Consider the following 72,089-nt stretch of genomic DNA (forward strand, 5'->3'; position numbering starts at 1 on the left):
AAGAGCGTATTCAAGAGTGGTTACACATTTTTACCAGTGACAGGGCTCCCTTAATAAGCTGTAGTAAATAGTCATCTTCCGAAATTGAAAAACACTAAATGTGGCTCAACAAAGATGGCTAAGACAGATTTTAGTAGTCAGTTATAGAGATCGGGTTTAAATCAAGGAAATCCTATGCCGAACTGGGAGTCGACCCTTTAGTAAGATTGTGAGAGAGCGACCTATGAGGTTTGCGGACATGTTCTCCGACAAAATGAATTACGCATAAGAAGAGTTGCAATGATATCCTAGTACAACTTGACGCCACTCATTCATTGAGGTCCTCATGGCAGGTGGGAAGAGGCTTCAGACATTACCAGTGACAGATTTTTATGGAAACAGCTTGACGTCAAATGCTCCGAACGGCGCGGTAGGGTCTAAGTCAGTAAGAATAGCACATTAGATTTTTGAAATAGAACTTTTTAATAGCAGGAAAATGCACTGTAGATACCTCAGAAAATGCATTTTGTTGGCTTTCAATATCAGAAATAGTGCTTGGCGGCGGGGCTTCGCCCCGCGCTGGGAGAGCTCCTAGCGCTCCCTTAGACCCCCTTGCTAGTATTGGCGGGGAATCTACAATTTTTCCACTAACTCATGGAAGAACCTATTCTAGGGCACAATAAACGTCTTCCGGAAGAATGAAGGGTCAGAATGCAATAAAGATTATGTACACACACACACACACACACACATAAATACATATAAAAAAAAAATTCGCGGGGGGGGGAGAAAAAAAAATCCCCCCCCCAAACCCCCCCCCCGAAAAAAATCCTGGCTACGCCCATGACATTATATATATATATACTATAAAGTAGAATGTAAGGAGTATGTATGACCCGAAGAGAAATCAAAACCGTTTGACCAATCTTAATGAAACTTGTCCTAAATGTTTTTGGGCACTAATTCATTTAACAAATCAGAACACCCTTTTTAATTCTACTTATATCCTATTCATTTCGCTCTCTTTTCGTTTTTAATATATATGAATGTATCGGCTAAACGGGTAAAGCAATTTTCGCACAACTAATTTTATTTTCGTGGCGAAAGACTAAAAATTGAAAGGATTATTAGCTAAATTTAACCATAGATTGTATATAAATGGACTGCCAACACTAAGGTAACTAAGCACTTAGCTTAGCTGACATAGAAGACAGCACCTACTTCAATAGAAAGTGATTTTTTTTTCAACACATTAGACAATTAATTTTTTCTGTACAATGTATATTCTAAAAGTGAGTTAAAGAAAGAGATTTACTGAAATATTCAATGCATTTTTAGAGTGTTATTTATTATATTTATATTTATATATTTATATTCATTTATTTATATTTATTATATTTGTTTATAATGGGTGATAAAAGTTAAGTCTGCGAGTTATTCGGTCTAAATAAAATAACGAGTCAATGAGCCTACACTCTTTACCAATTTATATATATATATATATATATATATATATATATATATACACAGTGGCGTCACTAGGCAGGTGCGGGGGTGACACCCAAGTGGGAAATATGCACTTTTCCAATGCAACTTTAAAAAAAATAATTACTGCCTGGAATGTCTCTTACAGTTTAGTATCAGCATGTCCCAACCCTTTTTCATTTCATTCTATTTGACTTGATTATGTATTGTAGACGTCAGGAGAAAGAGTCTCTGAAGATCAGAATTTTAGAAAAACGCTTGGAATGCCCCGGACAACTTTGGGTGAATTTAAGGCACTCCCCTTAACATCTTATCTGACCAGATGAGTGGTGAACGTAACATTTTTTGTTACAATGTGTTGAAAAACACACAGGTGTAAGTCTCTCACACGCCATTTGACGCATAAGGCTGCAAACATTTTCACGGAAATCAGTCTAAGTCGACTTTCAAAGCCTCTTCTCAGCAGGTGCCTACGATATTCAGGAGTTCTACAAAGGTGTGACGCCTGGTTAGACGTGAACGGCCATGTTTTTTATTTCCTCTTTTCGGCTTTCATGTTACGTCTGACTTTAGTAAACGTGTTTCGTCTTGTCTCATGATATATCTCGCAAATGTCAATAGACGTTCAGTCACCACTTGCCTTAGATGGCGAATGCCTGTGTGCGAAAATATTTCTCTATTGGTAACATTATCTCGGGAGGATTTGTAGGATCCTTCTCAGCCATCACTACTCAGTCTCTTATCAATCTGCCACGCCTCGAAGCGTAGATGAGCGTTGATGATTGTTTTGAGTAGGGGGATTTTAATCTCCAGGCTAATTGAATTTTTTGTTCAGATTGACGTACTTATTAAAAGACGACTCCTGCTTTCCAATCAGACATGCAACATCATGAGATATATCTCCATCACTGCCTAAATAGGTTAACTCTACTATTTGTTTAAGATCTGTATGACCAATGTTGATCCGGAACTGGGTAACCTGCGCCCTATATGTATAAATTTGAGGGCGTCTTTATCCGTTAGCTCGTGTATACATTTAATTGTATTTCAAAGTAATGCTATGTCTTCTGCATAATCCAAGTCGGTTTGGTTTACGCCATAGGAACCCGAATACAGCCTGTTTAATGACATCGTCGACGGCTACAATAAAGAGAAATGTGGATAAGATAAACCATAATCTTATATCCGTCTAGGTATTGAAGAGTTCCCGCGTCTGTTGTGAGACAACATATTGATTTGCTTTAGACATGTCGCTGAATCTGGACAAGTTATTGCAAGATACCTTGCTCTTTTGCTATTCTCCAGAGTGATTCCGCTGGACGCTATCAAATTAATTTTTTTTAAAATCTAAAAAACTCAATTTTGTTCTTTGTTGGTATTCCAGGCTTTTCTGCCGAAGTTTCGCCTGTTCAGTGCTTGATTTCGTAAGTAGAAGGAACACACTAGTATAATTTAAGACCTTTTCCTTAAGGAGCTTTTGAATAATCTCTAGTAAAAAATATGTTCAACTCAAGGTTTTTAAATTCTATGATTGTACATTTTTTAATTTATAGAATCATATTTGATAAAATGTGAAAAACAACGACAATTAGAATCGAAAACCAATTTTAGCTTACAGTTTTATTGTTCAACATAAAGAAAGTTGTTTGTTTTTGAGGGGAAAATTATTTTTTCCTTCGGGGTGGAGGGTGACACACCTAGTTTACCTCACCGGGTGACACCGACCCTAGCATCTTTACCTAGGCTCTCACTTGGGCGGAAATCGTTCTCTCTTCTCTTTCTAATGTTGACATCCTTCTCAGTCTAGTTTATCACGGTGCGCACCTTCTAGCTTAGATGGCGGTGCATGGCAGAGTCATAACAATATACATGGGCGTAGCCAGGGGGGGGGGTCTTGGGGTTCAATCCCCCCCCCCCGAAATGAAATCCCCCCCCCCCCCGGGGACGGAATTAAGTGACTGATTTTTGCTTTCATTTTGTTTATTTTAGGTGAGATTTTAATATTAAATCATAACTTACCACAGCACAGCCGAGGTGGTTTTGAGTTATAAACCCTGTACCAGGGGGTTTTGAGTTTAAAAAAACCCTATCAGGGGGTTTTGAGGTACAAATCCTTCTACCAGGGGGTTTTGAGTTTAAAACCCCCTACCAGGGGCTTTGAGTTTTAAACCCCCAACCAGAGGTTTTTGCAGTTCAATCCCCCTTTTCTATAAAACAAAACAAAACAAAATGCAAACAACAATCCCCAAATTCCAACAGCACAGCTAAGGAAGATTTTGATTTTAAAACCCCCTCCAAAATTTACGATAAACCCCCTCTTCAATATAAAAAAAGCAAATTACACATTCAAAATTTTATGAGCGTAGCCAAAGGGGTTTTGAGTTTAAATCCCCTCCTCCAGATGGCTTTTTCTCCAGTTGGGGTTTGAAGCTAAAAAGTACCTCTTCAATATAAAAAAAAAGCAAATTACACACAATAAAATCTATGAGCGTAGTCAAAGGGGTTTTGAGTTTCAATCCCCTCCTCTAGATGGCTTTTTCTTTAAAGCTTAAAACCCCTCCAGATGGTCTTGAGTTTAAAATTCCCCTACAGAGCGTTTAGAGTTGAAAACCGCTCTCTTCAATGTTATTTTAAAGCAAACTACAGTCACCGAATTCTATGATCGTAGCTAAATAGGGTTTTGAATTAAAAGAAACAAAAAACAAACTAAAGAGATTTTTTAGTTTAAAACCCCTCAACAGATGATTTGACGAAAAAACGTTCCTTTTCGATATAAAATCTAAAGTGAATTACAGGCATGTAATTCCAAGAGCGTAGTCAAGAAATGTTACAAATTCCTTCCAGTGGCTTGGGCTCCATTAATAAAGTATTTTGCCGAAATTGAAAAACACTAATTAAATGTGGCTCAACAAAGATGGCTAAGACAAATTTTAGGAGTCAGTCATAGAGATCGGGTCTAAATCAAGGAAATCATATGCCGAACTGAGAGTCGACCCTTTAGTAAGATTGTGACAGAGCGTCGCATGAGGTTTTGCGAGACATGTTCTCCGACAAAATGAATTACGCAAAATAAGAGTTGCGGAAACAGCTTGCCGGAAAATGAGCCGAACGGCGCGAGAGGGTCTAAGTCAGTAAGAATAGCACATTATGTTTTTGAAATAAAACTTTTTAATAGCAAGATAATGCACTGTAGATATCTCAGAATATGCATTTTGTTGGCTTTCAATACCAGAAATAGTGCGCGGCGGAGGGGCTTCGCCCCGCGCTGTGGGAGCGCTGTGAGCTCCCCCAGACCCCCTTGCTAGCAAGGGCGGGAAGTCTACAGTAAACAATAAACGTCTTCCGAAAGGGTCAGAATGTAATAAAGATTAATTGTGTACACACACACACACATATATATTTTTTTTTTCGCTGTGGGGGCGGGGGGAATCCCCCCTAAACCCCCTCCCCCGACCCGAAAAGAAATCTTGGCTGCGCCCATTATTAATGTATACAGAGAGAGAGAGAGAGAGAGAGAGAGAACTGCAATGAAATTATATTATTTTTTTTGTAAAACATAATTTTTACTTTTACTATTTTTTATTCACATTAGAATCAATAATTACAAAAGGTAGCTTGATTTTGTTATCGTATTATGACAAATTGGATATCAAATAATGTGTTTGTTTCTGGGAACCATTGAATAAAACAATTTATTAACAAATACAATTGTTAAGTTTCTCTTTCTTGCTCACTGCTAAGATTGGTCAAAATGCTACATCAATGTTAAAACTTGATAACATGAATTGAAACAACTTGGAGCCTTATGAATTGTTTATTAATCAATTAACTCCGAAACACTTTGCAGTAATCTTAGGCTAACTATGATGTATCGGACCGATTTAGACAGTCCTTTTATAAATTCTCGTAGAAAAATATCAAATAAACTATTTATTATGATTGGCTACAAAAACCTAACTGATACTAAGCTAATTAAGGCTATGGATAACAAATATAAAAAATATATATACAAATAATAATCATACTCAAGATAATAAAAACGCAACGATAATAATTATAAAAAAATAATTCGAATACAAAACTATAAATTATAATAATAATTAACAATGGAGCCACATCTAGCATATCATACTATTTGCACATTTAATACGAGCCTAAAGCAAGTCTTCGTGAAAACGTCAGCACCTCATATCGGCGGACAATCCTGCACCGAAAGTTAAAATTCCCAAGCCGAACGTTTCCGAAAAACCGTTCCCTCAAACACTTCCAGAACTCACCTTCATCAAATGTGTCGGCTACATCGCTACTAGCCTTTCAGCAAAATCATTTAACAACAAAATATATGTATGATTACATAATTTGATTAAGAAAAAGAAATTTAAAGTATTTATTTAAAGATGTGCATATATCTTTTTGTATTTAGATCAATGTGGATTAATAATAGTAACCAACATTAGAGTGTAATATACATTACAGACATTCAGGGTATGTTGCTTATATCTATGTTGGTAATGTGGATATTGGTAATTGTGTATGTGTAGCCGAGACAAATCGTAGTAGGCCTAAACAACGAACTACGACATTGCAACATATGGTACGTGTACAACAATAAGTCTGACCCCAATTTTAGATTGTTATAACTACATCTACTAAAAAAGCAATCAGAGAGTAAAAGTGATATTTTTTTACTTAATAAAAAAATATGAATTAACAAAAAAAAAAAAATATCAAGACTTCGAAATGCCTATAGGATCAAACACTTATATATATTTGTAAATTGGATAATTTAATTTTTTTTTCACTATTATTCTGTGCAATGGCTCATTGCTAATTTGCAATTCACTAAAGCTTTATGATAAACATGTTTAACTTTTTCTATTTTATCTTTCGTTTCTTGATTTATTTTTTGAATAGTTGTTAAATTATGAGCCAATACTTCGTTTTTGTTTTCAAAAAACTTTAACTTTTTTGATAATGTGTGAGTATTTTCGTAACAATAGAGTTTTGTGTTTTCAAAATCTAATATTAACTCTTGAACATTCTGGTTAAAAATTATTCTTCGTTTTTTAGACAATCTCTTAATTTTTTTTAGTTTTGTTGCTTTCTTCAAAGTACTACGTTTTAGCCTTTGCAAAAACTGTGTCATATTTGCATGTTCAGGTTTACAATCTAATTGAAAGTCTATAAGCTTATAAAGTATGTTTTGGTTTTCAATTTCTCGTTTTTCTCTTTCTTTACCTATAAGTTTTATTTTTCTTTGTTTGGCTTTTACATTTTGCAATATCTGAGACATATTATTTCCTAAGGCTTGACATTCTCGTGCAATTTGCCGTATTAGTTTATATTTTATGTAACCAAAGTAGAGATTGCTATTGAACTTTGTACATGAGTAGTTGTCAACCCTAATCAGCAAACCCGAAGACAAGGTAGATTTTTGTTTGTGCTCGTTTTGACCGTAACAACGAAAATAAGATGCAATTAATGCAATTATCAGACAGATGAAACAAAAATATGTAATAAAATAGGTTTTTCTTTTTGTCTTTCCTTTTTTTCTCAGAGACATATTCATCAGTTTTAATTCGTTCATCTTTTCGTCTCCAAATTTTTGTTCTTCATTATTTTTTTCAATTTCTTTTTCAATTTTCAAGTTACTTTCATTTGTCTTTTGTAGCTTTTCTTTTAAAATTCTCTTTTCATTGTCCTTGATGGAGAGTTCCTCTTCAAGACTACGAATTTCAGATTCGATGCGACTTATTTGTTCTAAATTTTGATAACGTTCAGTTTCATGTAATTTTCGTCCAATATCATTACTACTCTGCTCTATTTCAACTAATTTTTTATAATGCGATTCAAGACTGTTAATTACACTTTCAACAGCACTAATTGTTTCAAATAAAACATTGGTGCAAGCATCTTCTTCAATAATATGTTTCTTTAGAGACTGTGCTTCTTCTATTAATAAAACCATTTTATTAATGTTTTCTTTGTTATCGTTTGCAATTATTACATTGCAGGATTCTAAAAGTTCTCTGCATTTTGTCAACGCTGATGATGTTTTATGCTCATTTTCTTCCTCTAATAATTTTGTCCGCCCTTTTTCAGCTTCTTTAAATGTATCAAGCGTATATCGCCTTCCATTAAACTGTAGATTGTCTACTACCTTAACGATTGTTTCTATTTGATCTAGATATTTTAAATTTCCTGTTTTTGTATTAAAAATAACGGCTCTCTCTCCACATTCTTTAAACATTTTTTTTACATGTTTATCTTGTCGAGAAAGCCAGTTTTTGATGCATATTTTTTGTTTTTTTATTTCATCTTCATAAATTAGAAGTAAAACCACATATTTTTTCAGAATATTAGGACCAAACAGTATTTTCAAAGTCTCTATCACTTGCAAATCTGTGTTCGCCATTTTTCCTGCATACCTTATAGCTATTAAAAAAGCATGGTATCCTTTTGATTTAATTGTAAATAATATTATTAATTTTTCAATTATATTTACATAATCTTTCATGCATTTTTCTATTTGTGGACTTTTCACAAAATTCAGTTTACGTTCAGAATGACACGTGGTTCCCATCTTGATTCCTAAAGTCTTTTTCAGAGGTTTTCCATTCATCAGTGTTTTAGACACAACTTGTGAGTCTGTTTTATTAACACTAAAAAGTAGAACCGTGAGACCACACAGATACACCTGAAATCGTAAAAATTGCGAAATCAATATTAATTTTAAAATATCTAGTTTGTGTCAATAAAAATCAGAATAAACTATAAAAAAACAATCTTAGATTATTAAACTGAATGAATAATTTATAAGTTTTTTTTTACTATTGCAGATATCTCTATTATTTATTGAGCTTGGCGCTGCATCCTCTAGTAAAATGTGTGAAAATGAAAAATTAATCAAATATTTTGTATTTAAATTTTATTTGTATTAATTAGATTCAAAAACATAAAATGCTATACAATTGAAAATTTAAATTTGCAAATTTATTTTACACATATATTTTAAATGTTGGAAATAAATAGCAAAAGCTTAAATAAGCAAAATTAAAATGTGATTAAATTAATTACCTCTCCTTTTTCTCTTTTCTCCACATCTTCAAGTCTTGCACCTGTTCGAGAAAAAAATGAAAAGATTGCTTAAAAATAAAATGTTATTTTTTAGCATAAACAATTTCCTATTTATTTTACAAATATATTATGTGTAGGCAAACAAAATGCATACTAATATTTTAATGCAAAATTGCTTAACTTTTTAATAAGCAAAATTGAAATATTATTGCATTACAAAAAGTGTTTTTAAACACAACTGCCACGTTTATCAGAATGAAAAAAAAAAGTATCAAAAGACACAAATACCCGTTTACAACTTCTATTGCAACTGAAGAGGTCAACAGGCAAAACCAGATGGGGAGGTTTTGTTGGGGGGGGGGGAGATTTTCGTTCTGTTATATATCTAGTTTTGTTGTTTTTTTAATGTGAAAAATTTAATGTAAATCCATCACAATCCTAAGCATTGCGAAAATGGATTTTTTTAAAAATTAAAGACCCATCGTCAATGACATTTTTAGCAAACTACGGTCATCAAATTCCTTAAGTAGGGCACTAAATCAGTAATATTCGAACTCCCACCCCTTTTTGTTTAGTCCATCATATTAAGGTCATTGATAGACATGTGCCCACAAGTCAAATACGATGGACGTAGGTTTAATGTCAGCACTTGGACACTCTCTAGAAGTCACACCTTAAGAGGGAACTACGTTTGTTTACTTGGTGGTAAATCTTCATTAGGAGACTAAACTGCAAGCCACACCTCTACACAGATAACACGGGTAGAGAGGAACAACTCCCAACCCTTTTATTTATTTTATCCATCACATTGAGTTCAATGATAGACCAAATCAAGCCACACCTCTACAGGAAGAATGAATTAGCTTATTTGGAGAAAAAGCCCAATCACGTGGCTGACTATAGGCCAGACATCTACACGAGGGACAGCTAAACACCCCTTAATCCTTATTATATTTTTTTAGTCTTTGACACTTGGTTTATCGATAGAGATTGACCATTTTAAAGCCAGAATGGATAAACGCAACAAAATAATACAGCATACTACACTGTAAATAAATATTACGGTTAAATTACTTTTCCTAACGTGTTAACTTGAATATCACTTTGCATTAAGCTTCTTGATTTGATAACGATATTCTTCATAATTTTTGAGTATTAGGTAGCTTCTTGTCATTACTATTTTTGTTTACTTAATTTGCGTGCTTAGCCACTGTGTATCAGGCCAAGACGACTTTTTACATACATGAGGACTATAGGCTTACTACCGTGCCCTAATGTTACAGTTACTGAAACCATTATAAAATCAGTGATAATTAATGTTTCTTACATACGTTTTTACACATTAAAATAAAACATAGACGTGCATGTGTGTGTGTGTGTGTATTTTTGCCTTGTAGAAAGAAAGCTAATTTGATCGTTTTATTCTATTGACTTGTTATATAACGGAACACCTTACAGTACAGTTTAAAATAGCTAATATATAATTAATCGAAAGCTCCATAATTAGATCTAGTAAAGAAAGAAAAATATACTGGGTGTTTAAAAAACACTTTACCATTGTAACTAGTGTACGGGTATAATAGATTTATATTTTTGACTAAGAAGGCCATTGTGTAAACTTTTTTTGCCTGACCACTCAACACTTGCGGTAAGCCTAACGAAAACAAAAACGCTTGTTGGTCAACACTATCAACTATACACAGTACACCAGGACAACATGTGTAGGACCACCACATTTATCAGGTTGTTAAGATCAGTCGCACACAGTCTTTTATTTTCTGGGTAGGGGGTGTGTGGATGAGTTTTTTCTTCTATATTCGCTTTTCCGAATGCTCTTAGATCTCCTAGATAACCCCTAATATATATATATAATATCTATATAACTGTAGATTTAAACATAGATCTCAAAAATAGGTCTACAGACTATAACTTAATCTATGATTCGGCATCATCTAAGGTTCAAGCTATAAGTAGGTATATATTTTTGATGTTCCCTTTGTTAATAAAAAAATCATTTATTGCAAATGCATTAATCTAAAACAATAAGTGTTGACATACACGGCTTCAGATTCCAACTATTAACTAACATTTACTATCAGTATTAAACCATTGAAGCCATAAATAGAAGCTGTCATTGGGATTTACATTACAAGTTGTTGGTTAAAAATTCATGATAAATTCATGAACACACAATAATATGCTATTAGTTTGCTACTAAGCTAACAGCAATGTCTGGTCGTTCGGTTAGCGAAATAGACAAATTATCTCGACGGTCCCATGTTCAAAGCTGCTCGCTGCCTTCCTTTGTCGTACTGCGGGAGGTTTGGAATAGGAAGTAAATTATCTTTATCTTTAAAGGAACATCCGAAACATGAAATTTATTTTACAGAAAAAACAAGATTACAAATATAATTTGTGTTATATTACACGAACTCGGAGTCGCCCCCATCGAATTCACCAAAGGACCAGGAATATTCAAACATAGTATTGTTAAATGTAATACATTTTTAAAAATCAATATGACGTTATTTTGTTTTACATAAACGCAAACAGTGCAACATGTTAATTTTGATAAGACTCTTGCAACTCTTCTGGAATAGGTAGAGTTGCGTTAACTGATCACTCAAGAACAGCTTGGAAAATCCCGATACAGTGTCGGTGGTGCCTAGTGTTCAGGGTGTTACTCCTCCCCTATTAAATTTCTTGCAATACGTTCTAATAAACACTAATGCTAGTTATTATTTTTGTTGAACCAATACAGTGAGCCGATTACCTACTTTTATTGATTTTTACTTAAGCGTAAAATCCCACTGTTTATGATATTTCTGGAAATGTTATTGCAAATTTTACAATGATAATTAATCATGATTAGAAACAGACTTTACATAACCTAAACAGGTTTCCATAGTTTTGGTATAACATTGTGCTGTGTCATTTAAACTAACATCTACTTTTGTCTAGGCATATTCTGGTACATATCTAGATATTTTATTATAATCTTTTGCGATTTATCTGCTTTTCTCAAGACTAAATATTTCCAACTTGGCTGTTCCCGGGAAAATGGTGTCAAACGGTGCAAACAACACCCTTTGCACCCCTAGTGACGACATTTCTCCAAGATATATCTAGAGATTTTATTATTTTCTTTCCGATGTGTCTGCTTTTGCCAAGATATAATTTTTCCAACTTGTTTTTCATCCCCAAAATTGTGTTGAGCTGTGCCCCGTGACGCCACTGCTCAAAGATACCTACCTCTTCTGACAATTTCAATAAATATATTGGAGTAGATGGGCTAGGAAATTTAAAAAAAATGAATCCTCACAACTAAACCGGTTTCCCATAAGAAAAGCATAGTACACTTTTACTCACTACTCCTTATAATTCTGATCATAATTGCTTTATTTATTTAATAGGTCTAGACTATATCCAGAATATAGAATATATCTAGATCTAGACAGGTTTTAGCCTATATTTCTAGACTCTAGTTCTAGATATAGTCTAGAACTACATCTAGACTAGATCTAGATTTCTAGACAAGTTCTAGATCTAACGAGATCTAGACTAATTTTAGAAGTAGAATTTAGAACTAGAATGTAGACTAGATCTCTAAAATTAGAATCTAATTCTGAACTACATTTTATACTAGATTTAGATGTGTATCTAGATCTAGATTTACACTACATCTAGTATCTAGCCAAGCTCTAGGTCTGGATTTAGATCAAAACTAAATCTATTAGACTGTAGATCTAGATCTAGGACTAAATCTAGAATTCATACTAGATCTAGAATAGAATCTGGAATCTAGAAATAGAATTTTGATCTAGACTATAATTTACATGACATTTAATCTTAAAATTACTAGATTAAGAGTCTACATCTAGGCTAATCCTATTATCAGGATTAGGAGGCTGTGTAATAGTACACTATGTTTTTAGCATTACATTCCCTTCTTAATGTAATAAGCAGTCAGAAAATAAGCTTTTTCCTTAAAAGATTATAGATGTGAATTGTGTTCAAATTGTTTGATACATTTATATCTAAATCTAGATCAGATCTACATCTGGCCTTGATTTAGTCTAATTAAGACTGTTGTCAAGTGTATAATGAGGATATATCAAAACTGCGAGATAGAAAAGTAGTTAGTTTTTAAAAATTTACAACTAAAATGAAATTTGTATCCAAATTCTTTTTGAAAACAAAATTTTAATCAGTATTCTGTTCAATGAGTTACTTAGTGTCACCGCTGTATTTTTGACATCATAAATGTCACTGTGGTTTTGTTTTGATGCTGTGATATTATTGTCGATTTATCTATGTAGGCGTGGTGGTGACATTGGGTTCATATTATAATGCAAAGAATAAGGAAATGACACTTGATGTAGCAGACACAAATAAGTTTAATTTAAGTAATAACACCATATATTGAATATGATACACAATTCAATTCAGGAATGGTCAGCATTAATCCTCTATAGAAATATGGCGAATATAATGACAACTTAGTAACTAATGTATAACCAACTTCTTTAAACAACTAACTCAACTGACTATATTAAGTGACTCTCTCAAGTGCTTGCTACCAACTCCCTATATTGACTGACTGCCCTTAACCCTGTTCACTTAAGGTCAAAAGTGTTCACCTTAGGGCAACATGAGTTGTGAATAACATTCACAATATAGAAATAACATTCACAATATTAAAATAGGGTTTCTACACTATGGCACCAACTTCGAGGTGGTGACGATTAGTAAATAGAAAAAATATATATTTTATTATGATCCATTGACATCTTCCCTTTGTGACATTAGATGCAAATATTGTGTATCAATGCGCGAATCTATAAATAAAGCTTAACTTATTAATGAAGTATGTGACCTTTCTAAAAAGCTTACCTCCCTTGAAGTTTTCATTTAAAAGTGGTGTGTTTTTTGAACAATCTGCTTGCATAAAAAATGAAAGAGGCTTTTGCATCAGAACTTTGAATGATTTAAAATATCATGATGCCCGATTTTCATTTGGTCTTATAGTTTCTGAGATCTAAACTGGACGGATGGGCGGACGGACAGACAGACCACACAAAACTTATAGCGTCTATTCTTTTTTTCGGTTGCCGCTAAAAACATTTTTACGTCGACAACTCTTTAGACAAAACAGAATTAGATCTTGAATATTACTTGCAAATAGGCGGATCTAATAGAGATCCTACTGGGGTCACCTCTCAGTTTGTGTGATAACACAACCTCTCTTTGTAATCTTGTTTAAATATTTTATATTTCTCTGAACTATTGATTTACGTCCGCGGTCTCTGAGAGCAGGGCAAGAGGAGCAGGTTTATCTGCAAACTTTTTTATAAAGGACTACTTGCTTAAAGATCGTGTATATAATGTACCACAATGGGATGTCTTGGCCCCTTGGGGTGCTTCTGTATAGACAATAAATGAGTTAGATAATGTGCTTGTAATGATAAATCACTTAGATGTTTGTATTAAAAATTCATTGTCATAATAATTTATATATGGATTGTCTTTATTGCTTCATTATTGTTAAAATAAAGATACGTCTTCTGATTGTGCTGAAATCGGAGAAAAAATCAATTAACAACATTCTTGCATATTTGTTGAGTGAATCAAGCTGTTTGCAAATAGAATTATAATGCAAAGGATAGCATCAACTACACTCTTTTTTGGTATGCGAATATTAATGGGTCTTACTTATTAAAAAGATCATTTATTTAAAAATTTTAACTAGTTTATCTAATCATTTAGAAGCAATTAATGTAAATGATACAGGTTTGACAACCATTAGGACAGGTATAACGTGGACGACTTCCACAGGGATGTAGTCTCACGGTTGTTTAGGAAATTATAGAAAATCTCTAGGAAAGGTTCAGCCAGTTGTTCTGCACATTTCCTTTTAAAAAAACGTTTTTTAACACATGCAGAATGCATTTTTGTTTGAAAAATAAATAATTAAAAAAAAACTAAGAAATGTTTGTGTACACATCTAATTTTTCTATACTTACCACAGAGTGTTTGTGTGATTCTTTTTAGTTCATTTTCAATTGTCTCATACACATTTTTATGTCTACTTTTAAGAGATTGATGAAAAATGTCAAAACTGTTCAAAGCTCTGGAGTTAAGAATATATTTTAGGAGTAATTCATTTTTATCAGATTTTCGTTTCTCCAAAAGTATAGTTTCTTTTTCCTCAAGTCCAATAATTTTTTCTTGATATAAGAAGTCTACAATAAGGGATGCATCAATGTTGTCCTTTAAATACTTGTATAGCGTCTGTATGCATTTCTTATGCTCAGGTTTAAGATTTCCTCGTGACATTGTTTTACATGGAACTCTTAAATAAAGTAAGCATTGTCATTTTTATTACTAATTAGTATTGTTCACTTTTATTACACCTATTAATTATTAATGTAATTTAAACTTTAATTTTATCACATTATTATATCTGCTTATCATTTAGGCAACCGCAAGTTACTTTGAAGATGAAAACGAAAACATATAATTATGCTTATCTTTAATTGTAGTAGATTATATTATAAAATATTCTTACTTTTTAGACGTGTCATCAAGTTAATTATTTAAAGACACTACTATTCAAAGCTTATTTTTTATCATGTTGAGTCAACTTTGACTTTTTTAACAGCTTTGCATGTGATTAAGTTTTTGAGATGTTATCTAGTTAAAAACGAAAACTCAAATAGGGTAATCAATAGTTAACTGTGTATACCTCATTTAGTTTTACTGTAAGGTTCATAAAAATGACACCATCTTCCAGTTCCAAGCTGCATGTCTTAATAAATAAATGAAAGAGAAGAAAGAGTATCATCATTTTCATTAAAAATAAATAGAATCTTATAACTATATTTAAATCTAGATTTTTTAGACTACATCGAGATCTATCATTGGAGATTCTAGATACATAATTTCTAGGTGTAATCTTAAATTATGTAGAATATATTAAGATTTTTATATTTAATTCCACTACGTCAATATTTTGGAAAAACATACTACACAAAACAAATAGCGTCTGGAGCCAGATCCCTATCGGATCCGCCTATATGAAAGGAATATTCAAGACATGATTTTCTTAAGGTTTTTCGAAGATTTATTTGGCGTAGTAAAAATGTTTTTTTGTTAAATGTTTCACATGTTTCGAATTTTCCTTCAAAGTTTAAGATAATCCACTTCCTAGTCCAAATCTCCCTATGGACGACATAAAGGACAGCGAGCAGTTTATTAATACGGGACCACTCATGCTAAAACTTGTGTTTAGTTTGTATATCCTATCTTTCTTGCATCTTTACAGTCCTAAGACAACGCCGCCTGCACTGGCTTGGACATGTTCGCTGGATGGAGGGCAATCGCATCCCGAAAGTCATTCTCTACGGACAACTTGCGTCTGGATCAAGAAAAACTGGTCGCCCCCACATCCGTTTCGTTGTGATGTGATGTGATAAAGAAAAATTAAAATCAGCGAACATTGATTCTGACCATTGGGTAGACATAGCCTAAGACCGCATAAGTTGGAGAGAGACGGTGACGAACAAAGCTATGGAGAGTGAAAAAACACGGACCTTAGCTTCTGAAGAAAACCGTTCTACCACCAAAGCAAACGTCCCCGAAATAAAATCCCCCCGGGGGGGGGGGGTCTCGGATTTTAGTGACTGATTTTTTGCTTTAATTTTATACATTTTTATGTGCGATTTTACTAAACCATCATTTGCCCCAGCACAGCCAAGGGGGTTTTGAGTTTAAAACCCCCTACCAGGGAGTTTTGCAATTAAATCCCCCTCTTCTATAAAAAACAAAACAAAAAAAATGCAAACGAAAATCCCCAAATTCCAAGAGTACAGATAAGGAAGATTTTGATTTTAAAAACCCCTCCGAAATTTACGATAAAACCACTTCTTCATATAAAAAAAGCAAATTACACACTCAAAATTCTATAAGCGTAGACAAAGGGGTTTTGAGTATAAATCCCACTTCAGCGAGGTTTGAAGTTAAAAATACCTCTTCAATATTTATAGAAAAAATCCAATTAAAAATGCTTTTATTATAAAGAAAACTACAGTCACCAAATTCTATGAGCGTAGCTAAATGGGATTTTGAATTAAAAAAAACAACTCAGAGATTTTTTAGTTTAAAAACTCCAAACTGATGATTTTAATGATAAAACTTCCCTTTTCGATATAAAATCTAAAGCAAAACTACAGTCACCTAATTCCAAGAGTCAAGAGACATTATCCATTTCTACCACTGGACGGGCTCCAATACTAAAGTGCAGTGAATAGTCATCTGCCAAAATTGAAAAAAAACAACTAAATGTGACTCAACAAAGATGACTGAGATGGGTCTTAATCAAGGAAATCTTATGCCAAACTGGGAGTCGACACCTTAGAAATGTTGTTACAGTGCGTCGCATGAGGTTTGAGGGTTATGTTCTTCGAAAAAATTAATTACGCATGATAAGAGTTGCGATGACATCCTAGTACAACTTGGCGCCACACTTTCATGTAGGTCCTTAGAGCAGGTGGGAAGAGGCTTCAGACATTGCCAGTGACAGATTTTTGTGGAAACAGTTTGCCGCCCGGTGCGCCGAACGGAGTGGGAGGATCTAAGTCAGTAATAATAGCACATAAAGTTTTTGAAATAAAACTTTTTAATAGCAGGGTAATGCACTGTAGATGTCTCTGAATATGCATTTTCTTGGCTTTCAACACCGAAAATTGCGCTTGGCTTGGCGCTGTGGGAGATGTGTGAACCTCTTTCTGGCAAAGCCTGGAGTCTTCAATTTTAAAACTAACTCAAGGAAGAGCCCTATTCTAGGGAGCAATAAACGTCTTCCGAAAGAATGAAGGATCAGAATGTAATAAAATATGAATTATGTACACACACATATATATATATATATATATATATATATATATGGCGGACGGTTTGGGGGGGGCAGAAAAAAAAATCCCCCCAAAACCCCCTCGAAAAAAAACATCCTGGCTACGCCTATTATATGTATATATATATATCATATTGTAGTAACTCCCAGTGGATGACCGAAAGGGTTAACGTATGTGCGGCCTACTGATAGACACGACTCAGGCTAATCACACAGGTCAACGGGTCAACGGCTGTTGAACAAGGGACAGTATTGCTAGTTCACGCAAATATGACCCATGTTGTGGTCATGTGACCGAAAGCGTTCAAGGAAGAGACACAGTGTGTAACAATGTACAGTTGAGCTCAGGACAGAAAAGCAGTAAGGACTTGTGGTACCTTAGAAGTCCTCAAAAATGTAGCTGTACGAGCTAGAGAAAGACTTGTAGTGTTAGTAGGCAGTTCTATTGTGTTCAAGCATTAGAAGTTAGTGAGGCCAAAAAAGTGTTGAATTGGCTGTCGATGTAATTTGTTATTAAACCGCCACATTGTTACTTGAAGCTATTGTTGTCAAGTTGATGTTTTAGATGTGTTGTGCTATTGAGTAGTGTTTGCAGAAGGCCTGATAGAGAAGATCGTAACAATATTTTTGGGATATGTGGGTGGTGGAGGGGGTATCTGGGTGAGAATATCCGTGTCTCTTTTAAGCAACTTAATACACATATTTTAGCTCAATTTGTATTAAAATACTAAAATCTACAACGTGTAAATTACAAAAGGTATCCTAGCAACTTCGACACTCTGACACACAACATAAATTTATTAAATAATAATTATATTAACAGCTAATAAATGCATTTTACTCTACTTACATGTTTAATCTTGTAACATAAATGAGCGTAAAATATAAAGTATAGGACATGTAAACTGCCATTCTATTACATATTACAACTTACATAACTCAATAACACATAAGATTAGCATTCAGCTTGTTAACTTGCACAGTAAAAATGCATAATTATCTTTCCAGGTGCCATCATGCGTGTAGCTTACGTTTCTATTACAAAATTTCTGCTACATCTCACAGGTTTACTTTTAAAAATACATATATATATATATATACATATTAAGGCTTCTCACAGGTTGAATTGAAAAGCCTCAGAAAATTCATACAGTGTTCATAGGAATTTTTTTCAATTTTTCCCTGGGCGGCGTGGAGTAAGCGGAAATTTAAATGTACTTATTTATTTAATTTTATCAAGCTACACATAATATGCATAATATACACATAATATATGTGCTGACACTTATCCTGTTTCACTTAAATAATTATTAATAGGAATTTAAATTAAGACACAACAGCGAAATAGCAAACTATCCTACACAGCTTAATAAAGTATACAATTTACATTCTTTGTTTTGTACAGAATAATCAATCTTTTTGTGTTTATTTTGTTTAATAAGATAGATCTAAACATATTACAATTAAGGCTTCAAAAATATTTTTATTGAGTAAATAAAAAAACAACTAAATCTAGTTCTCAAACCAAAACGCAACATTTTGGAAATCTTATCAAGAAACTGCTCTTATTTAATTATAAGTCTACTGCCTAACATTTACGAAGTGAATTTATGAATTTAGCTAAGCAGTTGAACTGACAGAAAACATCACCTTTTGGATGAATATAATGTTACGACTTTGGAGTAGACTAAAGAAAGTTAACTCACCGATTGTCAGGTCGCCGATATCCTTCTGATTGCAGAAGCACAATCCACTATGAACAGCCAATACTCCAAGTAATAGAGATCATTTCACAGTTCTCCTAATCGAAATGTACATACAACTATTTACAAAAACCGATTGAAAAAAAAAAAAAACAATCCTCCGTTGAAAAATCCTTGATCATAACTAAACTCTTAACACATTTTTATCATAGTCAAGGTCATTTACGCCCAATAGCATAAACAAAAATCACCCTACTTTGCACGTGGAAACAAAAGATGGTTAGTCAGGGAGGAACAGGGTTACAACAATAAGATAATCGTGAAAAACAATCATAAACAGTATGATGGCTATTGTGGATTTAGTATTATAGAATTTCAAAACAAAGTTTACATGTCTCGTAATAATTTGAATTTTGAAGATTTCATAATTATGGCTAAAATTAAAGATAATTTTCGAGAAATTAAACACAATTGGAAAGCATTTGGTATGAGTAAAGCGCTGATTTTGAATTTTCTTATTAAAGGAAACCAATAGCTTTTCACGTCAATTAAGTACCTCTAAAAGTGATAAGCTTTCCCTAGTCTTTTTGTTACATTAAACAGTAGATAATATATATATTTTTAATGAATGATGCAAAATAAAATAACTTTTCTATTTACTAAGACAATGTGAGATCCACTGTTGTCATTTGAAAGAAACAAAATAAGAATAAAAATAGATTTTCAAAGCAACATACTTTCAACGACATAAACTGGTTTTTCAAGAAAAATTTAAACTTCTCAAATTGAAACCTGTTAGTTCTTGTTATATTGCGTCTTACTTGACTTAACTTAAATGAAATTTTTTTTTTAGTTGCATATAGACTTTTCATATGCTTCTATTTTAAAACAGTTAGATTCAAAAGTAGAATATGTTATAATAACTTTAGTCACTTGAGGAACGGATGGACACGTTTATCGAAAACGGAAGTTAATAAGTCACTAGAACAATGTTCAGTTTTTGTTGTTAGTTTGTAAAAATAATACTGGCTCTCTGTCAAAGCTAAGAAAACTCTAGTTTGGCTTTTTTAAATAAAGTATATATATATATATATATATATACATGTAATAATAATAATAATAATAGTAAATAATAATAATAATAATAAGGCTAGTCTTCAAGTCCGATGATTAGTAAGGAATGCAATACTTCCCGTGTCCGCGCAGTTAAATATGTATTCATTCTTTGTTTTTTGTTGTTGTTTTTTTAACAGAAAATAATATATATATACGCTCACATCAGTCAAGTAAAATTGTTTTCATTTCTTCGATACCAAACTAAATAAAATCAAAGACTATCAAATCTCTTCAATGAGATAAAAGAGCAGCAAGATAAAATAGTACGTGTTGCTTCTTCTGAGGACCAAATAAGGGATGGGAGGAGACACTATGAAAAATACTTATAGACACCGGCCGACAATATTGGGTCAAACCACCAGAGTTTTTCACCCATCAAATTATATATAGAAGCTGGCTGACATTATAGGATCAAACCTACACTATTTCGTCGTATATAACTATCTTGGGGCCAAACCTCCTCCGAGACCCTTGCAGATTTGCATGAGGCTTTACAGGCTGATTTTTCATCTGTCACCTCAAGGGGCAATGCATAGAGCATGATATGGAGAGGCTATTTAATAGCCGTCAATATATGATCAAATCACTGGAGTATTTCGTCGTATTAACTTTCTATAGAAGCTGGCCACTATTTAGGATCCAACTAAGAAAGCCTTGATCGTGACATCGTTTATTTTGCGTCACATTTAAGTCATCGTCTCATCCGACTTAGACTTCACTTGAACTGTATGTCGGTGAAGTCCCCAAATAATGATAGATAAATTATTTATATGGAAGTATATATGCGTCTTGTTTCTTAAACCATACCCAAGCGAGAACGGTTTGTTATAATCTTCATTGTTCTCAGATCTGAAATCAATGGGGTGTCTTTCCTTCCTGATTTTGACTTTTTGGAACTCTGGCGTGTAGTGTGCAGTGGATGACTTTTCTGCTATTGAGGATGCAAGGCAGTCGGCTATTTCTCTTGGGGACGTGACAGTTCGTCCTTCGTTTTTCAAATGCCCTATTGCATTTGATTCTTTCCCTTTGATTCGCCTTACTGCCTTCCAAACCGCTTTAGCAGAAGTTTTGGCATCCAGACTGCCAACAAAATTCCTCAAGGAATTCCTTTTGGCTGACCCTATGGTTTGTCCAGCCTTTGCTCTAGCTATCATGAATAGCTTTAGATTTTCCTGGGAAGAATAAATCATCGCGCGTTGTACCTATTTGATTATTTGTTTATCTATTACTTTCTTGGATTATATTATAGTACTACCTACATCGCATTTGAGAAAGCATTGAGAGAACTGCATTGAGAGAATTAGATTTATCAACACTACTCTATACCAGATCAAGTCAAAAAGTTACAATTAAGCACTGAATTTACTTTTATGTATTAAATTGTATTGAGACTTTACTTCTCTTTACTGTGGAAGTTTTAATTTTTTGGAGAAATTTGAAATAACTATTTATATTGATTAATTGCTGAATTATAGCTTAAGCACACTGAATTTTTATTTTTATATCTATAATTGTTTCTTAAGGGCGGATGGCGTGGGTCTGTCTTATGTTTTTAAGACTGATACGGCACAATTTATTTGTCCCGTTCCATTTCACTTCATTAGATTGAAATCTAGAGGGATTTCTTTTTTGTTCTTTTAGCCCATCCTTTTTTGCTAGGGACTACTAGATCACTCAGAATTAGTTTCGCAAGTGTAACTTCTCGTATTTATATTGTTGTTTGTGTAAGTCTTGTAATTACATATTGGTGATTCTCTTGTCAAATTCTTGTATGTATTTATTTCTTCTAGAGCAGACTGTATTGTTATCTTTATCGTTTATGTGTTTGTCATTTATCCTTTAAATATTTTTCTTTATTACTATTAATTTAATTTCTTTTTCATTTACTTCATTCATTTGCAATCGTATATTTGAAAATATTGTGTTCATACATATATGTTACTACTTGATTAGAGCTTAATTTTTTTTTTCTGAGCTCTCTTACTCCGGTTAATTTGTAGATACATGTTTTGCTACAACACTTGTTACTATTAAATATTTTGTGCATTGTATTTGACACAACATTGATTACAAAGTTGACACATTTATTGACTATCTATTATTTAAATTACCAAACATACATGCAAAGTAACATAATATTATTATTTTGTCTATTAGTAATTTGAATGTAAGAATTCTTTACAGTGTTGATACTATATACATATTTCAATCCTAAATAAAGGCACATTCCTCGTCCCATATGCTAGGACAAATTTGTACAAATACTCCTTCTTCCCTAGTGCTATTAGAGCATGGAATGGGTTGCCTGAGCTAGCCAGGAAAACCAGTGACTTGGTAGAATTTAAGTCATTGGTTAATATGCATGACTAAATGCATGACGCGTAGGACGTAATCATCTTTTTTGAAGTAACGTCTGTATTATATAAGATAAGATAAGATAAATAATATTCATCGACACAATTACACATACTTAAATCCTACTTAATAACTTTATCTATACCAATCTACAATGTCTAACTATGATAAAAGCTTAGCGTTAGCCAGCAAAATGGAATTGATGGTCGAGAAGAAAGAATTGAGAATTTTAGTATGCAACATATGACACAACACATTAAATAGCAATAAGATAACAAAACACTGATATTGTACACATCACACACTAACATTATATTTTATACATAACACTAGCACTGTGAAGGATTATTCAGCCAAGAGAAATGTAATCTACTAATCTATTGAATCTATTCAACAATACACAACATGAGAGTTACAGGGGTAAAGCACTTGGAATCGGAAGTCCCGTGTTCGAATTCTGGTGAAGACTCTAAGTGAACCACTTCGGGGGCCGATTTTGAGTTTGTGTTTCCACACAAACTGTCTTTGTTTTTTTTTAAATATTTTTTTCAATTTTCGCTTTGATTGGTGACTGAATAGATCATTATAGATCTAACTGTTAACCAGATATTTTTAAATTGTAATTTAAAAAAAACAAAAAAAAACCTCATCAAATTATTATTAACATTTTATTCAGACCTTCATTTCAGTAAAATAAACGTAAAAAACATAAAGTTGACAGCATAAGAACAATTTAAAAAAAAAAAGAATAAAAACTTCAATATAGATACGGGAGATCAAGATAGTCCTACTTTAAAAAAAACATGGCATCCTGTCTAGATATATGATCTCCTCAACTATTGCTCAAAAAAGCTAAGTCAAAGTACAATATCTGACTTTTCTTAGGCGTCTCAATATTTAATACACTCTATGTTCAGGGCAGACCCTAACAATTGCGGGACCCTATGTGAAACAGTTTGCGCAGGCCCAGTCCTGCAGTCTTGTTAGGGATAAAGATAATAAGTGAAAATTAATATTTCTGTTAGAATATAAATTAGTCTTTGCATTACACTTTTATTAAAGAACTCTAATAATGCCTTTTTACATTTTGAATGAGACACCGAAATGATAATTTTGTCTATTATTTAGATTTGTTTTTCAAGTTTTCATGAGATTTTGTTAATTTACGGACATTTTTTGCCTTTTTTTTTCATTACAAAGACATACCGTATCCTTTTAGCATTCTGCAATTGATCAACTCTTCAACAAACCTTTCAGCTTTTAATCAAACGTTAGTTAAAACTTATTGTTTTCATCCTTTAACTAATCATAAAAAATCGACGTTTGATCTATCTTTTGATCACTATTAGGATTTTTTTCCAATGGCGACCACGTCTAAAAGGAAGTGGAATTACTTAAGGTATATTAAAATTATGCAGACTAAGTGGAAAAAACAAATTGTATAAAAAATACTTAATTTACTTTTTTTCCTTGCTTGTTATGTAGGCTGCAATATTTTTTTAGAAATACGATAAAAAAGACAATGAATTGAAAGAAAGCTTGCTTTTTTTTTTTTTGCGTAGGTCGGTTGCCCGGTTGCGAATCTTTCAAAACTTGTTCTGACTGTGCACGTAGGAGAATAAAAAATGAATGTAGGAAATTTCATGCGCCAGTAAAGTAAAAGGTACTTTAGAAATATATAGTGGATTAGGTTTAAGTAGAAATATAAACAATGTTTATCAATAAACTGAAAGCATTAAGAAAAAAAAATATAAATCTAGATATTGAAATTTTATATATGTTTATAAATTTTGTACTTAAGTTTTTTTTTCTCATATGTGCTCACTAAATGCGTAGGAAGTAATTATCTTATTTTTTGAAGTAACGTCTGTAATATATAAGAGAATTATATACAGAGAGAATCTATATGTATATTGCAGTAAAATAACAGTATAGACCTAGACGCCTGTTGTCTCAATCTAATAGATTCAATAGAAGAAAAAAGATTAACGAATATAGATTATTGATAACATAAAAAAAATTTTTTAAATTTATTTAAGGTTAAGATAAATAACGTCTCTTTTAAAATAATGCCTCTTCGTTCATAAAACTGCGCTCCTAAAGTTGTTAGGAGCTAGGCTATTACCTTAAAAATACATATATTTGTTTTTAAATTATTAATTTATTTGGATAAAAACCTAGATCTGGGATGAATCTTAGGATTTTATTGTCGTCAGGCATATATTAAGCACATGTCAGGAATGAATGTTTTAAAATAATTCTTTTTTAAATAGTAACAACATTTAGTAACAACATTTATAAAAACAAAATATGTTTTTAAACACCATTGGAATGAGAAATGTATTCAATAATCAAGCTAAAAATTGATATAGTCCGTTAGCTACGCTAAACAAAGCACATATGTTAAAGGGGAAGCAATATTTTTAGTGATATCAAAGTTTGTTGGCGTAACAAAGGCATTCACAGAAACGCTTTATGGACAAGCTTAGGCACCAACTGAAAATAATCTAAATTATAACTGTAAAGATCAGAATACTCAGTGGAAAATACCTCCAACACAAAGATAATTTTTTCCATGTTTATATTAGTCTCAATAAAGCTTTCAACCGAGAATGGCATGGGGCAATCTGAGCAACAATGGAAAAGTACAACATAAATAAAAACATACCAGAAGTAATCCAGAACTTATACAAGGAGGACATCAGTGCAGTGTACTTTAACAATAATATTTGGGACTGATTTAAAACAATATTTTGAGTAAAAAATACTCTCACAAATAGTTTTCAATATATTTCTTAAAAGGATAAAGGAATATTTTCTAGAAGGCTATAAAGGTACTGTAACCATTTGAAGAATAAGAGTTTACTAACTTGCTCTTGGCGAATAACATAGATGAGGTAGCAGCGACAAAAGAAGAACTAGCTGACTTGGTGATGCGCATATACGCATAAACAAGACTATATGATATAGAATGCAAATAAATGCCTTCCCCCGAATTAAGACCAATAGACAACAGTGCTTTAAAGGAAGGTGACATTAGCATTTGAGGAAAAAAGCTGACAAAAGTCAGTAGTTTCAGATGCGGGCACAAAGCCTGAAGCACACGCCCAAAGCAGCAGCACTTGCAAAAAATAAAAATAATATGGAAAGACAAAGCTTATCCCTCGGCACTAAAATCAGACTGATTTGCTCCAAGACCATGACCACAACTGTAAGTCTTGTGAGTCTTGGACTCGGACTACAGAGTTGGAGAGGAGGATCCTAGCAATTGAAATGAGATGCTACAGAAGCACTTTATGTATCACATTTAAAGACAGCATCAAATACGAAGAAATAAGATACAGGGTCGCTATACTGATTATACCCAACGATGAGCTGCTAACTATTGTAAACAGTTTTTCTTTCAAACATTGCGATCTATGGGGCAGATGATGTTAAGTTCATTTTTTCTTTAACAAATGGTTAAAGAGCAGGGTGTCATGTGGACAGCACAAAGACAAAAACCCTTTTAATTTCCCCAACTAAAGTCAGGTACCCATTAGAGTTGGGTGGACTCAGAGGTGCCCTAAAAATCCTGAAATTTAAAATCACAGTCTTCACCAAGATTCGAACCCAGGACCAAGCAATTAACCACTCAGCCAGCGCGCCTCTTTGTGTTGTAAAAAATGTAAGCTAAAACTATATGGCCATATTACAATGTCGTCGGTGCTGGCAAAAACATTATTTTAGGGAACAGTATCAGGAAAAATAAGAAGAGGCAAACGGAAAAGCGATGAGAAGACAACATTGAAAAATGGTCGGGCCTCCCATTTAAAAAATGCTATATCCAAGGCAAAAGACAGAGAAGAATGGAGAAAGACGGTCGATAAACATTGCGTGGTGCGCCAACGTCTGACAGAATAATGGATAGATAAAGTTAGGCACCAATTTGCTTAAACTGACATTGTAAAGATCACATGACAACAGGTGGCTTTCAAAAGAGACAGCTGGATGATTCCTTCGGGATACATAATTAAAACCAAAAGAAAATCCAATGCTGACGTAGTCGGCAAAAAAAAGAAACTCTAAATCGATCATTGTCGGACAGCGGTATGCCTGCACTTGAAATATGACAGCTGTGAATGCTTAGTCTCGTGATATATTGTTTTTCTCATTGATTTTCGGACTCCAACAAATCCTTTTTTTTATAATAAATGTTTAAGACCTACCATATAAAAAAAACAATTCCTCTTAATCTTTTTATTTAAAAGTGATTATGTTTATGAAAAAAAGTGCTTGCATATTTAATTTTTAAGAATAAATTGTTTGATTTAAGTAATAAAAAAAAAGAGACGTTCCATCAGAACTCTGAAAACATCTAATATATAATGATATTTGGCTTTTAATATAATTTCTAGTTTCTGTGAACTAAAAAGGACGCAATGACCAATAGACAGACAGACGGAAAGACAGAAAGATCACAATGAAATAATAATGGATTTTTCTCTTTCGGGGCCACAAGAAAACTAAAAATGATTATTGTAATGCTTATTTTATTTTTCATTTGACAATTTACATAATTACATTTGTAAAGTTTATTTACATATACAAATTTCATAATAAAGATGAAATAATTAGCTTTTAAATCAAAATAAGAAATCGAGAATATGTTGTCATACAGAAATGAAAATAAAAAGTATAAATTGAAACGTTACCTTCTATTTTTGATGAAGACGTTTATTTGATTCATTAAAACGTTTCTTGCTATTAACAACTAATATGTAATAACTGGCATGAAAAGCCAGTTGTTTTACAACATGTACAAACTGCAGCTTTGCAAGTATCAAACGATTTTTGTGTGCCTTGAATAATTTCTTCAATTTCAATTTGATTGTTTTTATTCTCATTTGAAACTTCTGTTCCATTTCTAACCAAAATTTCTGATTCATAAACTGCAAAAAGTATTCTTTTGTTTAAATCATTAATATGTTCCTGACATTGATGTTTTAAGGTATTTGATTCATTTTTAATTTCTTGAGTCAACATAAATGATTTCTGATTATCTCGGTTTATGTTTCGTTTGATTTTATTTATCTTTTTGTCCATCTGATGTATTTTCTCTAACAATTCTTTTCCGTCACATGATTTTTTTCCCAAGTCTCCGAGAGGTGTTTTCTTAAATGTGTTTGCATCTTCTTTGCTTTTTATTAACCGAAAATCTATTTGGACATGCTGAGCATTCGGTGTTAAAAAGTGTCCTTCGAACCCTGATAAATACCATTGTCTTAAAGCATTTTTATGGTTTTTCTTTTGTATCATTTTGAAATAGCGGAAATCTACATATTTTATTTTTAAATCAGTTTTCTTTACTGATGAAATGCATTTATCATTATCGTATGTAATGTGCTGCATAACGCAATATACAATGATGATAAAAATGCTTATTAAAAAGCATAACATTTTAGGAAAATTATATTTGATATCTATTTCTTCCATCAACTTTTTGTTCTTTGCTTCCATCTCTTTTATGTCATTAATGATAGATATGTTATTTTCGTTCCTGATAATTGATTCTTCTTTTAACGTCTTCAGTTGTTGTACTTTTTGGCTAATCTTTTGTTTTAACAACAGGTTTTTATCTTCTTTGTGCTTTAGATGGTCTTTTAATACTTTTTTACGTTCATTTAAAGTTTGTTTCTTTTGGATATTTAGTTTCAATTGAATGTCTTGCTGTTCTTGAATTCTTAGACATTCAGATTTAACATTGCTTATGTCTGCCCAAAATTTTTCAATCTTTTCCAGCTTTTGAATGGTTGAATCGACTTCACGTAATGCATCAGAGAGAACTTCGGTTCCACTATCTTTTTTTAATAACTTATTCTTACATAAAATAGCTTTCATTTTTATAAAGGACATATTTTTAATTTTATCTTCTTTTAGCTCTTTAGACTCTTTTATCATTTGACTGCATTTGTCGAACGTTTTTTCTGTAATTTTTGCTTCCTTTTCTTGTAAAACTAATCGCAATTCTAATTGTCTTCGTCCTTCGGCTTTTTTAAATTCGTTCAATGTATATCTTCTTCCATTAAATTGTAAGTTATCGATAACTTTTATAAAGTTATCCATTTGACGTTTTTGAATTATAATATTATCAATTTCACAGGTATTGACTAAAACAATCCTCTTTCCACATTCTTCAAGACAACGTTTTGTCTCAACGTCTTGTGCTTCAAACCATTCTTCCACATTTATTTGACGCTCCTCATCTTTGTCGTTATAAGTTAACAAAATAAGACCATAATATTTCAAAACTTCAGAACCATAGATAACCTTGAAAGTTTCAAGTATTTTGTAAGCAGAAGGATTTCTTACCACCTCGTATCTAGCAACAAATAAAAATGCATGAAAATCTTTTGAATCATCGTTAAGGAACTCTTCAGTGTCTCTAACAAGTTTGCTTTTGCATTCTGTCCCAACATGAGAATAATCAACAATGTTTACAAGTCTTCCGGTGTGTTTCATCAAAATCTTCTCGATGCCAACTCCTGAACTTAAACTTTCGTTGTCAGAAGTTTCATTGTCGCTTAACAGGATTCGAAGTAATGTGACGTCGAAATATGTCTGAAATATACATATATGCATGCATTTTATTTTTTAATAGTAAAAACTTTTAGAAACAATGTAAAACAAAGCGTACTTTCTAATAGTGATCTTTCTTGTATTTATTTTCGCTTCTTTTAGTTAACAATTATATAACTATATTTATTAATTTATTTATTTATCAATTTATTTTAGGTTATTTACAGTAAACTATCTGAATAGCAATGATGCATAAGATGAAGTAGAATGGTAAAAATATATCCTACATAAGCGCCCACTTAAAATGAAATTAAAAAAAAGAACACAAATGTCCAAAGTAATAAATAATCAAAGAAAGAAAGAAAAACAAAAATGCATATATAAATAGTCCATATAGACAAAGGGATATGTAAAGATAAAAGTAAGTAGGTAATACATCATATATAAAATATCTTACTATTGTAGAACAATAACGTTTATTTGATTAGTATATTACCTCGTTATTGTGTTTGCTATTACACTGACATGAAGCAGTACTGTCCGATCTGCCTGTATAAAATGTTTTATTTTTAAGTATTTACTTTAAAAAAAAAAATTAAGAATATTAGATTTTCTAAGTGTAAACATACAAGTTGTACATAATTAAAAAATTTTCGGACGTATGGACGTTGAGTGGTTAAATACTAGGCTTTTGAACCGAGAGTTCCAATCATGTTGAAGACTGGGATTTGAATTACGAAATTGTTTAGTGCCTCTCAGTCCTCCCAGCTTTGGTGGGTAACTGACAATAGTTGGGGAAAAGTAAAGGTGGTGTGTCATTTAGCTGGCCACATGACACCCTCGTTCACTGTGGGCAACAGAAACAGACGACACTTACATCATCTGCTTTATAGATTGAAAAGGTCTGAGAGGGAAAATTTACCCTTTTTAATGCAAAGTTTTTAGTTGAATTTTAGAAATTATTTAATGTAAAGCTAGTATTTCCTGAACAAGTCAAGTTTTTACTTTTATTGTTTTTATCACTTGGAGTCCAAAATAGTAATACTATCTGAGAATTACACCCTTTCCCGATTTGAAAACTTAATTTCATTTTTTTAGAATTCTATCTCTTTTAAAAATTACTTACAATTTGATGTCATTAAAAATTCAAATTTCTCACTGAGTTCTTTCCATAATTTAGGAGAAAATTTTTTCAACGCCTTGCAAAATACATTGAAAGCTAAAGTTGGCCCTCCATTCAAAACTGTTGTTAGTAATGCTTCGTTTTTATCACGTGATGTTGTTGCCAACAGAATTCTTTCCTTGTCTTCCTGAGATATTATTTTTCTTCTACATAAGTATTCAGTTATTTCCTGTATGCAGTCAATGTTTTCTTTAAGAGTCAAATAATTTTCTTGAATACAATTTTCATGTTCAGGTTTGAGTTTTCCACGTTCCATTCTATTGACTAGTAAATAAAAATTGAAAAACAAAATTGTTCCTAAGTGTAAAAAAACAAAACCAAAAAACAACAACATTTATTAATATAGATGCCTAAACCAGAAGGCATCGAGCAGTTGGAGTATTTTTTTTTAATAATTAAGAAGTGACAATGACGAGTATCTGGCGCAAAAGAAGTTTAATAGCCTTAATGGCTACCAACCTAGAAGTAAAACTTTAAATTCAAATCTTTGCTGCCGTAAAGCTGAACCAATAATGGGGAAAGGCTTAAATATGTTAACACAAAGGAAAGAATGATGAGTCGGTGAACATTAGACGTCTTGTAGCGAACAATTATTTACTCTAGCAGAACCTGTGGCAATACATCTAGTGCCAATTAATGCACGTTTTCACCTGTACTAGTAGATCATACGTTTCTGAAAGGTACCTCTTTTACGCGAAAAAATGCCTTTGGTGTACGATCCTACCCAGCTCAGCGTAGCAGTCAAACTATAAGTATTCCCACTGAACATCGTGTTTGTGGTGCGGCATTGCCATTGTCAGTTTATGATGGAATGCTGAGCGTATCTAGTAGCAGTCAGCTTTTCATTGAGACTGGTTATTTAAAAACAAAAGTAAATCTACAAACGCTGATAGAGGTAGACGAAATAAAAATAATCTAAATCATCAACCATCGTCGGACAACATATGTGTCTGAGCTTAATGTGGCAAATTATGTAGTTCGCAGAAGGGACTGCGTAGTCACTTTACTTACTACAAATTCATAAATCTTAGACTTGAAGCCTTATAATTATTATTTCTTGTGATAAATCGTTGTCAGTTAAAGTAAGAAATAACTTAAAAGCGTTATTCTTTGCTTAGACATTTATACAATGACTATATCTATGCCAGGTAAATTGAAAATGTTTTATCTAGAAGAAATACAAAAATATAATATTACAAAAATGAAAAAAGACATCTTGAAATTAAAAACACATTTGCTTTGTCTCTTTCTTTATCTGACGACAAAACAATTATTTGAAACTGAAATTCTTACTAAAAATACTTGCACATATTAAAAATATATATATTGTGTTTAGTTTCTTCAAAAAAGTCTACAATATGAAATAAGAATATAGTGTGAGCAGGTCAGGAGGCGCTGGAGATCTTTTTCTGCTCAACATAAATTTACTTTACCAGTAGACAGATGGCAGCGCTACTGGGTGGGCTCAATCTCTGTACCTCTGTCTGTTACCAAGGGGCTAGCATCGCCTAAGTAACCACACAACTAGAGTAGATTAACTAACTAAAGCAAGAAACAAACTTTCCTTAAAACTAAATACTAAACAAGGTAACTAAGACAGCTTGTGTGGAAACACAAACTCAAAATCGGCCCCCGAAGTGGTCCACCCAGGCAGACTTCAATAATTTTAGAAAGAACATCCAAATGAAATTATATCAAAGACAAATGAGAGATAAGAAGGGAGAAAGAAGGTTGACAGATCTTGTGTAGTGCCCCAATGGTGCTGCAGATCAAAGGATAGGTGCAAGTGAATGCAAAGTTAGATGTGAACCTGGCCTAATTAGTTCCCCCTTCAGACCTTGTGGTCTATAGGGCAGATGATGTAAAGTTCATCTGTCTTTGTGGCCTACTGTTAACGAGGATGTCATGTAGCCAGCACAACCCCTAACCCTAAATCAACAAACACTAACAAACTAACCAAACCAACTTTGAACTATAAACTAAATTACTCCATTGGGACTTACAACATTAAACCTAAATCTATACTAAGTAACACCCAACAAACTTTAGTCTAGATCTACAATCTGCAATATCCTACAACAAACCAGTAACACTAAAACACACCTTACAACTCCACAACAGAGACTAAAGACTAAGGTAAATCTAAATCTAAAATAGCAGTCAATGGCAATATTACTAAATACAGCAGCGGTTAAAGCAGCAATAAAAGCTATATTATTTAAAACAGCAGTGGTTACAGCAGAAACAATAGCAGGCCGTCCCAGGTACAGAAATATAGAAATAATAAGATAATTATATGCCAGACCACGAAGATCTCCACCTGTCACACAGACAGAGGTATACTGTACTGACCGCTGGTCAAATGTACAAGAAGCAGCACGGACATAGCAATATATACCCTCCCGCCAATTACCCATACTACCGTAAGCAGAAGTACAAATACTAATACTGGCACTAGCCTATACAAAATAGAACAATGTCCAAAACTAGCTCTAACCAATAAAAAAGAATATACAGAAATTGCTCTATGAGCGCAAGCTTACAATAAGAACATAAGAAGATTCTAAATTCTTCGCACACCACACCGTCAATGGGGTAATGGAAACAGAAGTTTAAAGTAACTAATGTAGTATAATAGAACTAAAAGAGTCTTTTCTACCACATTTTCTATTGGTACTATTTCTGTTATTTAAAACAAAACAAAAACACTGTTCTTTTTTTTTTGCTAAAAAAAAAAAAATAAATAATTTCAGACTTAATCTCTTTGAAGTCATTGTTTATTGTATTTTCGGTCGTTACTTAACTTTGTGTAAAGTGTCAGGCTGGTAAATAATCTATAAGTTACAAAACACCTGCTTATTAACAAAAGGAAGAGAAGAACCATACAATGATGAAAAAAAATTAGAGAAACTAAAAGTTTCTTAACTAGCTTTAAAATATATTTGAATAGTATTAACCACCAGCTATGCCAGTTGATTTAGTCTCAGATTTATGTTTATATTGGTATGGACCCTTTTCTATTTATAACTTTGACCATACTTAAAATTCGGATGGCTGCCTGGTCATGCGGTTTGCACGCTGGACTGTCGCTTGGATTTATCTATGGTCCCGGGTTCAAACCCTGCCCGCTCCCATACCCCGTCGTCCTGCGTTCTTCAACTCTGAATAAACATCCGAAACATGTAAAGCAAACAAACGAACAAGTATCGTCCCTCCAAAAAATATCTTCGACTAGAAATATATATTTTTTTACACTATTTGATAAAACTTGTGCATCTCAGATACATTGAAATATGTGATAAGCCCTATCAAATTTTAGAGTAGGTTATTTTTACATTTTATATCATGCTACGCACCCCCCCCCCCCCATTTGATCCGCAAGGGCTCCTAACCATATAGACCTATTTTGTACCCTTAAATTCATTTACCGATATTACTTATTTCCCCCCACCTCCACACACACACACATCTTATATTTTAGGGAATATTCCTGAGTAAGATCATTGTGTATTAATCGATTTTTGGCTCTTAATCAAAATATTTCAAAAACTCTCTGATGCATTTCGGAGTGAGCAATTTTAAATATTGCACCCCGCGCTTTTATAATCTTCGGCCTAAACTCTGCCTCCATTTAACTCTACAGTAACATATTTTTTTTGCCCGTATTGTATTATTTGTCACGCTGAATTAAAAGAAAATAACAACCTGCTTAAATCGACCTCACACACAAACACATGCTTCAAGACTGAGGAATTTCTGGTTCACTTTTCCTCGAGGTTCCATTTTCTCGTTATCACGCCTAAAAAAACTATTTTACACACAATTGCTGCTCTTTCTTAGGCTTCATAACTCAATATTTAACTCTTTGTCTCCGTAATTATTTTTCCACTTTTCGACGGAATTCTTCGATTTGCTCAGTACTTATTCACTACACTGTTAGGATTAAGCTTCAATAACTTTATCGTTTGCAATCAGAAAATATTTAATTTGGTCTAGAATTAAAGGAAAATGCATGCTCGTTTTATATAACACAAAGTAAACTTTATAAATTCAAAAATTAATTTAATTTAATGAGGTCAAATCAACGATGGTATCGTCAATTAGGAGAGAAAGAGTTAAGTATTTCATAGCTTCTGTTCAACCCTAGATATAATAATATGATAACTGATTAAATGCAAAAAAAAAAAAAAATGTTTAAAAAGTATATGTATTATACCGTTGCAAAAATCAATATTGTATAAGCCATAAATATTGTATTATAACTCTGTTTATTAAATATTGCTTGTTTTATGTCACATATGGATTACATATAATACATAATTCAATTTTTTAAATGTGAAAATAGAAAGGATGTATTATTTCTCTGAATATACGATTGGAAAATAAAATGTACTTACGTATTTATAGTTTACGTGCTCTACTGGTTACAAGATTTTCAAAATTGAAGTGTTCATACTTGTCATTCCAATCTTCAATCTTATGACAAGATAAGTTTTGCCTCGAAGAACGCATGAAAACACATTTAGGTCACGTGTGTGTTTGGGGCTTTGAAGCGTTTATGTCAATTGAAAATGGACAAAAGATAATCCATTGGGCGTGTCGATTTTATTCGTGTATTTTTTTTTAAATATGTAGCTTAAAATAACAAAGATTCAACCAAGAAAGTATTTTGTTTACCATCCAAAAAATATTTTTAGAAGCAATCCAAACTACATCGGCCCATTTGAGAACTTTTGGCGATTATCGCTTTAAATTGTCTGGAAGCTTACTATATTTACTGAAACTAACTTTGCTTCATAGCCAAAAAGGAAAATGTATATATTCATGTAAAATAGACACTTTGACATACATTTATCTTGTGGCAGGTATCCACCTAAACTGATCCCAATAGCCGCAGCAGCTCCTACCTCACCGTGGTTATTCCGTGAACACCTTTCGGGGTGGCTGAGAAGTTGTTGGTTACTTTTTTTTAAGGCCAAGTAACCAATGTAAAAACATACAACGTAACCCCTATCGTGTTCGGAAACATGGTTCAACTAGTAGCCTAGTCATCTGACCCACCAGGTTAGATATGGAGATATGGAGACAAAAAGTCTAAAGGCTGATGGGCTAAAGGTAACATAAACGTTTCGGAAACACCGGCATTGCACAAAGCCTCCACGCCTAGGGTATTAATTTCGAACGTTGTGAGGAACGATTTATAAGATTTTCCCATTTTATGGAGAAAAAGCAGGCAGTGCCGACATGTGTTAAGCAAATCATTAACTCTTTCTCTCCTAATTGACGATGCCAACGTTGATTTAGTCCTATTAATTAAACAAAATTGATTTTTGGATTTATAAACTTTAATTTGTGTTTTGTAAAAAGAGAATGCATTTCCGTTTTCTGTTATCAAACACAAAAGTTATTGAATTTCAATTATAACAGGATACTGAAATATATCGGAACGAGGAAAATAATATCGGAGAGATAGAGTTAATAGTTAAAAGAAAAATATTTGCTCAATTATGTAAAATGAAGGTATCGTCTTCTATAGTTCAGTATATATATATTCCCCTTCTTGGTCGAAGATGAGCACATTTCTCATATCCTACAAAATATAAGATGACTGTAAATTCTAATCCTTGCTTTAAAAAGCCGGCCGTATACGTGGTATTGATAGGTGTTTGGTCAGTCGCAGATAGGCTTGCTTCTTCTTGCTTCCTATTTCGTGACTCCAAACTCACAGCTTTACGCTATGAGGAGCGATCGAGAGATAGTGCTTCCAAGCAGTGATTGTCAATATCACACTACTTAAAGGAACTTTTAAAGGAGTCTTTAAAGCGGTTGTATTGATCTCCTTAGGAGCGCTTTTTTGCACAAGGATCCACGTAGAGAAATCGTTTGCGAAGGCGATTGTAAGGCGTGCAGACTACACTTCTCGCTCATCGAAATCGGGACCTTTTTACTGTAGCACTGATACTGTAGCATTTCAGTGGTCAGACTAGTGCAACTTATAAGTACATTTTCTTAAGACGGCGTAAGAAGAATAAATTTAGCTTTTTGATCTGGTTGGAATATAAGGTCAAGGACTATGATGCATATAAGGTTGACGGGAGAATTAAAGCAGTGTTGATTTTCTGAGTCCTCTCTGCTGTCATACTTGTCCTTGAAGTCTGTTAAAAGTAGCACTGATACGTGCACTAAGAAAGTCTAGCAAATATGATCTGCTGGTAGATTAAGTGGAAGTTATTGGATCAAATCAGAACTACGCCCACATACGTCTTCCTAATGGACTGGAAGAAACTTTCTCACTACAGCATTTGGCTCCGAGAGGCGACTCATCATTTGAGTCCGTATTACATGATTTTGCTCCTAGAAACGTTGAGACATCTTCTAAGGTCTCCCGATATCCATCGGCTCCTGGTAACACTGAGACTTCGGCGGGTATCTCCCAACACTCAGTAGCTTCTAGGGGTGACATAGAGACATCAGCAGAGAACATGGTTCCACCAGCTTTAAGAGCAGATGAAAACACCATTGAAAATGGACAAACACTTAATCCCCCGGTCACTTCATCCCCCGGTCATTTCATCCTATGATATTTTCATCATCTGATCATTTTAGCTAACAAATTGTAATTTTAAAAAGCATTAAATGAGCAATATTTAATGTATTCTTTTTTATTTAAATGAAAAAATTGTAACACTTCAGATTAGAATAAAATTAAAATTAAATGCCATTAAAAACTATAAAAATTTAGCATGTAAAAATAAAGAGGTAATGTAAAAAAGTGTTTTTGTGTTCATCTACATCAGTAAGATAGATAAGCTATCGATGGTAAGTACAGAAGACGATCCATCGATTCATATTGATGAACAATGTTTGTTATTCTCTTAGCCAGTGTTGCATATTTCTTCCTTGGGCGTTCTTCAGTGCCGGCGCTAGCCTGTAAAACTGATGCCTTGTGCAACTGACTATCCTTTCGTAGACCATCTAGAAATGTCCACATAGTTGGATGGTGGCATGAAAATAGAGATTGGAAGGCGTGATGCCAACCCTCCACAGCGTTATTTGTTCGCGCAACACCACCGATTACGTCCAGGTATTTATTCCATGTACTTGGAGGGAATAAAGCTGAAGCAGAGTTATCTTCTCTGCCACGCTGTCTGCGACCACGTACATAGTTATCTCCTCTGTCTGCGACCACGTACATAGTTATCTCCTCTGTCTGCGACCACGTACATAGTTATCTCCTCTGTCTGCGACCACGTACATAGTTATCTCCTCTGTCTGCGACCACGTACATAGTTATCTCCTCTGTCTGCGACCACGTACATAGTTATCTCCTCTGTCTGCGACCACGTACATAGTTATCTCCTCTGTCTGCGACCACGTACATAGTTATCTCCTCTGTCTGCGACCACGTACATAGTTATCTCCTCTGTCTGCGACCACGTACATAGTTATCTCCTCTGTCTGCGACCACGTACATAGTTATCTCCTCTGTCTGCGACCACGTACATAGTTATCTCCTCTGTCTGCGACCACGTACATAGTTATCTCCTCTGTCTGCGACTACGTACATAGGTATGCTCGAAGTAGGATAACAGTTCCGGCAAAGCTCTACCAATGTCTTTGTTTCTGAGTCGTTCACGATGTCGTCTGAGAGTCCTGCTTATAACACTTTTTCTGGGCAAAGCCATCAGAACAGAAGGAAGTAAGTCGACGATTACATTAGCCTGACAAGCCCCCGGCGTTGTTGTGATTCCGACATCTTCCCCTTCATTTTTTCTACTGCGTTCTTTGCAATGGCTTTATCTCTGTTACATTCATGATTGTGAGTAGATGATTGAGTGATTACATCATCTTGGGCAGTAACTAATGTTACCGGGCATTTGCGTGTTTGATATTTGCTACATCTCCAGTTCATGTTTCCGTTCAGCGCCTTCTTCTTGAGCCAGAATTCATATCCTTCATGAACTAGGATAGATGTGCCTTTACAACTTAATGTGAACTCCAGAGGCATTTCTCTAACAGTTCGGGTAACCAGGCAATGTTGGCTATTTGAAATAGAGAACTGCTGATCACTTATAAAACCTAAAAACGATGCTGTGGAGTGGGGAAAAATACATCAGATCGACGCCTACTGGCAGAGAGAGAGAAAGAGATAGAGAGAGAGAGAGTGACACCCTAAATATACATGCAAGATTATTTCCAATAAACACTCAAACAATTATTTTTAAGGCTATAGGAACCTCATCATGACGGGTATGTTCACATAACTATAGGCCCCCCATCAGTTTTAATATATAAAGTGAATATCAATAAACAACATACATACTTACATATACACGTAGAAATGAAATATCGATAGAAATCAAGTCCTATAACACAATTTGGAACTTTAAAGTTTAAAAGGAAGTCCGCCTTTATTAGAAAAAAATAAAACCTTATTTCAAGGCTAAAAATGACTCGCCCATTTTCAAGAGGGATTGAAAATAAAATAAAGTGAAACATAGTCGTACTTTCATCACAGCTTGGCCTTTGATGATAAGTTATCAGCGGCACGGTCATAATTATTCTAATCGCACTTCTATCTCTCAAAAGATTTCCACTACTTGAACCACACCTTGGCCTTTGATGGTTAGTTATCAGCCGCATGAACATAATTATTTTAATCGCACTTCTATCTCTCAAAAGATTCCCTCTCCTTGAACCACACCTTGGCCTTCGATCATTATGCTATAGATAAGTACACACCCAGATTTACCATATAATATTAGATTTCTCATTCAGAATACAAAGTGGTAGAGGAAACACTATAAACATATTAGTAATAAGTCATAAAATGTAAAAAAGAAAGCATTCTACATAATCTAATTTATATATAAAATATTTAATTGGAATGAAATGACCGGGGGATGAAGTGACCGGGGGATGACGTGACCGGGGATGAAGTGACCGGGGATGAAATGACCGGGGATGAAGTGACCGGGAACCAAAATGTCTTGGTGTCCAGGTCAGCTTGTGTGTGTTTGTACTGTGTTATCGTGAACCGATTTGTTATTTTTTGATGAACAAAGCCTATGATCAAGACTGTCTTCTTGTAGTGTTTGATTAGGTTACTACAATAACTAACATGCATCACATGTAATATTTTAGAACACATAATATGAAGAAACATTATAAATCTAATGCCCATTAGTCCATACCAGCATATTGATGAATCAGAATGAGATAATCTTAAATATGTTTGACTTTTTAAGGGAATATTACAAAGTTCACCACCTTAAATAGCTTTAAAAAAATTATAACATACATTGTTCATTACATCATTCTGTTCATGTTTTTTTCTATAAGGTAGAGAACAAACTGTAAAAATATATAAATCCAAAATCAACACCAATAATAGTAAACTTAAGTGTAGCTCAAGGAACAGTCTTTGTTCCTCATATGTTTCAAATTTACATAAATATGTATGTATGTATAATGTGACCTAGAATTAGGATAGGTCATAAGACCAGTGACCTGTACTGTACTGTACTGGCAAGTTAGTCCAGTGGTACTTTGTGTTCCCAATTTATATTATCTAGGCTAATAACTATAGCCCCTAGATGTACAAAACTACTGAGACAGACAAGTAATAAGTCTGAGATTTCAGTTGCAACAAAAAAAAAAAGGAGTTTATTTACAAACAAAAGAAGAAGATCATGAAAAATATAAATGGCAATAAAGTCTCACAAAAGAAAATAACATAATGAAACAAAGCAAAGTAGTTATACATACATATATATACCACTGACTTACTGATTGATCACGAGATGTCTTAAATAATTATACATTTCCGCATCATATTTCGTTGAACGGTTTCTTTTTATTTCTAGATGCTCACTAAGTACGCTTTTTGACAGATTTGCAATCTGGCCGCTGCAATTCGCGAAAAAAACGAAATATCTATGAAACCTTTGTATTTTATTTTCGGTAAGATCGCAATCTACAAATAAAGCATTGAAAATATAATGGATTCCAAATTTTTTAAACCATTTTTCTTTTTCCATAAGTGTTTTTTTATGTTTTACGTTATTGCCAGTTCACTTTAGACTCGATCTAAATATAAAAAAAAAATATTAATAAGATTGATCTAGAGATCTAGAGTCATTACCTTTTTTCCTAATAGTGAAAGAGAAAAAGAAAGGGAGAGAGAGAAAGAGAGAGGAAGAGAGAGAGAGAGCGAGAGCAAGTACTTGTAACACTGGAAAAAAATGTATTCTAATAGTATTTAAATAAGGGATCAGCTCACATTCCAATTACAAGGAAAAGGACGCCTAGCATAAGCTATCTCGACATAACCCACGCATTTTTTTTCAAATCAGAACCGGAAACAAGAGCGTGAAATAACATATGTACAATGTACAGGAAGCTAAAAGTCGGGCCAAGCGAAACCTGAACTTGTGAAGCATCAAAAGGGAATGCTGACCATGTCCTTCAAAGCTACATACAATATTAAGGGGCCCGAACAAAACTCAAAAAAGCTACATTCAAATTTATTTCAAATCAACGATTATGATAAAAAAAATTAGAATAAAGAAAATACCAAGATAAATAGAATAGGTAAAGGGAATGTGTACGAAGGTCTAATTTTTTATTATTTCTTTTGGCGGAGAAAGAGGGGTGGAGCGGATAAATTATATATACTACTAAAATTAACGAGTCCAAAATATGAGATTGTGTATCTGTCACGCGCGAATTACGCAGCAGGTCTTTCCAAATGAAGTCAAAGGTCTACTTGGGAGTAATTTTCGTGCGCGGGTAAAAAAACAAAACAAAACGGGGATACCTGAGAGCGAAAAGGAGATACATGCAAAGAGAGAGTAGGCCATGAAATGTATTTATTGAAAGAGACACTAATTCACGGGCTATAAAAGCATGCCAGGTTGGTAGTTAAAATGCGGTCCCTTTATTTTAATAAAAGGTGTGTTCTGGCCATAAAAAACAACATACAGCAAGAAAACAAATCAACGGACGTAGCCTGTGTATACTGCTTATGGATTATCCTATTTTACATACAGGCTTTATCCGTTAATTTTTTCCTAGGCAATGCAAGTTTATTTTGACAGGGAACCCCATCACCTTTTTTTCACACTACCAATATGACGGCCATGAATGATCTTCATGGATTGAAATTATAGTATTTTTAAGAAGCCCTCTAGAGCCCAGTAAATGTTTTCAAACAAAACGTTTTACATATGACTTTACTTTCTTCAGTTATAGATTCATACTAATCTTTAGATCGGGCTATTATCTTGACACGCACTATTATTTATGGCTTTGGAGTTCAAGAAAGTTAGACTGCTACGAACTGAATGAAAGGAATATCGTAACAAAGCCAAACTATACATACACACACTATTATTAGACCCTAACCTACCCTTTTCCCTTTGTAAAGTTATTACTAATCTAGCGCATTGGATTTAATCTATGTCAAACATAGCTACGGTTCCTTTAAAGTGTTTTAATTTTGCAAAGGAAAATATAAGTATAATTTTTAAACGGGTTTTTCCCATTCGCTGACAAGTTCTGTTCTTTAATTGAAATAAAACTAGGTAATTTTAAAACATAATATACAAGGTTGTGGGAGAACATATTTTTGCTAACTTTTTTCTATCTTGTAATAAAATATTGAGTAAAGTGCGAAGTTCGAGCGCATTAAGCCCGCTGGCAGCAATTTTCAAGTTTTGATTTATATAGCACCGTAACGGTCTAACCTATGAAAAAACTGATGGTATCTCTGAATTTCTCGTCCTTTTTTCTATAAAAATAGATTGGATTTAATTTATCACTAGGCTTAGTTAAAATTAAATACGAAGTCAAAGAGGTGTAGGGTAAGTATCGCCAAGCGTACTTTTCCTCGAGCGGATTTTTCCCCAGTTAGTAAGCTCGATCGGGTTGGTGGAAGGTTCGAGCAGATCAAAGAAAATATATCTAAAAACATGTTTTAATATTTAATTATTACTATAAAGTCATTTTTTTTTACTCCAGCGCAAGAACACTATCCATTGCACCATTTCCGACCCTCCACAACTTCAAATAGTCTCTTTGAGCTGATGAACCATCAGACTTAAAAATAGCCTTAATCCCATTACCCATTTCCTTCACTACCGGGTAGTAAAAAAGAATAATTACACACCTCCTGAGTTTGACCTCACCATGAACTTAGCCTTTACAAGGAAAAGGAAATAGTATGTGTCGGAAGTTAAGAAAAAAGGTGCATGCGCAGTAGAAATATAGCAGTAATTTGGTAAACATTCAGATAAAAAAGTTATAGCAATAAAAAGTGAACTGTTCTAACCTCTTGTCAAATCGGGACTGCTCGAACTTCGCACTTTACTTGTTTTTTTTAAATATGTGTATTACTAAATTAAGTGTGGTCTGCTAGTTAAGTTATTTATATTCTAAATATCACGTTTATTTTTGTTTTAAAATAGAAAAAAAATGTATGTAGTATCTATATATGTCAAACATAATTTAAAACATCAATTTATAAGCACTGCTTCACGCGGATTCATATTATGCACTTGCAGTGCTATTTATTACAAAAGTAACCTTTACATATAATTACTGAAATTCACTTTGTATAGCTTTTTTTTAAATATTACTTGTTAATCTTCCTACATGAACTGTGATTAACCCAACTTTCATAGTGCAATATCGTATTGTCCCGAGCGTCACAGCTTTAGATTCTTTCGGACTATGCAGGTTACTAAAAAATAGTAAAGATAAACTATTGTCTTCGTTTCTGAAACTTAAGAAGGATAAAGTATTTATCATGACCAGGCAAATCCAATTGCGACTTGTATATTATGTCACACCTGATGCATATAAAGGTATTGTCTACATGGGGCTTTTAAAGATATTTAATCTTAAAGTCATACAAGGCTTTGGCTGTTATTTGAGTTAGCTAAATATATATTTCAACGCAATTAAACTGCGTTCACTATTTTTAAGTAGTAATTAGCATACTATTATGATAAACATTAAAAGATAATTGCATTAGCGACTCGTAAACAAGATTAAAATATAACAAGGTTACAAAAGACAGTTTGTGTGGAAACACAAATTCAAAATCGGCCCCGAAGTAAAATGTTTTACATAATTCGGATAATCCTTCAAAGTTGAAGATATTTTACTTCCTAGTCCAAGCCTCCCGCAGGACGACGGGGGATGGGAGCAGGCAGGGTTTGAACCTTCGACCGTCGATAAATCCGAACGACAGTCCAGCGCGCAAACCGCACGACCAGTGGTCCACCCAGGTAGGCTTCAATATTTTCAGAAAGAACATCCGAATGAAATTATATCATAGACAAATGAGAGATAAGAATGGAGAAAGACGGTTAACAGATCTTGTGTAGTGCCCCAACCGTCCCGCAGATCATAGGATAAGTGAAAGTGAATGTAAAGTTAGATGTGAACATGGTCTAACTAGTTTGTGGTCTATAGGGCAGATGATGTAAAGTTCATCTGTTTTTGTGGCCTACGGTTAACGAGGGTGTCATGTAGCCAGCACAACGACCAACCGCCTTTACTTTTCCCCAACTAATGTCAGGTACCCATTGGAGCTGTGTAGACTCAGAAGCTGAAAATCCCAGTCTTCACCAGGATTCGAACCCGGGACCCTCGGTTCGGAATAAATAAGTTAACTGTTTTGAAAAGGCCCAATCTCATATTCGAATCCTCCAAAAGAGAAAAATTATACTTTCTTTATAGAAAAATTGTTCACGAACATTAAATTTAAAACATTATTATTCGTTTTAAATTAGGTCTAACATATAATGCATACTAATTAGCTTTTTCTCTTTAAAAAACTGCTTGCATAATTGATTTTAAAAATTAGAATTTTCGCTTTCAGGAAAAAAAAAGTAGCCGTTGCATCAAAACTTTGAATGGTCTAAAATATTGTGAAGTCGGATTTTCAATATCTTTTCTAGTTTACAAGATCTAAACGGGAAGGACCGACAGACGGACAGACGGACAGACATTGCGCACAAAACTAATAGCGTCTTTTCCCCTTTCGGGGGCTGCTAGAAATTTAAAATATATATCATTGTTTTTTTTTACTTTTTTTATTTCTTTAAAAATTATGTTTTATTATGACGTTTAAAGTATAAATATAAACCATTATAAATCTTTAAAAAAAATATCAAAACATATCACTTAATATTTAGAATCGTTGAAATAAATATTTTATTACCATATTATATTTTTGTTTCTCTTTTTATACTTATACTAGCCATATGTTACCCGAGTCCCGCGGGTCTTAATTTGCGTTTCACTTTCGATATAGTCACTGTTATTGCTTTTAACTCTTTCTCTCCGTAATTATTTTTTCACATTTTAAAGGAATTCTTCATTTTGCGCATTACTATTTCACTACCCTGTTATGATTGGGCTTAAATAGCTTTGTTGTTTGTAATCAGAAAATGTTGTCTTTGGTGTAGAATTAAAGGAAAATGCATGGTCTTTTCTTATAATTCAAAGTCAAGTTAAACAAATTAAATAATAATTTAATTTAATTAGATCAAATCAACGATGGCATCGTCGATTAGGAGAGAAAGAGTTAAACAATTAAACGAAATAATAATTTTATAAGTAAATGAATGAAAAATAATATAAATTGAGCTATAAAAATAGCTAATCGACTTAAATTCATTTTTCAAATAAAACATTTGCTTGTAGGCCTACATATATTTGCTTTAAATGTTAAATGAATAGCCTTAATTTAGTATGTTCATGTGTTGAAGTATAAAGAAGATCTTGAGTTAGACATAGATCTAGATATAGACTAATCTTCGATAGAGTTCATTCTGCGCGTGCGAGAAGGCTTCACTCTGCGCATGCGTGACCTTTTTTTTTAGATTACAGTATTCATGAATGAAACTATTAGATTATATCTCAACACGGCTTCGAAGCTATAGCAAAAGAATGTATGAAAAATGCTTTCGAAAAAAAAAATTTAATAGTTTATTTGATTAAAATATGAAATGAATTGACTATAATTAATATGCTGATGTGTTAAAATTTAAAACTATTTTTGTGAAGAGAAGTTCTATCATCTTTGAGTTGAATTAGATTTTAGACCTAAGAATTGAGAGAGTGGTTTAACCTTTCGGGGAATGTCTAATCTTCTTATCTTATATAATACAGACGTTACTTCAAAAAAGAAGATGATTACGTCCTACGCATCATGCATTTAGTCATGCATATTAACCAATGACTTAAATTCTGCCAAGTCACTGGTTTTCCTAGCTAGCTCAGGCAACCCATTCCATGCTCTAATAGCACTAGGGAAGAAGGAGTATTTGTACAAATTTGTCCTAGCATATTGGACTAGGAATGTGCTTCAGGAATTCTAAATTCGCAGATATAATGAACGAAATTATGTAAAAATGCTTTTGAAACACAAATTTGAAGCTTTTGTTTATTAAATAATGAAATCAATAGACGATATTTTGTAATTTTCATGTGCTATAGTAAAAAACTATCTGTGTAAAGTGTAGTCCTTAAATTAGATCTACATCTAGATCCTTTCGATATTTTCTCATGTCAACATGGTAAATATGGCCTAGATTTATAAAATACTATAATTTCACAGAGTCGGTAAACTTTTTTAAAAGTATCTTAAGTTTGTTTTAGGGCTATAATACATACACTACGGTCCCAGTTATTACCCAAGGAATATTTATGCCAAAGTTTTTTTAAATTGGTCAAACGGTTATGATTTTTCTATTCGGCACATACATACATACATACATACATACATACATACATACATCAATAGATTGTCTTCTGTACCGACTATAAATAGCTTATATCATTGATTTTAATTAACATGCAAAAACAATTTTTTTACGTTAGCTCTATATTTATAAATGTGTTTAATTTTTAATTACATTATATTCTGTTCTTATTTATTGTGTTCCACTGTTTGTCTTCAAAATGAAAAAAAAAATTAATACTGTCAATTTCATAATTTGTACAACTACTATTTGATGGGTTAGATGATGAAATGACCAGCGGATAAAATGACGAGGGGAATAAATGACCATGAGATGAAATGACCAGGGGATGACAGGACCAGGGATGAAATGACTGGGAACCGAATTCTAATCACTGATATACAAAAAAGTACTACAATTGTTTAAATTATAACATATATAAATTTAATGTGCATTTTTTCTTCAGCTTTACAATCTCTATGGATTTAACAGTACTTAACGACTATGTGCCTTTTCTTGAACACCTTCTTTGTGACAAAGACAATGTAGCACTTACTTTCATTTATCATGAAACGAAATACTACAAACTTTTAAAAGATGATGCTTTCACAAGTGTATCTCCTTGCTACTCTATTCCTAATTCGAGTATCTTCAAATTTAGAGGCTGTATCGAAAAACAAAATAAAGATTATATAAGAATAGGATTAGATACCAGCTGCCTCGAAGAAAGAAATCCTGATTTTAAAGGTTTCTTTTCCATTTCATTATACAACACAAAGAACAATGACTATTTACTAATTGGGAGTTCAGAGATAACGTCTAACAAGGAAAAGATGAACAGAGATTATATAACAGTACAAATCAGTTTTCTAGAGGAACTCATTGGAAGTGATGAATTTCTAGTTCAATGGAAGATATATACATTATCACAGCCTAGTAACAATAAACATTCTATTGAGAAAGGTTCAATAAATTCTATTAAAGATCTAGTTTCTCAATTATCAAAGTATTTTAATGATGCCCAACAAACAGAGAGCCATTTGGAGTTCATAAACAATGAAATGCTTTTGTGTCAAGAACATCAGTATGATAACAGGGAAAGATTAGAGGCCATAGAAAAACAGTGCCTTAATTTAAACCAAACAATATTTGAAATTTTACAGAAAGTAAATTGTACAGCAGAGAAACTATTTAAAAGGGATTTAAGTCATAGTAACACTTCCACAAAAACGAAAATTTGTTATTCCTCTAATTCTGAAGAAAGCATAAATGAATCACTTTTTACATTTGATTCGCAACATATCGGGGAAGCCGGATGTGAGGTATGTTAGAATTTTTTTGTATGGAAAATATTTATTTTTTTTTAATTTTGTTTTTAAGATTTGTTTTATTTGTCAGAAAAAAAGTAACGTTTTCATTTCATTATTCTCGATAGATTATTCCTTTCTCTCTTACACGTTTTTAAATTTAGAATCTTGTAAATAATGTATTGTATTTAAAACCCAATCATATTTTTACACAGATAAATTAATTTGAGCATTAGCTAACTTACCTTTTTTATATGTATTACAAGTCACTCAGCTCTGAATGCGATTCTACGATTAGCAGAAGTGAAATATGCGAGTAAGTATATAAGATAAAACATTTTTATTTTACTTTATTATTATTTAACATATGACATACCTATAAAGATTTTTTTTTGTTTTGTAAAAACTCCAATAGAAATGTTTTCTCATTCAATTCTATTATTCCCATCTTTCTAGTACATACTAATTATTTAATAATAGGCCTATTACTAGATAACATTTGTATTATTTTAGATTCTAAAATTTTTTTGTTTGTTTTTTTTTTTTGTTTTTTTTTAAAGTAGATATAGAACGAAACATAGAACTAACTAGTTCATAGTACCCAATCCAAAAAAAAATTTAGCTTGCGATATTTGAACTTTCAACATGAATTTTAAATGTATGAATTTATCTAAGTATTCCAATTAGGAAAGGTAGATCTAGACCTCATGTCCAAGAGCGGAAAGATGCCGAAACTCAAACACATTTACTAAATAGTAAGTCAAATTTGAATCTTTAAATCTATCGAGTCTGACTTTGTGTCTTTGAAGTCTCTGAAACGAAATACTGTAATTTCAATCTAATACTTATAAAAAAGTTTGGTTGCTTATATATATATATATGTATAATATCAGGTGACCGAGCCTCGCTCGCTCGGATGAATAATTTGTTAAGGAAGGATATATACCCAAAGTCATTTTGGGAATTTTGTTTTAATTACGAAAATGAACGATCGGGTAAAGACTATCAATCTGAAGAGTTGCTTTTTTTGTTCTGTCAGTTCTAAATGTAATTGTACATGTCGATTAGAATAGAAAGTCCCCCCAACAGTAGGCCTTTAGAAAACCACAGCTCACGTCTTAACGTTTTACATTGCTTCTTTCGCGTAAAACTATTGGGCTATTATAGGCTTGGAAGAAAGTCTTGGCAGTGTAACTTCTTAAATGATTACTTTCTGACGTTTAATATTGCAAGTAATACATTCATTATGGCTCTGAGACATAGATACTTTACAGAAAACTAACTAAGACTTCTTGAGTACTTTCACCAAAGATGCTTGCGCTCCATCATGGACATACGGTAGCAGGACCGCACTACAAACAGCGTTGTCCTTGCCAACGACGGTATGGACAATACAGAGGGACTTCTTATGGTCCGACAATTGCACTGGGTAGGGCACGTATCCCGTATGGGAGACGAACGTATGCCGAAGGCAGTCTTTTTTTTTGGTGAGCTAAAAGGTGGTCGACTTAACAGAGGCACCCCACAGAAACGCTTCAAAGACCAGCTTAGGCCTCAACTTTTCTTGGCTGACATAGAAGAGCACCTGGTTGTATGCGGCCTCCGAACGAGACAGCTGGAGGTCACTCACGAAGGCCGCGGGATACACATTTGAGACCAAAAGAAAATCTGCTGCCGAGGACAAACGCAGACGGCGAAAAGAAAATCTAAATCGACCACCTGCGGACAATGGTTATGCTTGCCCATGATATGTAGGTCACAGCTGGAGCTGCGCAGCCACGGGAAATACTGCATTCCTCACTTATATTCGGACTCGAAGACAAGCCTTATTATTATGGCTTTAGTAAGAATCATCAAGTGATGTACAATCTCTACTTTATAGTGTACAACGTGCACCTAGTAACAAAGTAAAGTCGCGCATTTTTTCCTAAGAGACTTAAAAACATCGCGTTAGTATTCTAAAGAAGCGGTTTTGTGAGGCATCTCTGTTACTCCGACAACACATCTATCTATCTATCTATCTATCTATCTATCTATCTATCTATCTATCTATCTATCTATCTATCTATCTATCTATCTATCTTTCTATCTATCTATCTATCTATCTATCTATCTATCTAACTATCCATCCATCCATCCATCCATCTATTTATCTATCTATCTATCTATCTATCTATCTATCTATCTATCTATCTCTCTCTCTCTCTCTCTCTCTCTCTCTCTCTCTATATATATATATATATATATATATATATATATATATATATATATATATATATATATATATATATATATATATATTATTAATAATTATTTAGGAAGAGCTTTCTTTTTTTCTTTCCTTTTTATACATAGGTTATGAAAAAGAGCTTTACGAGGAAAACCAGATTCTTAAGAACAAATTGGGTTGGTTTTTCATTTTAATTAATCTCTTAATCTCTCTGTCTCTTCTGTAAATATATAAATAGATACTCTACAGCATTTTCATTTTTTGCAAATTTACCCTGTGTATAGTAATGTAATAAATGTAATTTATAATTTTATGCTTATGCAGATGAGATTGGTCGTGTTTGTCAATATGATGCAGTACAGAAAATAGCTCCTGAAGGTGAGCGTAAATGGGAAGGAATTTTTAAAAATTGTTTATGTAACATATATAAGAAAAAAAAAAGGTAAGAAAGACAGTTTGTGTGAAAACATAAACTCAAAATCGGCCCGCTAAGTGGTCCACACAGGCAGCTAAAAATACAAGATTCAATACTTCCAGAAAGAATATCAGAATGACAGAAAAGAATAGAGAAAAAAAAAAGGTTTACAGAAGGTGCTACATCGGCCCAGCATACCAAGGGATAGGTGTAAGTTCAGTGAAGGTAAAGGTTATGTCATATAATGATTACCTAATTGATATAATTGTTTTGTAAAACGGTCAATCTCTTATTCTAACCCTCAAGCAAAGATATTAACAATTTCCGAAAAAAAAATTTAATTATGCATTTAGGTAGGGTTGTGGACAGTAGTAGTTAAAGCTATATTAAGAAAAACTACTTATAATTGTTGGTTTTAAATGATGTTCCACTTATATGCATACTAAATAGATTTTTTCTCTTTAAAAAATAAGAAAGTAAAATTTTTTTTGTAAATCTAGTAGTTTATAATATAAAAATTATTTTGTTTTTAATGACAACATATCTTAAACCGTTTGCTGAAACAAAAATATGGTAAATTGTCATCTCCGTTATTAAATAGCCTTGCGTGTTTGTTACTATAAATAGTGAATAGTTGTACAAATAGTGTATTTTTATGAAAAAAATGCTTGCATAGTTATTTTTTTTTTTATCAAAAGAAAAATTTAGTCGTTGCATCAGAACTTTGAAATGTCTAAAATATCATGATGCTGGATTTTCTATATCAAAGAGGGAACGACCGAAGGGGGGAAGGACGGACGGACAGACCACACAAAACTAAAAGCGTCTATTCCCTTTTTGAGGGGCCGCTAATAACGAGTTATAACATTTTAATCTTTTGGACAATGATTAATAAAAAAAAGATTAGAAAAAAAATTTGCTTTTTCATTGTTATGACATTATTAGGATTTAGTTATTTGTTTCGGGAATAAGGGGAAAGTTTTACTTAGCGACGATGACGTAAAGTTGGTTAAAAAACAAGAACGCTCTAAGTGACGCTACACAGAAGACGCTTCTTATAGAGCAGTAGAATAGATATAAGGATTTACGGATATAGCTGACATCGGACGATTCCCTTCTTGATTATTAAATAAATTTGTAGAACAACATCAGCGTCGACTACATATTTTGATTGTTACTTCCAGTCAGACGTAGATGTACACTAGATATATTTCCAAGAATCAACACCGCGCGGAAGCCTTAACATTTATGTATTTTATTACATTTTATTAGTTGCTCCTGAAAGGGGAATAGACGTTTTAAGTTTTGTGTGGTCTGTCCGTCCGTCGTCCCGTTTAGTTCTCAGAAATTATAAATGAAAATGAAAATCGGACATCATCTAAATTAGACAAAATGGAAGCAAGAGGTAAATCTAGATTTAGAATTAAAATAAATTAAACAATTTGAACAATATGTACATCTGTAAATTATAAAGGAAAAAGCTTATCATCTTACAGCTTAGGGGTGTAAATGTATTTATTATGTAGACAGTAGTATCATTTTAAGAAGAAAACTGATGCGAACAGCACAGTAATAATAATATGGCTCCTTTTGTCTCGAAAGGCAATGGATGCGCCCAAATGAGTCACTGGAAGACTACAAATCCTAGTTTAGGTCTAGTCTAGATTCTAGATCTAGTCTGCGAGGGGACGCATAAGGGACCTGTTCTTGAAAGAACAGCATTCTCCCGCCCCGAGCAGGCTCTGGCCTACGAAGGCGAGCGCTGTGACCTTCATAAGCAAGTCGGCCGCCTGCCGGCGACGATGATAGCCGCGAGCTAAGCTACTCTGCCTCATCGTGGCGCTCGTGTGGAAACGACCATTAGAGGAAGTGGTTATGCTAAATGGGTAGCAACATAAGACTCACGTGGGGATTCCCACGGGTAGACGAGAGTCCACCTATTGCACGGCGCGGAGTTGTAAAAGAGTCCCCACAAACCTGTCACAAATCCATGCACCGTTGCTCAAGGGACCGTTGAATAAATGGCGAGATAGAGAGATTATGATCAGGATTAGTAGGCCTACAGTGGGTAATAGTTCACTATGCTGTTCGCAAGGGAAACTCCTTAGTTGTGCGGATTTAGTTCTGGGTTTATTGAACGTCTTATGGAATACATTAATCGAAATTGTTAGGGAGAGGTACATATCTGGAAGCAATGGCATCACTAGGGGTTGCAAAGGGTTCGTCCGCACCTGGTGACACCATTTAGTGGTTAAAACCAAGTTGGAAAAATTATACGTTTGCAAAAAGCAGACACATTGGAAAATATAATAATAAAAAAAAATCTATAGATGTATGCCCAAATATGCCTAGATAAGTATAGATGAGAGTTTAGGTTTAAAATCACACATCACAAAGTTAAACCATTTCAATTCTTAAAGTAAAACAAAGTAAACCTGCTCAGGTGATGTTAATTTTTAATTAAATATACAGTGGCATTTTTTAATAGAATCGACACACATTTTACATTATTGAATAAATAATAATAGATAATCAGCTCACTGTATTTGTTCAACAAAAATAATTAACTAGCAATACTGTTTATTTGAACATATTTCAAGAAAGTTAATGTGGGAAGGTGACACCCTGAGCTACCGCACTAGGTGACACTGTTACTGTCTGGGAGGCTTCAATGCTGATCTTAGGTAATTAGATAACGCTTCTCTTTTTCCAGAAGAGTCAGAAGAGTTTTATCAAAGACGACGAGTTGTCCTGTTTGCTTTTATGTGAAAAATAACGCCAAATGATTTTCACAATTTTATCTTTTAAACGATCAAAACAAGATTATAGCTTGAAAATACATGGTCCATTGGTGAATTCTATGGGGGCCGCCTCTGAGTTTGTATGATAGTCTTGTTATTTATATTTTTGATTTGATGTTTTCGTTTATGTTTTAATAACAGTTCCTAAATATTTTTCTTCTTCAGTTATATCAAAATTGGAACCATCTAATTTGAGGTATGTACTGAAGCCAAATTGTGCGACATAAGAATTACTTACATAAAAATAATATAGATAACACACTATAAACATTTTATTTTTCATTTACACTAATTATATTACATTGATTTCGTGCACATCAGTGGTATTTTTTTTTATAGATGACCCTTTTTGAGCACTAGAAATAGCGTATAAGAAGAGCGTATAAAAGAGGTTTACAATCCTAGGAATATTGATAATAGTTTCCACAAAGTACTTAAGAGAAGTAGTGACGTCACCGTTAAAAAAAACGAAAAAAAAAACAGATTAACGAAACAAAAACCTGTGGGTCGCGACCCCTTTGGGGGTCGATTGATAATTTGCCAGGGGTTGCCCAAGATCATCGAAAATATGGATTGCATTTTGTCTGTTCTATTGTGTGTGTGTTAGGGGGTCGCGGCAGAGTGGGGGATTCTAAAAGGGGTCGACGACCTTAAAAGTTTGAGAACCACTGACTTAAGTATTGCTAAGGATAAGACGTGTTTTAGGTCAAGCAACGTTGCACTTCGCCTTTCTTTTGGAATAAATAGTTGAGTTCTTTAACGACAAAGCTGTTTTCGCTGAATTAGACTATTATCACCTATGGTGCTTACTTGAACTCACGACAAAAAAAAAACAGCAACACTTAAACACTTTCTACGTATACGCTATTATTACAATATACAAAGTCTGTTTTGGAAATCTAAACTCAAAAATAATAAAGAAACTAAATCTAGAACAAACAAAAAATAATAGCTGATAGATTTATAACAAAAGAATATCACATTTAATTAGACCTAAACCATTATTAAAAACACTAAATTTAGGAATAAAAGTAAATCTTGATTTTCATTTACAAATGCATATGTCATATGATCAGGAAGACCCAAAAGATTGAGACACATTTCTTATTCCATAATCTAGGACCAATTCGTCTAATTGCTCCTTCTTCCCTAGTATAATTAGAAAATGGAATGGGTTGCCTGAATCAGCCACTACCCCCCAAAAAAAAAAACGACAACGAATAAGCAGAATTTTAAGTCACTATTATATATGTATAACTGTATCGACACATGAAATTTGTAGGACGTATTTATCTTCCTTTTTGAAGTAACGTCTTTATAAGATAAGAAGATAAAACTATTAATACAGTACGTTTACAGATAATGAGTAAAACCCCATTAATTGTTAAACATTAATTGATATACTACATGGAGTAGTGAGATGATTTTTTTAGCGGCCCCCTAAAGGGGAAAAAACGCTATTAGTTTTGTGCGAAATGTCTGTCCGTCTGTCCGTCCGTCTCGTTTAGATCTCGTAAACTAGAAAAGATATTTAAAATCCGACATCACAATATTTTAGACCATTCAAAGTTCTGATGCAACAACTACTTTTTTTTCCTGAAAGCGAAAAATCTAATTTTTAAAATCAGTTATGCAAGCAGTTTTTTAAAGATAAAAAGCTAATTAGTACGCATTTTAAGTTAAACCTAATTTAGAACGAATAATAATCTTATAAACTCCATTTTCTTGAACATTTTTTAAGTATACATCTATTGCAAATTCAAATTAAAGATTAAGCATTTTCAAAACAATTACATCAAGTAAAGACCAGGAGAGGCTCGGTAAAGCACTTAGCTTCCGAACCGAGGGTCCCGGGTTCGAATCCTGGTGAAGACTGGGATTTTCAACTCGGAATCCTTGGGCGCCTCTGAGTCTACCCAGCTCTAATGGGTACCTGACATTAGTTGGGGAAAAGTAAAGACGGTTGGTCGTTGTGCTGGCTACATGACATCCTCGTTAACCGTAGGCCACAAAAACTGATGAACTTTACATCATCTGCCCTATAGACCACAAGGTCTGAAGGGGGAACTAATTAGGCCAGGTTCACATCTAACTTTGCATTCACTTGCACCTATCCTTTGATCTGCAGCACCATTGGGGCACTACACAAGATCTGTCAACCTTCTTTCTCCATTCTTATTTCTCATTTGTCTTTGATATAATTTCATTTGGATGTTCTTTCTGAAAATATTGAAGCCTTCCTTGGTTTGACCACTTAGGGGGCCGATTTTAAGTTTGTGTTTCCACACAAACTGTCTTTGTAACCTTGTTTATTAACGCGCTATTGAATCGTTAACATCGGCTTAAGCATTCGTAAATCTTTTAGGTTGTCTTGACTAAAGATGTAATAAATACATTATTTATTTAAACCTACCAAGACATGTGTCTTAAACAGACTGACAAAAAGTCAAACTTCAGGCCTTCACGTGATTTTGAAATTGTGGAGGGTTATATTTAACTGACCAAAAAGAAAGAAAAAGGTGCAAACGCAAGTAACTTGTTCTGCAAATAGTAAGCTTCTGGCAGAAGGAGCTTGTTAATATTGGAAGGCAACCCATAAAAAAAAACTATGAATTCCAACTTCAGCACCATGACATTTCAAAGCGCTTTCCACGCAAACGTTACTCTGCTTTGACATATTTTAAAAGAATTATTCATGTTAAAGTTCTACACGAAAAAGAATGGTAAATAAAACAATCTAACTAATTTAAATTAAAATGAACACAATTTATATAATAAATAGTCCATATTTTTTTGTTATACTTTACAATTTGAAAATACCTTACGTACCAACTCCAAACAGTCCAACATATGATTTTTGCATGGATCAATGGAAAGAAGCTTTCTCTTCCTGTTGGTTGTAAGTAGTTCAATAACATAACATCTAAAATATTACAAGAGAGTTTGTTATATCACACAAACTTAGATGCGGCTCATAGCGAATCCGCCCATGATCAAAGAATGTCATTTTTTTTTTCTTTTGTCTCATTTCAAAAGAAAGATCAGAGGTCTTTTTTGTCACTTGAAATTGAAAACTAACTGCGTAACTTATTATTGACAATGTTTCTGACTTTTTCCAAAATGAACTCAGTTTTACATAAATGTTTTTTTTTTCCAATTTAAACAAGATAGACAAAAAAAAACGCCACAAAAGTAATAGTAGGGCGTTAGAATAATAATAATAATAATATTGCACCAACCTAGGCACTTTTATAGACAGAAATTACATTAATGTACTTTCGAATAAATTGAGCATTACAAATGAATATTTTCCGCTTGTAAAATCTTCTCTTGTGTCATGGAAAATATATTTTCTAATTCTTTATACGATGTTGGTTTTATTAGTGCATTTTCAGCCTGAAATTTTTTATCAAACTACGTAATTATCTACATTATTGGCCGTGTCCCTGACATCTTGTGTGCATCTTGCGTGCATCTGATCTGCATCATTTTGGATGGACAGATCTTTACTTCATAAAAAATCATTTAAGGATTATAAAAAAAGCCAATATTTTTTATTTCAATATAGCTGTTTGAGTCTTTTTTTTTTTTGTAGCGTACTTAAAATAGCATTATGAAATCAAAAATATTAACAAATATGGTGGCTATTTTAATTTGAGCAGGGAAGAAAACAGTTAGAGGATAAACGAGAACATTTACCAACAAGAAAATGAGTCAGATGTAAAGGCATAATACAGAATTAATCACATTTTAAGTAGTAAAGCCTTTTACGATGACGAATGGTTAAAATGGGGGAATACGATTAATGATGGAATAGATATGCCATGAACATAAGAATGCAGTTGAAGCCGCCACACTTTTTTTTACTTGACAATTAGAAATCTAAATTTAAAACTAAGACATAGATTAGCAGATTTAGAAAATTATTTTATTGCCGCCAACGTATCAGATACACCGCTTAACTCTTAGAACTCTTAGAACGAAAAGCAATTTTAAAATCACAGAATAGCTGCTAAGATGAGATGGCAAATACCTGTTCTTAGAAGTTTCAGACATGATGAAAAATGATTCTCTCCTTTGCAAGAAATGTGTTGCATTGAATACAGATACTGCCAGAAGTATGGCTAAATGTCATAGCGAACTGGCAGCAAGAGTTAGAAAAATGGTCAAGTCAAAGGAAACCTCAGTTGCAAGGTGATGAATCGGGACGTCGTGATTATTTGTTTGGCACTGTACATTTTTCTAGCATTTCAAGCGATGAACCAAAATTTAAGAATTTTCTGACAAAAATAGAGTCAGAATATGAAGACACTCTATTTTACAGTGAGATTGGTTTTCGATAAACTTCCTACATCCCATGAATTAGTGTAGTTCTATGTCCATGTTTGTTTTTTAAGTGCATTATTGTTTTTTTAATGTTTTGTGTATTTTTGTTGTTGTTATATTTTAAAATGTCAATATATCGCCAAACCTTTCAATAAGGCAACTCAACAAGGATGAGTGTTTATTTACAGGACATCACAAACATAGATCACAACTGTCCTCCTTCTGAAGCCTCTTGAAACCGTTGTCTTCTTTCTAATGTCAACATTCTTTCCAAGTCTAGTCTCTAATATTGCACGGGCTACAACGCACCTTCTGCGTTAAACTTGAATGTCAGTGTGCAACGAGAAAAAGGCATAGTTTTAAGAATATTAACTAATAAAATTATGGAAAATTAAGTTCTTATGCATATTTTATGCCGTCGCGTATTCACAATCACTGCCCATCGACCAAGCCGACACCCAATAAAATTGCCAAACCCTAAACATGTCAATGCAGACTTTAAAAAATGCAATATAATCCGAAAAAGGAATGGATCATTTTCTATAATTAAGGAATTTCGCAGATTAGTTAATATATTATGTAATTATCGTTTAGTATTGAAACAGAAAACACACTACATGTCCTCATGAAATTTTCCGCCAAATACGGCCTATCATCACCATCCATAACGCAAATTAAGTTGTCAAATCACGAAATTGACGGTCTTTTCCCACATAGGCAGGTTAATGAAAAGTGATAATGACCAATTTGCATTCATATATATATATATATATATATATATATATATATATAGATAGATAGATAGATAGATAGATAGATAGATAGATAGATAGATAGATAGATAGATAGATAGATAGATAGATAGATAGATAGATAGATAGATAGATAGATAGATATGTAAACTATATGTTAGATAATTTGCTATTTTGTTGTACGATTACAGACCATTAAAATGGGACAAAGAAGCAATTCAACATTCCTCCAGTTCTTTTGAGGTCACCATATTGAATAATGACGACCAAAAATCTTATTCATTTTATGTGACTGAAAATTTCTTGGTTGACAGTTTGATAAGAATGATAGAAGGCAAACTGCGCATCCCTCAAGAGTGTCAATCCCTAATGTATAGTGGTAATATCTTACAAAGAGGTACAAAAATATCTGAATATAATATTACAGATAAGTCCACATTATTATTGCTCTCAAGATTAGGAGGATCCAACTCAAAGTCAAACTTTTGTCGGAAAATACTAATACTCCAAAAGTGAAGTCGATATTATTTTTTAAAATATTTAATATATATTGTATTTGCTTTATTGTTGTTATTAGCTGTCAATATTGTTGTATCCCTGCCTTACACCAGTGCTTGTGTTGTGTACAAACGAAATATTGGACAATGACGTTAAAACGCTAGGAAAGAACAGAAAAAAAACATTGTTTACGACTGTGTCAAGAAATTAGGAGTCGGAACTGTTCTGAACCAAGGAGCAGTCGTTCTTCCTCACTGAAGACTGTAAAAGGGTCATGGAGCAAAGCGATGAAGGCTGTCGTTGGTCTGCATTCAGGTTTGCTGGGGAATAAAATAATGGAATTAGGAACAAATCTCTTGGAATGTAGAAGCCTGTTATATGCCTGTCCTGATGAATAAACACACTTTTAACACACTTAACTATTTACTTTAGAACTTTGGTGAGTTGCCTGCCAAAGATTTACTACAATATTCTTCTGTGCATATTGTGGTGGAAGTTGTGAAAATCTTTTGAGATGATGAAAACGATTAGAATACTTATAATCAGGCTACTGATTATCTATCTCCTGACAGCACTTTTCAGCACTTTATCTTTATTTGTTAACCATTATTTATTAAATATGGGAGCTCCATTTTTAACCTTAAGATAGCTTTTTATATTCTAAGAAACATTGACTTTAACCCTTTTTTGACGCCGATTTGTATCATCTATTCATTTGGCCAAGTATTCGCTTTGGTTTAATTCCCATTAAAACATTAAAGTTATAAATTGTAACACTGAAAAACAAGAAAAAATATGCAACACTGGCCAAGAGAGTTTCAAACATAGTACAACTACACGAATCAATGAATTGTTTTGTCTTTTGTACCTACTATCCAATAGTCTGTCTATCGTATTGATTTTGATTAACAAGTATATATATACATATATATATGAAATGAAAAGAAAAACAAAAATAATGTCTGGTGTATCCAATGTAAGTATTATGTTAATAAAATATGCCATCATTTAAAGTTCTGTAAACTCAATTTACCATGTTTTCTATGCTTCATTTCCTTTTCTGAGTGTTTTTCATACAATTGTATTTAATATATGGCTACTAACCTCCTAATATGTTTCAATCATAAAATAAATGATTTTTACATAGTCTGTTATTTTGATTTAAAATGATTGTTGTGTAACTGAATTGTATACTTTTTGCATGTGTCCAGCGTATAAGAAGTTCGAGTACAATGAGTGTGTGTTTATAGTACTTTAGCAATGTCATGTGAGACGTGTTTGTGTTCGTTCACTGTCTATTGTAATCTTGTTGAATAAAGCCATGATACTGGTATTCTAGTAGAGATATTTCATTACAATTTACACCACATGATTATATGTCTGGATTAGTGCTGAATTTCTTAAATAACAATGGATAAATTACTCAGACTTAAAGACTAAGACATTGATCCAAATGCTCCTCTTCCATAAGAAAAATAAATTCACAGGTATTGGTTCATTGACGTCTGACAGTCTGGGTAGAAATTTAACAAGATAGTTTACAAACAAACGAAAGCGCCGAACGTCCTCGAAGTTTGTTGGTTTGTTAATTTCTTTAATATCCTTCTACTTTACAGGATCAATCATTAAACCATCACTTGAAATTAGCTGTCCCAACAATGTCATTTCTATCAATTTCATCTCAGCGTTTTCTTTAATTAGTTTTATTTCAACAGAGCGAATTATTATTATAGCTTTTATATAGCGCTACTTTCATGTTTATAGCATGCTCAGAGCGCTTTTAGTCCAATCTCATTTGTGGACCAGTGGTGGGGAGGGGGTATCTAAAAGTTGGTTTTCCGTGCTGCCTTTAGGCGCTCAGTAAACACAACTTTGCCCGAGTCGGGTGTCAAACCTCGAGCCCCCTTCTAGGTTCAAGCGCACTTGGCCCCTCGACCACGCTTCCCATGAATCTTTCAAATAATGCTGCAATATTCTTGTCACGGGAAGCAGTTTCCAATGTGTCACCAAAACCATAATTTATGCCATCGTCAGCTATACTAATCACAGCAACAAGACCCTCAAGAGCAGGATTTAGATGTTTTGTAGTCCTCTGCACGTGTAATGTCCAAAAGGTGTCTGTGAGAAGTTGTGAGAAATCTTGATGCTCATCGAGATGCAAATGTCAATAGGCATTTGCGAGGTCAAGTTTTGAAAACTCTTTTGCATTTAATAATCTAGGAAGCAAGTCTTTCATTACAGGAAGGAGATTCTCTTTAAAGTGCCTAGTTTAGTGGAAGAGGATCTAAACAGATTTTCCAGATTTTTTAAAGTTTGAATCACCATTTGATTGACCAAGTCAGTCGATTTATCAACACGCTCAGTGGCTTCTTTTTCTATTAGCAGTTCCAAATCATATCAACATATCTAAAGGTACACGACCAGATGGAGAAAAAACCTTTTTCATGTCAGGATTCACTTTTATGTGTACAACACGAGGTAGATCACCTTGCAGATCATCAAATATATCAGAGAATTGTTCACTGTTGATATTCTTATTACAGACTGACAATAGATAATAGATCTTTTGTGCGTCGCCCAAGCGGAATTGCGACAGAAAATAAATAAACTGCTTCTGTGTTAAAGAGTGATATATTGGAAGGGGCGTTGATCTCTGACAAGAATAAATGGTGTGTGTTGTTGGTTGCTGATTCCGTAAAGGTGGAAAATCCCTTAAAAGTGTAAATACAATTCTTTTCAATCTGCCGACAGGTGTTTATGTCATTGCATTGTTGTAAGGCAGTGATGAGGAGAACAATAATACCCTTAGTTTTCGTGCTTATAAAATGAATTTAAATGGGCCTAGTTAAAAAAATATTGAGATAGCAGAATCACTTGAACTGTAATGAAGTTTAGTGGTACTATTTCTCTTGTATGTGATGGTCTCGAGCGAATACCACAAGAGGTGGGCCTGAAAAGAAGTCGCAAGTACGGTACGAGACGTTTTGGCGCCGCCGTTTTGGCGACGGGACGTTTTGGCGCGAGATATCATTTGACGATAATTTAATAAGCTCGTAGCTTTTATAACAATGTTTATTTCACTCTACCATAATATTGAATGTATAGTATGAATTCTAACACCGTTCAGTGAATTGTTTGTTTTTTTTTAATTATAAAGGTTTTGCTTATATCATGAATATAGGCCTATAATAAGTCAGATTCCTGAATGGTAATGACAGGCTAATCGCACTGGATGACATTTTTGGATTTCTTTCCAAAAGATTTTTTTTTATTTGACATTAGTGTAAGATACGAACTAGCTAAGTGTCACACTTTAATATAACAAAATCCATGTTAACATCTAAAACTCTATTACGCTGAATCAGGGGTGGACTGGCTATATGGGCATTTGGCCAAATGCCCGGTGGGCCGGTACCCAAATGGGCCGGTAGGACCACCGAAATGGCCTGATCGAAGTCACTATGGCACATATCAAGTTGTTAAAGGTTTTATAATATTCTTCTTATATTATTATTATTATAAAAGGCCCTCTGAGCGTCGTGTTTAAAAAAGTCTTTCATAGGCATTACAGTGTAATACTCTTTTAATCGAACACATTTTCCGAAGAAAAAAAAAGTAGAATGTAGACAGTGCTACTAGTAGGCTTCATCTTTTTAGGCCCTACATAATTGCTGATTTAAAAAGACGCTATATTGCTTATAAAGATATAGAGTTCACTGTATGCATGAATATCGATACATTATCAAACTTAATAATGATTTTTAAGGACCAATACACCTAGAAATGGATGCCCATCACATAATAGAGAATTTGTGGGCCGAATTTTATAGAAATGCCCGGGACGATTTTGACACCCAGTCCGCCCCTGCGCTGGATGACGACAATAACTCCACACATAGTAGGCCTAAAGATCAAGACACGGAATGTGGTCAGTACAAACCTTAACGTGAAAAGATTTATTTTGAAAAATTGGGTAGGGGTGATTTGGGTGACACATCTCGCATTGACGCAGGTTAGTTAAACAAATGAAGACAAGACCAGCACTGAGCACTGGTCGTTGGCGTCATGCGTCTGGCGATTATCTCCTTAGGAATGGTCTTTACATGTGACACCTATCCCGCCCCCTCTCTTCTGCTCACATTTCACTCCTTGTATATACTCTTTCCTCCACCCCTCCCCTCTCTCACGCGATTTTTGTTTTTAATTTTAAAATAATTTCTGAAAAAACTTTTTTGAAAATAAAAGTGTGCCTCTTAATAAACACATTTACACAAGCCAAAATGTTTATTAAAGAAAATGATGTGAAAAACAAACACACATTTACATTTAGTACGTGAAAAATATGTGTTAACACAAATACTCATACAAAACATAGATATGAATAATTCTTTTAAAAGAAATAATACAATAAACGTACATAATGTAGGCTATTTCGCGCCAAAACGTCCCGTCGCCAAAACGGCTCGCGCCAAAACGACCTTCGCGCCAAAACGGCCGGGCCAAAACGGCGGCGCCAAAACGGCGGCGTCAAAACGTCCTGCTTCGCGCGAGTAAGTTCATTGGCTAACAGAATGTTAGTTTTTTTTATATGAAAATATTATTAGCTTTCAAATTGTTAGATTTCATAATCCTACCACCAGGGCCGCCGCGAGGGTTGTGGCCGCCTGCGTGCGAAATTAAAAAATACCTCCTCCCAGCCCCCCTTTTTTCTAGATAAAAAAAAATTCCTTAAGACTGAGCTGGACCAAAAGTGCCCTTTTTTTGTAGACCATTCCATTTTTTCCTTTCATATTCGCACAGTTGTTGTATTCCTCAAGTACAACTTTGAATGATTGACTAGGAACAATTCCGTAGTTACGTGCATTCAGAAATCTGAGATCTTGAGTCTTTGAGATCAACATTCAAAACTTATCTCGTTCTGACTACTCGCTTATCCTCCTGTATGTGCGACGGTAAATTTATAGTTCATGAGCCGCGGCAGGTATATTACAATGAACAGTGTAAATGATCATGATCTATATACTATTTCTCGATAACTTTGACTGCTCAACAGTGTTACATGGTCTGGACGTGGATATGTTAACTTTTTTAAAGTTAAAGCATAATCCGAAAAAAAAGCTCGAAATACAAAAGCCATTGACAAAGGGACGTTTTCAACGTTCCGTAAACTTTCATAAAAATGATCACGATTGTATTTTGGAGAGATGTGCATTGTATCCACAATCATCTGACATACACGGATTCAGAGTTGCCTACAAATGTATCCAACAAATGAAGCAACTCAGCGCTGAATATTTTTCTTGAGTTTAATACAAAGTAAATAATTCAAAGTACAAGTCACTTAAACGATGACTTGAAATAAAACATAGTAAGGCAGTGTTTCACCACCCGGGTATGTGAAATGATGATGGCCTCGTATTCCGCACGTCCATTGTTTTACTTGGCCCGATAGGGTAACATATATATGAATGTTTCTCTTATCTAGTAATGTAAGAAACTGATATTTAAACAAAATCTAGCTCACAACAAAACAAAAAAAATCTTTACTCTTTCGTGTCTTAAGATCGTTTCTAATTGCACTAGGTACGTTAATTTCATCATTGTCACTGCATAAGCACCAATCAATCGCTAAACCTCTTCTCACTGCCGCCTAGGAAACACACACACTCCAGAATACCTCTATTAGTCAGCCCTTTGTGCCTTCACCCTACAAATAAAAGGAAATAGCGCCCTTCCCCCAGTGAAAATGCGGGCTATTTGACTCAGAACAAACATTTCAAACAACTCGCGAAAATTCAAGGCGGGAAAATATGTAGGTCGCAGTTGGGTCTGCACTCAGCCGTAATCTTTGGAATTAAAGGCAAAAACAGCCAATATTATAATTATGCCAAAAATATGTCAAATAATTTGCAGTGATTAAACACAAAAATTAATTGTAAAGACTTTCTTTCAAATTCTAAGAATTGTCTCCGTTTAAATTTTTGAATATTAGAGCCTACTGTTTTTAGGTTTAATTGTAAATTTAGTTTTATTTTTTAATATAAATATTATTATTGCTGAATTCACTACAAAATGAAATTAAACTAATGGTAACCTTGTGCCTCCTGCAGTCTGACTATATTAGAAATTTCAAGCTTTAAGTTTGCCTAGGCAAGGCGAAGGTCTCCTCTATTTGCTACATCCAGTCTATTTCTTTGCTTACTCATTAACTTTGTTACGCATGTGACAAGTCGGATTAAGATTTGGCCGTTTTGGGTGTCTAGGGGATTTTATAGTTTGAGAATCCTTACTTGCACATATAAACTACAAGCACAGCGTTATGATGCAGGCAACAAATACTATATTTAGATGTAAAATATGTACAGTTTATTATACAAAATAAGATAATGAAAGGTGAAATGCTGTACAGTTGCTAGTATGGGATCTAGCTTATTTACATATATAAGACTATCATCATCAGATATTAGAACCAAGTGGTCTGAGTGTCATTAGGCTGGTTGCTTAGCTTTAGTCCGGTGCTGCACTGGTGAGACGCGTGGCGTGTGGCTGGTACTGATGCTGTCTGCTGGTGGGCTGGCGTAGTGGATCCAGGCTCCGGTTGCAGTCCAACTTTGTATGGTTGCAGAGCTAAGCTGCGTCTACTAATCAGTTAAGCCAGTGACGAGTCTGTGGCTAGCGTTGTTACTTGGACTCTTGAAGGATGAGTAGGACTTATGTCTACAGATCTGGTGCCAACAAATCTGTTATCAGCTTTAGGTTGCTAAGATTTCAGGCAGATGTAGCCTATAGATAAAAGCTGCAACGATATGATGTGATAATCGGCTTAGCCCTAATGATAACACTGGGTGGTAGAAGCCTTTCCGTGTAGGACATCTTCAGAATGATGTATAGAAACTATAAGCTAGTTTCATAATTATCAAAGGGACCTAACAAATGAATATAGTGTTCCGTCAAGGGAGATAACAATAATAATAAATGATATGAAATATAAGTGACGCTCACCAATCACGGTGAAAAGCAAGTACATACATCACTAAGATAGATGAGATGAAAGGGGAAGGAGAGATCAACGTCTGATACTCGCCCATGTTCCCACATAAGTAAACATAGAGCATAAGTAGATACATACTCAGTAATAAGACATGTTTACATAAGTGTCTTGATAATTCCATGCCAAGGAATTAATCAATGATAATATATTGAGGGCTCGTGCCGAGCACTAATATATCCGAGTTAAATTAATAATAGTTAAAGAGCTAAATACATCTGGTAAGAATTGTTAATACAATCTAGTCCAGATGGCTTGAACATTTAGCCACAAAGTCATGATATAAAATATAAGTATACAGTAATCTACTTACATTATCCATGATAAGAATGCATAAATATATACACAAATAATGTAGTAATAAATGCACAAATATATATACATTACTAAATAAAATGGTTCTCAAGCACTTTACTAAGTTACATACCACCAATCCAAAGTGAAATAAGGGAATGAAAATAGTCTAGAGCTTAAGCAAGAGATAGATGTGCTCCCTGTGGGCTCTCCAGCGTGAATGAGATCGGACGATGAAGTTTGTCCATATAAACGTGGATAGAAAAGGGGGGGGGGTGAGTGGCGGGAGATAAGTGCAAAGGTGGTCTAGACTATCTGGCGTCTTTGACAAAGAGATCCTCGTTTGACCGTGGCGGCGTTTCCGGGAGATAGACACCGCGCGAAGGCGCGAGTTGAAAGTCCAGGGAGTTCGCCAGGTGGTCAGAGGATAGAAAGGAGGAGGGGGGTATCAGAGCTCGGCTGGATCAAAGGAGATTATACCTTGATAATGGCTAGTGCTAGACGAACAGCGTTGCCCGAGGCGTTGGGTTGAATGTGCACTTTGAAGTGACCAGCCGCTCCCGGAAGGGGGGGGGGGTCAACGGATGTTTGCCACGATAGATGGGAGTGTACTCTTGTCAAGAGTCTAGTGCGACACGTGTCAATGTGGGGATAGTAAAATGTGACATCGATGCCAAAGGGGGTGGGGTTGGATTGAAGGGGTGGTGGCTGTGTTTTTAGCGCTTGATCGCTAAATTAGTGCAATTGATGATTAATAGCGAGTAAAAAAATTAATTAAATGCTTAGACCTGAGTGATATCTTGAGTGAGCTAAAACGGTTCGTCACAGCGCACTAAATCTAGGTTAACCATGTATGTTTATTGAAAAGCTAAAACATAATTCCAATTTCGACCACAGTTTTGGAATTTTACTGAAACATTTAATTGCAGCCACATCTCTGTTGTGCCTCCAGGGGCGTAGCTAGGAATTTCCATCGTTTAGGGGGCAGGGGGGCTTGATATTTTGGGGTCCGCTGCATTTTGCGTAATATTTAATTTAATTAATTAAAAAAGCACTAATTTGCCCCCCCCCTTTTAAAAAGGGTGCCCGGGGGATTTTCAAATTCCCCCACTCCCCCACCCTAGCTACTCCACTGTGTGCCTCCTATGTTTACATTCTTTTTACTGAAGACATAGTTTTGTAAATCTATTTTTTTATGCAACTCAATTTGAACGTCAGTAATAGATGTTTAATAATTGTCATTTATACTTTTTTTTATTATTTTAGAAGAGAATCTTAATTTCTTCATAGAGCATTGTTATGTGAATTGCATAGATATCGGTGTCCTTGGGCAGATTGTTATGTGAGATTGTAAAACTCTTTAAAATAGATTTAATATCTCGATAAAAGAGAAAATGATATAATCAATGAAAGTACATTTCTTTCCAAGCAGTCGAAGTTTCGTTTCATTCATTTGCGTTAGATGCATACCATGTAAAACAATTTTTTTTAGCCTGCTTTAAGTCATCGCCAACCGTTGAATCTTCCCGTTTCTCAAAAAAAAAAAAGTATTCAAGAGCTTAAAAAAAACAAGCCATAGCAATTAACAAACCCCTGTTCGAAATCCAGCGAACTTCAGTTTACAACAAGAGTCTAAGACCTTTTTCAGCATTTATTTTATAATGCTTTTAGTTAAACGCATCTTATACACCTATAAAAGAAACTTAGACATCTACGGACTACGGAGTAGTCTGTCGAAGTCTGACAGAAATCAATAAGTACAAGATCAAAGCCTATCACATAAAACAAATTTTTAAATACAAAACAAAAGTAAATAATAAGATCAAACTCCTTTTTTAAATTAAAAAAAAAACACATAAATTAAGAGTATTGACTTCTCTATCTCTCACCTGTATTATATTGACGTCGCTACGCAGTCCCAGCTGCAATCTAATCCAGGGCACACAAGAACTTCATACATTACATAGTACTTATCCTTTAAGTAGACACTTTAACCGTTGTAGGCGTATTATATCTTAAATTATTAAACTTAAAATAACTCAAAAATGTCTTTATGAAAAAACACTAAAACATTTTTAACAATATAGATGCAGACATTTTTTCTGATGATATGAAATAAATGTAGTAGTTTTTGAAAAAAATACTGTGCCGATGTGCCAATTAGAGAAAATCAAATCAATTTTTTTTAGAAATTATATATAATAATATTTTAATACAATTTCTAACACATTGAAAAAAAAACAAATCTTTTCACTCCTGCATTTGGAAGTTGTCAGCTTACGACAGTGTCATTTATCTTACATCATCCACATCGTTGATTTCTTCTTACTGTCACAACAGAAACACACACATATACACACACTTTATACAAATAAAATATAATGAAACATGAACAGGATATATTGAAACATGCACAGAATACATTGAAACATGGAGAGTATACACGGACAGGATACATTGAAACATGAACAGAATACATTGAAACATGAACAGGATACATTGAAACATGAACAGAATACATTGAAACATGGACAGTATACACGGACAGGATACATTGAAACATGAACAGAATACAATGAAACATGGACAGTATACACGGACAGGGTACATTGAAACATGAACAGGATCTATTTAAATATGAACATGATATAGTGAAACATGCACATGATATATTGAATCATGCACGGGATACATTGGAACATCAACAGGGTATAAAACTAGGATAAGATCAGAAAAAAAAAACGTTTGTTTGTTGTGGTTTCTACTTTTTACATTCTAAATCTTTTGCTTTTGTGTGACTGTATGATCTAATTATAAAATTGTGCATGTGCCTTTGCTGTTGTTCTTGGTATTGATTCTGTCAAACTCTTGTTTTGTATAAGGTTTTCCCTTTTGAAACATCTGTATGGCTATTTCATGTAACCGTTTGGACGAAATCATTCTATCATTGTCATTTTCAAAAGTCCCAAAGTTGTAAACAAGCAACATTCTATCATCAACCATTTTAATTAAACCTTTGAAATTTTCTCCAGAATGCTCACACCAGAGACTAAAAGCTTGTTCAGGTGACAACCTCGATTCTAAAGCATTTTTACTGCAATTGTCCCCATGCGTTACCACGATCATGCCGTGCTTTCTAAGAAACTCATTGCCGAAAACTTTCTGAAGCTCATAAAATGCTTTTGCTTCTTCGGTGCTGAAACGACATGTATAATTAAAAACGAAGACAAAGAGGTGAATGCTTTTAGCGGAATCCATCAAAGAATGTAATTGACGTATTATATGTTCTTGAGAAAGATGAACTGCTTCTAATCCAGGGAGATCATAAACTTTCAGTTTATAGCCATCAAATGTATCACGTTTTAACTCTAAAAGCTCTGTTCCGTCTCCCATACTTGAATCTCTTTCAAACGCTTCTCGTCGTAAAATGGTGTTTCCAGTGCTGGATTTCCCATGACCAGTTTTACCAACTAGTGCTATAGTTATTTCTGACATATTCCTGTAAAAAATAATGTGGATTAAACGTTTGGGCAATTTAAAAAAAATCTTCTGATTTTCTATCTTCATTGAATAGAAATAGATTTTGTGCAAAGTAATTGAGTAAAAATAATATATATTATTTTTTTTACGCCTATCTATCTATCTATGAACCTATCAATCAATCTATCAAACAATCTATGTATCTATGTATCTATCTATCTCTGTATCTATCTATCTATCTAACATTTTGAGAAGAATGTTTAGTTGATGCATTTTCTGCATGCTGCTCATTTGCCAGTATAATATTTCATTAAATATGTAACGTCTTAAAATGACACTTAATATTATTCTTTGGGCGACTATTATGAATTTTAATGTATGCGGGTCTAAGAGGTCCATAGCTCCTAATCACATTTACTGTCTTTTATTTGTCATTATGTCTCATTTCCCCCAAGACAACCAGCAGCTTTGTTTCCTTTATATATCACAGATGTGATCACATGAACTACTGACCTCTGTCTTCTCCATTTCCCAATACATTGCTTTGTTACAAAGATAGTCAACTAATGATTGATTGAGTGTGCTATAATATAATAATAATAATAATAAAAAAAAAACTACACAAAACTGTTTTGAGAGGTCCCCGTAAGGAAAAAAGCCCCTATTAGGTTTGTGAAAAATATCCGTCTGTCAATCTATTCGTCTGTCACACTCAGATCTCAAAAACTAGAAGGGAAATAAAAAAAATATTATTTCACCATGCAATTCGGCTTGCAAAGTTTATGTGCAACGGATACTTTCTCTTTTGTAAAAGCAAAACGTTTAATTTTTTAAATTTATTATGCAAGAGATTTTTTCATAAAAATACACCAATTTTAAAACAATACAGGAATGTAAAAAGAATTAAAATATTACATTATGTTAACCATGGGCGTAGCCAGGATTTTTTTTCGGGGGGGGGGGGTTGGGGGGATTTTTTTCTCCCCCCCCCCCCGCGATTTTTTTTTATATGTATTTATGTGTGTGTGTGTGTACATAATCTTTATTGCATTCTGACTCTTCATTCTTACGGAAGACGTTTATTGTGCACTAGAATAGGTTCTTCCATGAGTTAGTGGAAAAATTGTAGCTTCCCCGCGAATACTAGCAAGGGGGTAGCGCTCCCCCAGAGCGGGGCGAAACTCCGCCGCCAAGCACTATTTCTGATATTGAAAGCCAACAAAATGCATATTCTGAGGTATCTACAGTGCATTTTCCTGCTAATAAAAAGTTTTATTTCAAAAACCTAATGTGCTATTCTTACTGACTTAGACCTTCCCGCGCCATTTGGCGCATTTGCCGTCAAGCTGTTTCCATAAAATTGTAGATTCCCTGCCATTACTAGCAATGGGGTCTGGGGAGCGCTAGCGCGTTTGCCCCGCCGCCAAGCACTATTTCTGGTATTGAAAGCCAACAAAATGCATATTCTGTGGTATCTACAGTGCATTTTCCTGCTATTAAAAAGTTTTATTTCAAAAACCTAATGTGCTATTCTTACTGACTTAGACCCTACCGCGCCGTTCGGAGCATTTGACGTCAAGCTGTTTCCATAAAAATCTGTCACTGGTAATGTCTGAAGCCTCTTCCCACCTGCCATGAGAACCTCCATGAATGTGTGTCGCCAAGTTGTACTAGGATGTCATTGCAACTCTTCTTATGCGTAATTCATTTTGTCGAAGAACATTTCCCGCCAAACCTCATGCGACGCTCTCTCACAATCTTTCTAAGGGGTCGACTCCAAGCTCGTCATAGGATTTCCTTGATTTAGACTCGATCTCCATAACTGACTCCTAAAATCTGTCTTAGCCATCTTCATTAAGCCACATTTTGTGTTTTTCAATTTCGGCAGATCACTATTCACTGCACTTTTTTATGGAAACGGCTTGACGGCAAATGCTCCGATCGGCGCGGGAGGGTCTAAGTCAGTAAGAATAGCACATTAGGTTTTTGAAATAAAACTTTTTAATAGCAAGAAAATGCACTGTAGATACCTCAGAATATGCATTTTGTTGGCTTTCAATACCAGAAATAGTGCTTGGCGGCGGGGCTTCGCCCCGAACTGGGGGAGCTCCTATCGCTCTCCCAGACCCCCTTGCTAGTAATGGCGGGGAATCTACAATTTTTTCAACTAACTCATGGAAGAACCTATTCTAGGGCACAATAAACGTCTTTAAAAAAGAATAAAGGGTCGGAATGTAATAAAGATTATGTACACACACACACATAAATACATATAAAAATTTTTTTTCGTGGGGGGGAGGTCGGGGGGAGAGAAAAAATCCCCCCCAACCCCCCCCCCCCCGCCCCGAAAAAAAATCCTGGCTACGCCCATGCAGAATATACTACTTCGGTAAAATTATGTTTATTTACTTATACTCTATGTTTACTTATGTGAAAGCTTGGGAGAGTATCAGTCGTTGATCTCTCCTTCTACTTTAATCTCATTTATGTCATGACCATTCACTGTGACTGGTGAATTTAACCTGTATGATTTTTTTACTTATTATGATTGCTATCTCCCGTGATGGGATGCAATATTTATTTGTTAGCTCCCCTTGGTATATGTGAAACTAACTTATAGTTTCTATACATCATTCTGAAGATGTCTTTCACGGAAAGGCATCTACCTCCCAGTGGTGTAATTTGGGCTAACCGACTTAAACATTTTATTTATAGGCAATTTTCACTTGGTGACCTATCAACCTAACGCTGATACCAGATTTGTTGGCACCACATCTGCAGATACCAGCCCTACTCACACTTCACTCGTCACTGGC

The 72,089-nt window shown here is 33.8% G+C and overlaps 4 protein-coding genes across 11 annotated transcripts in view; 1 reads left to right on the top strand and 3 right to left on the bottom strand.

Moving 5' to 3' along the window:
* Positions 1–5,024: 5,024 nt before the first annotated feature.
* Positions 5,025–18,532, bottom strand: LOC106062236 (uncharacterized). Of its 4 annotated transcripts, none has more exons than XM_056014466.1 (6): positions 18,387–18,525; positions 16,777–16,854; positions 15,287–15,349; positions 14,565–14,893; positions 8,542–8,582; positions 5,025–8,161 (listed from the first exon to the last, which is right to left on the bottom strand). In XM_056014466.1, exons 3-6 carry the CDS (start codon positions 15,289–15,291, stop codon positions 6,269–6,271), a joined length of 2,268 nt encoding a protein of 755 aa, XP_055870441.1. In that variant the 5' UTR covers positions 15,292–15,349; positions 16,777–16,854; positions 18,387–18,525; the 3' UTR covers positions 5,025–6,268. The 4 variants fall into 4 exon arrangements, with proteins under 4 accessions (XP_055870441.1, XP_055870442.1, XP_055870439.1 ...); XM_056014467.1 differs by having other exon boundaries at positions 18,303–18,525; XM_056014464.1 differs by lacking the exon at positions 16,777–16,854 and having other exon boundaries at positions 18,387–18,532.
* A 4,369-nt stretch (positions 18,533–22,901) lies between these two features.
* LOC106077818 (uncharacterized) lies at positions 22,902–35,218 on the bottom strand. The gene is made up of 4 exons (XM_056014491.1): positions 34,765–35,218; positions 30,311–30,631; positions 29,681–29,733; positions 22,902–29,226 (listed from the first exon to the last, which is right to left on the bottom strand). The coding sequence occupies exons 2-4, from the start codon at positions 30,621–30,623 to the stop codon at positions 27,373–27,375; spliced, it is 2,220 nt and encodes a 739-aa protein (XP_055870466.1). The 5' UTR covers positions 30,624–30,631; positions 34,765–35,218; the 3' UTR covers positions 22,902–27,372.
* Positions 35,219–46,526: 11,308 nt separating this feature from the next.
* LOC106077525 (uncharacterized) lies at positions 46,527–59,471 on the top strand. Its single transcript, XM_056014399.1, has 7 exons — positions 46,527–47,444; positions 47,696–47,745; positions 48,105–48,184; positions 49,785–49,835; positions 49,984–50,037; positions 53,041–53,071; positions 58,145–59,471. The coding sequence occupies exons 1-7, from the start codon at positions 46,602–46,604 to the stop codon at positions 58,467–58,469; spliced, it is 1,434 nt and encodes a 477-aa protein (XP_055870374.1). The 5' UTR covers positions 46,527–46,601; the 3' UTR covers positions 58,470–59,471.
* Positions 59,472–67,429: 7,958 nt separating this feature from the next.
* Positions 67,430–72,089, bottom strand: part of LOC106067382 (uncharacterized) — a 12,331-nt gene continuing 7,671 nt past the window's right edge. For all 5 annotated transcript variants that reach the window (XM_056014400.1, XM_056014401.1, XM_056014404.1 and 2 more), the window contains one exon: positions 67,430–69,292. In XM_056014400.1, the coding sequence (XP_055870375.1) occupies positions 68,605–69,292 (688 nt within the window). In that variant the 3' untranslated portion in view covers positions 67,430–68,604. The remainder of the gene's footprint in view (positions 69,293–72,089) is intronic.

The sequence above is a fragment of the Biomphalaria glabrata genome, chromosome 16 (genome assembly GCF_947242115.1).
Source record: "Biomphalaria glabrata chromosome 16, xgBioGlab47.1, whole genome shotgun sequence".
Taxonomy (NCBI): Eukaryota; Metazoa; Mollusca; class Gastropoda; family Planorbidae; genus Biomphalaria; species Biomphalaria glabrata.

Coding starts and splice junctions, on each gene's coding strand:
- LOC106062236 (XM_056014464.1), bottom strand. Junction 8,583..14,564: donor AATCACACAAACACTCTGTG/GTAAGTATAGAA, acceptor TTTCTCGAACAG/GTGCAAGACTTGAAGATGTG. Junction 8,162..8,541: donor AGAAAAGAGAAAAAGGAGAG/GTAATTAATTTA, acceptor TTACGATTTCAG/GTGTATCTGTGTGGTCTCAC.
- LOC106077818 (XM_056014491.1), bottom strand. CDS start 30,623: ATGGAACGTGGAAAACTCAAACCTGAACATGAAAATTGTATTCAAGAA. Junction 29,734..30,310: donor ATTTTTAATGACATCAAATT/GTAAGTAATTTT, acceptor CATTTTATACAG/GCAGATCGGACAGTACTGCT. Junction 29,227..29,680: donor ATAGCAAACACAATAACGAG/GTAATATACTAA, acceptor TGTATATTTCAG/ACATATTTCGACGTCACATT.
- LOC106077525 (XM_056014399.1), top strand. CDS start 46,602: ATGGATTTAACAGTACTTAACGACTATGTGCCTTTTCTTGAACACCTT. Junction 49,836..49,983: donor GATTCTTAAGAACAAATTGG/GTTGGTTTTTCA, acceptor ATGCTTATGCAG/ATGAGATTGGTCGTGTTTGT. Junction 53,072..58,144: donor TTGGAACCATCTAATTTGAG/GTATGTACTGAA, acceptor GTACGATTACAG/ACCATTAAAATGGGACAAAG.